Source organism: Candoia aspera, chromosome 1, assembly GCF_035149785.1.
Source record: "Candoia aspera isolate rCanAsp1 chromosome 1, rCanAsp1.hap2, whole genome shotgun sequence".
NCBI lineage: Eukaryota > Metazoa > Chordata > Lepidosauria > Squamata > Boidae > Candoia > Candoia aspera.
Window position 1 is genome coordinate 120,070,803 of NC_086153.1, and position 72,089 is coordinate 120,142,891.

Below are 72,089 nucleotides of genomic sequence, written 5' to 3' on the forward strand. Positions count from 1 at the left end.
ATTTTGTCACAGAGGCCAAGTCAGTAACAGCGAGTGATTCATATAAAGCCATTAAGAAACCGTTGAAAATTTGTTGTAGCTCACAGGTTCCATTATGGGATAAACTGCATAGTCTATAGCAGTCTTTCTCAATTGTTTTACACTGGAGGGACCCTTGAACTAATTTTCAGGTCACTTGAGAAGATTGTATAAAAATAACAAAAAATACAAAAACTTCACAATACAAATCATTTCTAACCTACACAATCCATGGTTTACAATGTCTACAACAAAAGCAAAGCAGCAGGCTGGCAGCTGAGTCCAGGTATGTAAACATCCCCACCACTGCGAGAGCTAGGATTGCATGGTCCAAAAAATATTTGTTTTTAATCAAAATCCCTCATGGAACCCTTAGTGACCTCTCATGGAAACCAAAGGTTCTGTGGAACCCTAGTTGAGAAGGACTAGTTTCTAGAATTGTGATAAAAACATGATACTTCAATGAGGATACCAAATATTGTTACAAGATGCCAAAGAATGAGGAGGTTTGGGTTTACCTGATTTAAAATTGTATTTTGATGCTTGTTGTTTGCTTTGGATGAAGGAATAGATAACTTCGAAAAACAGGAAGTTTGAACTTGAAAGACATGAATTGAGATTTGAGTGATATGCCTATTTGTGGTATGATAAAGTTAAAGTTAATAAAAATTTTAAAAATTATTTTGTTAGGAGTGCCCTACAGTGGAGGAATGGATGATTAAATTAAAAGAACTGGCCCAAATGGCTAAGCTAACAGTGTTGGTAAGAGAGAATACTGAGTCTGGATTCGTTTCTACTTGGCGACCACTTTTAGATTATTTGCTTGTGTCTGAAAAAAAATGATGCTTTGATTCTAGGTTTTGATGATTAATTGGTTTGATTTTATAGAAATAATGTTATTAAGGTTTAACTAACTGTAAGAGATTTTATCTGTATAAAAGCATTTATATCTGTATTGGAGAAGGTTGGAAGTCACTTTCTTTTTCTGCTTTTTATCTAGTTCTGTACTTCTATAGTTTTTTTTTCTTTAGTTCTGTACTCTGTCTTACCTATACTCTATGTTTTGTATTTTAGCTATACTTTGAAAATCAATAAAATTCTTTTTTTAAAAAAATGAGGATACCAAATATTTAGCTCGTATCAAAATCAGAACTATGGTTGAAGATTTTACCTGAAATTTTATTTCTCTCAGTAGCCTGATATAGGACAATGGGCCCATGTTCTCTGACAATTACAACTTTTCCATCTCCAGTGTTATATAACTAGGGAAGGCACACAACTATCTAATTCAATTTTATTACAGAAAAAAGGAGGGTAATTAAATCTGTTCTCCAAGATCAATATAAGTGGATATTAGGCAAGTCAAAGATTAGACCAGCATGCATAGAGGGCTGCTAAATATATATTTTTCTTTTATAATTATTACGAAAAGGATTTGTTAGTTAAAGCATTATTGGTGCTCCTTATACTCACATCTGTGCCCAAGATGCTTTTTGGGGAAGAAGTAAAGAGGAGCATGTTAATTATTCAGCTGACCCAAAGTGATGCTCTCTTGTAGGCAATTAGCTCCAAATATGGAAGCCTCAACTGTCTCCTTTATACCTTCTTACCAGGCAAAGTGTCACTGCATTCTAGCTTGTTAACTAAATTGTGCTGCATCCATGCTGGCAGTTAGACTCTTGAATGGTTCCCTTCAGACCCATGAGCTGGTCAGCAAATTTGAACCTGTTGTTAATGCACATGTGTCTTTGTTTTGAGTAGATCATCTCTTGTGTTCAAGAAACTTGTAATGTCTAGGACCCATCTTTGATATGAGACTCTTGCTACCTTCTTTAAAACACATCTTTGCCTATTCTATGTGCCATTAGTTTCTCACAAGAATTTGGACAATATCTGGTTGTTTTCATTCCGTTCAGGTCACTTGCATCCAAATGGACAGACTTATCAGCTGTCTCCTGCATAGACTTATAGAGATGGAGAGATGATTCTAAACAAGTCTCAAAGCACTTGTGAGCAATAAATGTACAAGAAATGTTTTTCAGATACTCTGAGGATCATATTTCCAGCTAAGTTTTATTATTTGTGCCTACCTTTTCATATCTGGTTCTTCCTTGTAGTCTTGACTTCATTTTAATTACTTCCTTGAGGTGCTTCCAGCCTTACTTCAACCAGTTAAAAAAATCCACTCATTCCCTGATTCAGTGAAATAGCTGTTTACACCTCAGTGCTTTATCAGGCATTGTATGCATAAGCTGCCCTGTATACCTAAGCTTCTTAAATTCACAATACGTGTATGTTGGCAGATAAGACATAATAGGTCAACACCTTGCAAGACTAAGAAAAACCTGATACCCCCATCAAAAAATACTTGTTAAAAATATAACATCCCCTTCCATATCACAAAAGTCTCCTTTCAAATCACTGATCCTTCCAATCCTTTCCCCAAATTGATACTAAACTTCTGAATCCTTTGCTTGTTTCTTCTCACCATGCTATCACATGGACACATTAATGCAATATAATGGAACAATTCAAGAATGAAAGACAAACACCTTAAGCCTGAAGCTTTACATTTTTTCATTCCTCAGGGTTGATTAGAACAAAGTCAAAGACTGCAAAGGAATCTTGCCTTAACATAAAACAATTGCACTATACAGTTCAAGGACTTCACCTCTTTTGCTTTCCAAGCTAGAAGGTGAATCAGTTGATAATGGCATGTGACCTTGCTTTGTTTCTAACAAATCAAACACACCTGAACTGCAATCCATTTATCTGAAGTAAAGGAAATGTTCTGCTGAAATTCTGCTACGTGATTTAGTTAGAAATTCTTTTCTACAGCATTGCTGGCAATCACCTTTACAATGTAAAGTAAAACCCAAGGATGAAGAGGAAATGGATTTTTGTGGGGTACTACAACTTTAGTGGTTCTCCCCTACTCTTATTCTCTTTAAACACTTTGACGTGATGATGAACTCAAACATTGATTTCTGAACAAGGCCCTTTTCAAATTGTTTTAACTGTAAAACATACCAGGGAAATTATAAAATATAGTTTTAATCCACAGGATACTTACAATGATTAATTTTGATAAAAATATGACAAATGACTCTTAGCTCCAGAAAATTAGTGTTGGCTTTAATTCTTATGAACGTAATCATCATCATCATCATCATCATCATCTGCACACTTGTCTGTAGAGCTTCATGTGGGGACTCACTTTTTTATTACTTGAAGTATTTACAACCTATTTTATATCTGTGGATTTCAGGGCAAGGTACAAACCAATACAAATGATATTTAAAACAAGCAACAATGGAACACAAATAACTCAAAACAAAACTCACAACAATAATAACAGCATCAAATTCTATAATCTGATGTAAGAGAAAGAATAAATTATGATTCTAATGACAGAAGAGCTTGGATAAATAGCCAAGTCTTCATTTGGCCCTGGAATGAAACTGATACAAGCACCAGACTAGTTTTGGGATGGGGCATTCTATTACCATTATGAACAGTGTATGCACACACATTTTAAAAAGTAATGCTTCAAGGAGAAATATACTGGTAGTCCTCATTTAGCGACTGCAATTGGGACTGGCAACTCGGTAGTTAAGCAAAGCGGTCGCTAAGTGAAAACTATGTGACGCGACTGTGCTTACAATTTTACTTCAGCTTTCCTTTGCTTTATAGTGTCAGAAGGATACAGCCTAAACACCTGAGTGAGCCTAAACAGCGGGGTAACTCAACTGATGAGAAAACCAGGTAAAAAGGCAAATCTTACAGCCCTTTCTTCCCATTCCCCACCCTTTGGAATGCTCACCATGGCACTGGGATAATTAGCAAGAAGAGAATGTTTGTATTTACATTCATTGGAGAGAAAGGGATTACAAGAGAGTAAGCAGGCATACAATGGGGAATGCACATCGAAAGGGATGTACTTCTGATTTACAGGTTTAAATTCTACATTTGACAGTTACTATCAAAGCAGTCCCATATGTTTCAGCTAAAAAGATTGATTCAGCATGATTGGCCATCAGCATTTCAATTTTTGTAGAACATAATGTATTTTGTAGAGAAACTTCCCAGAGTTCTGCTATTTCTTGCCAAAAATGTTATAGAATTAAGTTGCATCTGCCATATAAGAATGGGATTATCAAAACTGTAAGGCAACTAGATAGCTTCCATTTATAATGAACACATTGATAAAAACATGTTTTACTCAGAGCAAGAGGGGAATACTAAAAGCAACTGCTTTAACAGCTGTTATCCATGGGAAATAATTACCTGCTTTTATTGGATACAAGTGGTGGCCCACAGTGACCACACATTATAAATGAAGTGTACTTCAATTTGCTTTTTCTGTAGCATGAAGGGTCCTCTATGTAGAGGAACAGCTCTAAAACAAGTGAGTCCTACAATCATATAATTGTGAGGATAACATTTAGGATCATATATTGAGTGTCAATAGATGACTGGGGAAGGCAATGGCAAACCACCCCGCTATAGTCTGCCAAGAAAACATCACAAAAGCAGCTTCCCACCAAAGGGTCAGACATGACTCGGTGCTTGCGCAGGGGACCTTTCAACTCTCACATTCTTTAGCACAGCTTCAAGGAATTCTCAGGCCTCAATAAGACCTTCTGCAGCTACCTGTTATTTGATAGCCCACAGTAAAGTGTGAATAAAGAGCTACTATCAGTTATTCTCCTGACAAGTACCTTATCTCAGCATGTTTCTTCACAAGCTAAATTGTCTTCAGCAGAGCATATCAGATCTGATTTTCTCCATTAATATCTGCTTATCTTATAGTTCTGTGCTGCTTTTTAATATTATAATCCACACCCACCGTCAACAATATATTGAACAGTCATCCTATTCTGGATGCCATTCTTTCTCTGCTTGGTCATCGGGTTTAAAATTCTTTCTTCATCAAAGTTCCTGGCTTCCAATAAGTATTCCTAAAGCTGATCCCACTGGCTCATCATCTTCCCTGCCACAACAGGTTGCAGATATCATTTCTTCCTGGAACCCTACCGCTACAATATTTTGGGTGTGGAATGGAATTGGAAAGACTTGTGCCTCCTAAATCACAATTACAATCCTACACAATGCATTTTCTTAACAGCAACAACCTGTTAACTAATGGTCTCACTTCCCAAAGTGTTTGGAGGCTCTTCTTTCCTCTTCAGGAATGCACAGAAGATTAAGAAGGTTCAAAAAACAATCCAGTGACATCTCTCACATTTTTATCAGAGAATGGCCTATTATGCAATTGTTACAAGGACTTGCCAATTATTTTTACAAAAAGACAAATGGGGCCTCTCTCAACATGCAGATAAAAATGCCCTAACTGCATTTTATCTTAAACCTTCTTATAATAAACCATTTCATGTTCATGAAATCAATTTCATTGCTTATTTAGCTGAAGGGGAAAAAAAGGCACTTTTGTTTTCTGATTGTCATGCTCAGTTTTATCGTACAGTAAAAGAAAACAGCAAGTACCTGCTCCTAATCTGCATGGAGCTGGTTCTTTCTTTAAAAGCCATTGACCATTCTCCAGGGTTGACTGGCAGGTCACATTATTTTTTATATTTTCTTGCCATTTATAGAGTTGATCTACAGCGAATCTAGGTTGTGGTCAACAAGGAACTATTCTGCCTCAACTGAGACAAAATGCAAGGAACAACATAGAACTCAGCTGAAAGCTGAGATTCAAGTACATATGGGACATTTCCAGTACCCCTAGTATATTTCTGCTCTTGCCAAAGAAAGAAAACAATTCATGCTTTCTTCCACATTATTTATTTATATATTCTCTATGTGCACGACATTTTACAAAGAGCATGTTATGACAGCGCATTATCCCCACAAGCTCAAAACAGATACAGGAGGACAACAAAGGAATGGGAGATGGAGGCATGGAAACAAGGTTGAATAAATAATTAATTTAAATATACTATGACTTATTTACAATAAGGTAAAGGAACTATCTTTCCATCTCTTATACTATATAACCACTGCCAAATGTTTTCTGACTCTAAGAAACAGCTTAGAGAACCTGCTCCATTTCTCTGAGAATCAAACCACTCTTAATAATACCTAATCATTCATTTCATTTCTGGGTATCTTTTAATTTCCCCATGTTAAAGGCACTGAGCCCATGATCTGGTTATCTAAACACTTCCCCATTTTGGCTTATGGAGCTGTACAAAGCATTCAAAGGGCCACTTTGCAAAGCACGCTGATGTGAATGAAGCAGCCCATCTTGAAGCATTAAAGCAGCCACGTCAAGCAATGAAGCTGCTTCAAAAGCTTTCCCCAGTTGTCTCTGGATGCATGTGCATGCATGACTGCTTCCCCAAGGTTCACTGCTGAGAATGGTTTAGATGAATTTCACCACTGACTGTATTAATCATCCCTACATATATTAAAATCTGGTGATAAATTACAATTGAAAGTCAACACGGAATACTTATTAAAAAAAGGAAGAAAACTTCAGGAATGATAATTCTCTACTGTCAAGGTGAAATCTATAGAATTTATATCTTTGTAACAGCATAAAATCTCAGGAAGAATGGTACCTTGTTGGCGTGTTGCAATTTATTGGCAAATTGACTGACTTCTCTGAAAAGCAGGGATATTGTAGAGCTCCTTAATATGCTACATCGCCCAAACTGAACAAGGGCATGGGAGATGGAATCCTGAATCTGAAACTGAAGAAAAATATCAGTAAGTTTCATCCCATTTTAAAAATAGCTTTAATTAATTTAAAATGTGCTGTTATATTTAGAACACTTATAGAGCATCCAAAAGTATGGGCTAGTAGAGACTGAACAAGCATGTCAAACACATTTTCTTAAAATGTACCATGTATCTATATAAATCTATTTTTGTATACTTCACAACCAGTAAAAATCTGAGTAGATATACTCAGAAGTTTATTTGTTCAGAAATAGCATGCTAAATTACTCCATTTCATGCCAATGAATAAATTTTAGAGCAGCTTCCATCTGGTGAAGTTCCACCAATTTACTGAATATGATGTATTAGATTAAAATCCTGCCTTCAGAAACCCAAGGCAATATAATGCTCCCACCTCCTATGCTCCCCACAATAAACCTGTAAGGTGCTTTGGGCTATACAGAGAGACTAGCCCAGAGTAACTTAATGTGCTTCTGTGTCTGAGGGAAGGTTAGAATCTGGATCTCCATGGTGCCAGTATAAGTTTAAAGTTTATGCTGAGATCTAATGGGGTCAGAATGCAATAAACAGTTCTTCTATAACTTGATTCAGTGACTTAAAGCTGTAGGCCCTTGGCATACCTAGGGCTGACTACCACATAATCCTCTGTTAGGTTGATAAATATGTGTTCAAATACATCCATTTCAATAAATAGCAATTTTTAGATGCGTATCAGTACCCTCAAAACTCAGTTCCAATGCATACAGAAGTGCAATCTCTTTCTTCCCCAACCCAAGATAGAAAATTTCAAAGGGATACCTTCAAAATTTGTTAAGTCTATATATGAATGCTACTAACAAAGTAAGTCCAAAGGACATTCTAAGAGATACAAGCTTAGTATGTTCTGAGTAATCACAGATCATTTATATGTATAACAAGACCACCTGAAATTTTAATAAGTGAACTTATTTTCTTCACAGAACTACAATTACCAAATTATAGGATATCCACTTTCAAGGGTCATCATAACCCTTTCATAGCTTAGTCCAACAAATTGCTGAACAATCAGGGTATACATTCTGATAAAAGAATTTCAGAGTTATACAAATAAGAAAGTTCAGTTCCTGCCTTCTAGAGTACCCTGCCCTCTCCCCTTTTCCTAGCACAGGATTGTATGACATTTTTTGGGGGGAGTGGCCAAAACAATGTTATATAATACTTGAAGGATAAACCTACAACAGATTTGTAGCAATGAATTGCCAAAATGTGTGGTTTGTCAGCATCAGAATTAATCTTTTTTTCCTTGTTTCTTTTAATTTCAGTTTATATATGAACAGTTAGTAATATTATTAATTTAAATGGCATGGCTTGCCAATATTTGTAAAACAGTAACAGTGAAAGATACTCAGTATACGTTGTGTTATTTGCACCTTAGTATTATGTTTGTTCACTTAATGAAGCACCATTTTTTTAAAGCAATCTTCATATTCTCCGCTAAACACTGTGTTGATGACTACAAGCCTGTGTGTTAATTTTAGGGAATGTACTATGACTGTGCATTAATTTTGAGTAAATAACAAAAATGGAACACAGTGGCAGAATCCTGCTGCTTTACTCATCTCCAAGTTGATTTTCAGAATCTCAAAATCTTGGTTATCTTGCTATCATTCATTCATTTTTAATGACCATATATTAAAATACCATTATGGGAGATCCTAAGCTTCTATTGTTTAAACTGGCCAGGTTTTACACATTTCTATGCATATAAAAAAGAAGATACATAAAAATGATAAATCTGGAATAGAAATCTCATTAATTCAAATGCCTCTTCTTATGGAACATACTGACAGAGCAGGAATTTTGTCTACATTTAATCTCCTGTTTGATACAGCATTATAATTATTGTGTACTTCATTTTTATTATTGTCTAAAGCTGTTATGTTTGTCTGGAGCCTCCAAACTGTTTTTCCCAAAATTAATTTCACTTTAAAAACTCATAAGCAGCACAGCTATTTAAATCAATGGTGTTATTCCAGATTTCTTCTTATGCAGACAACTGACCTGTATAATTAGATTATTTTCAAGTTACTGGGAGTCAGGCAGTATACAAATTTAATAAATAATAATATTTTTATTTGTACTATACATAATTACATCTACTGATTTCAATGAGATTTACTTTCACCTATAAATAAGATTATGGGAATCATCTAGATATAAAATTGCAAAAGCATTGCAAAAGCATTCAGACAACCCTGGTAAGGGTGGGGTGCCATGCTTTGGGTGGGGCTTTTCTCCCTCCATTCTATCACTGCCATGGTTAAAACTGAGGACCACAGAAACAGATAGCAACATTAGTTGTTTTCCTCCTTACTTGCTTTCTCTTTAAATGTTTTGCATAATGAAGAGTCTAGATTGTTTGAAACCTTGCAGTTAACATACAGCTTCAGTTGGCCTAATAATTTTTTAACACTGAATTTCTGAGTTGGACTATCAGGCTTATGTATTTTTATAGGATAAAGTAAAGTAAGAAACAGTCACAAAAAATTACATCTCTTGAAAATCCTTCCCTAGGGTTATTTACCTATAAACAATAACAGAACATTAAGTTAAAAATCTCAGCCCTAAGCATATTAGAGATAGAAGCAATTTAGTATTCCAGCATAGCTGAGTGCTTACTCACGGATATGGAGGGAGAACAAAACTTACCAGGTGAAAAGAAAATGTTTGTTTGTTTTTTAAAGTGCAAAGCTTTGAGGAATGACTTGAGAGTGTTCAAATGTCCAGAGCGCCTGGGAACGAATTCCAGAACATCTGAAGGATCTTCCCAAACCACAATCAGGGGGAAAAAAAGAATCCCACACCTACCTACCCCAAAGCAGGAGGAAGCAGGATCAAATATATTTAACTCTGAGATTTCTGTACCTAACATTTTTCAACTTCAGAATGTCATTGGAAAGCTGGAGCATTTAAAAGAATAGTGGGAACTTTACAAACCATGCAAATATAACAATAAAGGAGAAAAAAACAAATGAAGCAGGATCAAAGACAGGAACTTAGAATACAGGAAAGGGTGATTTTCTAAGATATTATTTGCTTGTCAACAGAACTGTAAGACCCAGATTAGGTCATGGGTGGATGTTCCTCACCCAGTCTTAAGGCTTAAAATAAGTCAACCAAAAGAATTCTGGTATGGGCTTCAGAATTATGTTTGTGTACCATGTAGTGTTAGAGATCTTTGACTGTAATCAGTCATTCTGAGCAGGCAAATGCATCCTGTGTTATTACTGTGGTTTCAGGTGGATCTCATATAGTATCTGGAAGATACATGAGGATTCATGTTTCTGTGTCACAGGGACACAAAAAGTGCCAGATCCACCCATGATTATAATGGCAAAGTGATTGCAGGTAGATGTAATTCATAACTGAATAATTACAAATAAGTGATAGTTTCAAGTGGATCTGCAGTAAAATTGTGAAGATCTAGGAAGATCAACATGGATCCAGTTTTTACCCAGACCTAATTCTGAGGCCTATATTCCAATGTTGTAGGGGTCAAAAAGTAAGTAAGAAAAAAGAGGGGCATTTCCAAAGTAAGTAGGGCATTAGTTAGACATATCTTTCAAATATGTAACTACTCAGAAATAAGCTAGGGCTTCCCTGCACTTGTATTAAAAAATAAGTAGGTTATTTGTTGAAAACATTGCTCCTCTACATGCTGATTCAGGAGACTTACAAAATTCAATACGGCTTACTTCTAATTAAGCTTGTATAAGCTTGTAGTCATACAAATAATATAGCAGTAGTTCCTTTCCTTTCCTTTTTTCTTTTCTGGCCAACACAAAATCATACACAGAAGTTTTTTGTTGTAGCTTGGTTTTATTGTAAGCCGCCCAGCCCCCTTTTTTTGGCAAGGGATAGGTAATATACTGCTAATCCAAAACATCCATAGACAAAAATGGACCAAAAGCTTTACTACAAGTTGCTGTCCCAAGCAGTTAAACATAACTTTCTATGAACACTTTTTTTTACAAGTGGTACTATTGTAGACTTTTACAAAGAATAATGTTTAATAAAAGGCCAGGTAGCAGAAACTAAACACTGTAATGATATATCATGGTTAAATTTCTACAAACAAATCCTTTCAGTGATGCTTATAATTAATAAATGAAAAAGATCATGGAAAAGTATGAGGAAGAGATTAGTTGGGGATAGAAAATATAAAAGTTAATATCCAAATAATGAAATGAGGTGTGAAGAGGATTTGAGAAATAAATTCAGTGAATATGAGACCATGATACATTGCCTCTTTTATATCAGTAGGCTAATTAGCAAAGGGCTACTGACAACTACATAAATTCTTCCATCCAGAATAAAGTTCACTCACTTGACAAAGCTTATCTGGACTGATTATGTTAACATATTTACATTCAATCCCTTGGGCATTTTTTTAAAAATATGCTTGGAAGGTTACAAGAATTACAGTTTTCAGAACAGAAATGTTTCTATTATATGGAATGTCAGATACAACATCTGAAGTAAAATAGGAGTAATTTTTTTTATGTTGAATTCTTTTTTAAAAAACAACTTTAGGTCTCTCCATATAATCACAAAGTGTTGATTCAAGATATCTGACTGCTTGAGGCCACAGATAAAGTGGCATGACAATCTCCATTTTGCATTTCTGACAGTTGAAATTTCAACACTGACGATGGCAAACTTTCTTCCAGTACAGTTGAGGGCAACAAATTGAGAACTTAAGGATACGGAACATACCAAATATCATTTTGATTCTCCAAATGTTGCTGGGAAAATACTCCTTTAGGCAGGCTGGTAAAGAGATAATAAGCTAATTATCCATGCTAATAAGCATTTTTTCTCTCCCCCCCCCCCATGTATTATATATTCTGTGGGCCCCTATGATAATAATGATTCTGAAGAAAAGGAGATGCTTAAAGCCTGAAGAAGTTATATAAATTTGGTGAAAGCCTCCAGACTTCCTGGAAATTCATAGTCACTTAGAAAACACTGAGATACCAGACTGGTTTCCAAGTTCGTCTGAAATCAAGAAAAGGTGAGAGAGAGATTATGATCCTACTGGCTCCAATCAATGAAGGAGCTCCTCCCAGGTTTAACTGTACAACTCTGAAGGCACTCAGTGAGACAATCTGTTGATGCCGAAGTGTCTCTGGTACTAGAGTGAGAAGGGAGTCTCTGACCCCTCTTGATTTGGAGCTCAAAGGAAAGGCAAAAACTAGCTCTGCATTCTACACAACTGATTTTACAATATGGATGAGGCTGCTCTCCATGCTGGAACTCAAAACGAGGGCTTAACCCAAGAGTCACAATGAATTTTAGAGATATATTGAGCATGTTGCCATATGTAAGACTGTACTTTTCCTTCTGATTTAGCCAGTATTCCAGTCTAAATCTATGGACCAAATAAATGAGTCTGAAGATGGAATGGGTACTCCATCTTCTGTTCTATCAAGGTATGCTATGAGGAGCTGATATCTCCCTTGAAAGGTCCAAAAAGTGTTGCTGATGATATTAAAAGCAGGATTATCCCCTGGAACAATAATCTCATTTACTTTCTTAATAACAACATGAGGTTGAGAGATAGTTAATGTCTAAGGTCACCTAGACCCTGGCCGATAAAGGATTTGAAGCATGATTTTACCATATGCTATTTATTTATTAATTTATTTGTTTGTTTTCCAAATTTTATTACCGCCCATCTCCCCCAAAAGAGGGACTCTGGGCGGCTTACAATAAAACCAAGCTACAACAATAAACGTTAAAATCCCATAAAAATCAAGCACATTACAAATATAAAATGCAATAAATATAAAATCCAAGAGGCTATAAAATTCCAAGCTGGTGGGAGGGGCTCTAGGGTGAGAGCCACCCCCAGGAATGGTTACCCACTTTCCCACCCCAGGCGAGATGGCAGAACCACGTCTTCAGGGCCTTCCGGAAGGTCAGGAGTGAGGGGGCCTGCCTCACCTCCGGGGGCAAGATGTTCCAAAGGGCGGGGGCCACTGCAGAGAAGGCCCATTTCCTGGACCCCGCCAGATGAAATTCTCTTACGGACAGGGACTGTAACATGCCCTCTCTGGATGATTGGGTGGGGTGGGTCCATGTGATAGGTATATAACTATACCTGCCCTACTCTTCCTACAATACATGTGATCTAAAGAAGGGTTAATCATGTGTGCCTTTTCCTCTGCTGTTGGATTACAATTTCTCTAATTCCAGACTATTGGCCATACTGGTAGGGTAGTGGTAACTGAAGTACAACTTTCACCCACCCCTGCTAAAAATATGATAAAGTTATTGTTTGCTCCTAGAACACAAAGATGTAAAAGACCATATAATCTTAATTAGACTGAATGTTATGATTAATAATCAATCATATAGAGAGCAACTGTCTGTTAACACAAGATGATTTGATTAACATTAAAATATTTTCTAGATTAAATCAGCAAAGCCTAGAAGAACTACTAGAAATATTGCACTGGTTTGCATTTTTATAGAGAGTCAACTGTCAAAGAGACTTCTTTGTTAACTACACTGAGCATTTTGGATTTTCTTCTCAGAAATGTCGTTCTCAGGGTTGTCATTCTCCATTACAAGAAGCAATTCTATTTAGATAGATACTAAAACAAGATCTTGCAAAATTAACGTTATCACAGAAATTAAATCAAACAAGAATAACTTTACTTCCAAATTTCATGAACTACAGGAAGAAAGAACCACTGTACACTTTTTTTAAAAACTGGGAAGAATTGACCCACATCTTTTAAATGTTAAGCACTAGACTAGATCATGACAGAGATTAAAAATATGGTGCAGAAAACGGAGAAAAACTATAAAGTAACCATTTCAAAGTTTACTGAGTGTAAATAAGTTATTTTTATTTACTATATTTATTTAGTGGATGCAGTCCCGAAACCAATTTATATTTAAATTCCAGGAATCATGACCTTAATGAAACAAGATTTCTCAGGTTTCTTTTCTCCAGTTCAAATGAAGTATGAAAGAAAGTATAAAAGGTTAATGCAACTTTCTGCAACCCCAGTGCCCCCCATCAAATTTTGGTGTTTTATTGCTTTCCTTAGCCAACAGGTTAAGGAAATCTAGGCTATGTTGGTGGCTCCAAAGAAGTTAAATAAGTGTATTGGCTTTCAAAAATACTCAAGAGGTATGCTTACAATGATTTACCAGATGTAATTCAGCCATGTACTGTTTTGCAATCTCACAAGTTATACCTATCATACGATTTCGAGGGAATGTGTAACACTTAGGGCTTTTCATTTCAGAGCTTTACAAAGGAGGCAAGCTACTTCATACTCAGGCTGTTACTATAGAATTTGATTTACTAACCACTACAACACATTCACATCATTTATAAACACAATGTAGAAACTGATTGCAAACCAGATTAAGAAGATACATGCTTGAAGTACAAATGACTTCTTCATTGAGCAAATTCGATTATATTCTAATAGCATATGATTAAGTTAGACTATCTGAATTTTATTGGGAAACTACTACTTCACAACTTCAAACGGTAAGACTGCAGATCCAATGGTACTATCAGGGCCATCCAACTCATTGATGATTTTCTTAATTTTCATATATTAAAGCATATATGAGTGCCCATAGCTACATATTTGCAAGAAAAAAGGCCTTAACATATTTATTAACATTTCCATTCACCGTAGTTTTATATAGTACTTCATGGGCCTCAGCATGGCCCCAGAGCCATCAATGACCATCAGGTGCTTTCCTTGGCATTATTACGTATCCTGTCCCACCAGGCATTAACACACACACACACACACAGAGGAAACTCTGTGAAATTTGGGAATCTTTGGGAAGCCTTTATTTCCAAGAATACTTTAGGCCCCAAAGTGGCCTCTATAAGCTTTCTTAGGGGGAAAAAAAGAAGAAGCAGAAGAAAGGATTGGGTGGCTACAGTCCTACCATTGTTTGGAACTATGCTCACTGGCCCAGAAGAGGGGCAAAGGTAAGCAGGCCTAGGAGTGTTCTGCAGCAGGAACAGCTAAGATGATTATTTTTAAAATGCACAAATTGCCTTTCAAAACCAAATAGCTGTCTGACAAATCAGTCCTTTGTAACTGATTATATTCTCTGGGGCAGCCATTTTATGAATGGGTAAGTCTCTTCAGAAGCCATTTTGCAAGATTCCCCACAGCATGTTCACAAAATTCAAGCATACCCATGATCCTTGAATTATTTGATAACAAATATGGTTGCTACCCAACTGGTTAAAAAAGCCATTATTTTTTAAGAAAGCAAATTCAAAGATATATCAAATCTACCTTCTTCACAAAATAATCAGTTCAAGTCCAAGAAGGTAGTGATCAGAAACAGAGACTGCCTGAAAGGATATCCTTAATAAAACCAATGTTATAGTGACAATCTGCCTTTGTTTTTAAATTCTACTATTAGGACAAGTTATGTATTTCTGATCATATTTTCCACTAGAAACAAGTGGTATCCATGAATAATTCATTTTAAAATTGGTTTATTCTGAATACATTAAGAGGTCTCTCTTGATAAGAGTGATCTGAAATTGAAAATATTAATCAAGCAGTGAGACTCTTGAAGAAGGCAATTTAAGAGTGCTAGTATTGTCCATATTTTTACTTTTCACCAGTCTAGAAAAATGTTCTGTACAGTTAATGCAAATTGTTTCCCCTTCCTTTCTTTAAGAGGCCACAAAAGGAAAGACAGAAATCTAATCTTTAGTTTTTAAAACCTTAAAATCATACTACTTTTTCATTATTTTCATATTTATTTTTTTCAGTTGCTTTCTTACAATTTGTAATACATTCTTTTCATGATATATTTCCATGAAATGAGTACATCTTTTCCCCTGCAGCAACCTTTTCCAATGTAGTGTCCTTCAGATGAATTCTACTACAACTCTCATATTTCAAACCTCTTGGAAATTGGGAGACATGTAGCCTAATACATTTGGAAAATATCTGGTTGGGGTGCGGGGTGACTATCTTTTGGGAATAGCCTAATACCTTTGACCAGGTAAGAGATAAAACATAACACAAAAACAGTTAGTTTAAGCAACATTAATTGTGTGCAATAAATGTCAGGATAGAAAATTCCCTCTACTGATTAAGTTAAATTGGTGCATGACTGCCAAGTCCTTGCTAACATCATCTCTATTCTACTCCATGATCAGATTTTACCACAGACTGACACAAATAAGACATACACTTAATCTTATACTCTTAATCTTGCCACTTGGACTTTATTTTTACTCCTATCTTTATAGCTATTTATTAATGGTACTTATATTTTTATATATTGCATTTGTATTTTATATTTATTGTTTTAATCGATTACTTTTGTTGTAAACCACCCAGAGTCCCTCTGGTGGGAGGAGATGGGCAGTGACAAATTTGACAAACAAACAAACAACTCACATGGACAGTGGTTTTGTTAGTGAGAGAAGGACTGAATTTCACTAGAACTATGGAACACTTCAGAAACAATCTGGCTGACATATAATTTTGGGAAACATTATTTATTCAATTTATATCTCATCTTTATTTTGTACAACTAAGACACAATGCTCCCTCTTCCTATTTCCCCCCAACAACCACCCCTTGGGGTGAGCTGGGGTGAGCGAGAGTGGCTGGTCCCAAAACCACTTAGCCAGCTTTTGTGCTGGCTGAGTTGTCTTTTTGAAGTCTAGAACTCAGTCTCCTGGTGTCTAATCTTAAACCCTAAACCTTAATCATGACACCAAACTGGCTCCCTGCAACTTTTAGAGTTGCAGATATGCTCTATATTTGTACTGTCCTTCAGCTCCTAAGCATTTTTCTGGAACTGAAACCAAAGCATTACACAGCCTTAATTTCCACGCAATATCCATTTTAGTTGGATGCTTTAATTTTTTAACTGCTACTCACTCTACCCCTTCAGGATACAATTCACACTTAAAAGTGTTAAAAGCCTTGTATCAAAATAACAAGCAAGCTTTATTGAAGAAAACATTATTATAAAAAAGTTTCTAATATTACATTGCTTATATATTAAGAAGCCTAACCTGAAAAAAGCAAATTTATTAACATCAATTATATTTTATTGTGTCGGGTTAATGTTTCTGACCTTTAAAAGATTTTAGCAACTTTGGACATTTTTAAAAAAATCATCATTAGCTGTTCAAATAAATAAAATATATTCATGAATTCAATTTCACACCTTGAAGACTACATGATGTGTAAACTCAAGCAAGTCTCTGTCATTGTGAAGTGACTGAACATGCCCAACAGCATGCTTTTAAAAAACTACTTGATATGTCCATACAGAATCTACTTGATATGTCTATACTGAATCACAAATTGCCCAGCATTCTGTCCTGCTGTTTTGTTTTATTCCTTGAGTTAGTTTCTCTTCCTTTTAAGAAGCCTAGAGCAATGTATTTTTCCTCCGGCCAGGTGATTCACAAGAATTAATAAGCTAGAACTGCTCAGAATGTTGCTATATAATTCTTAAGCAGCGTAATGATGTATGCCGCCCAACGGAACTTGATTAGTTCTTTCCACTGCAAGTTACTATGAGATACATGAGAATTAAGATGACAAATCTTTGATTAGAGTATTATTTTCTGCTTGTTTGTCTGCATATCTGAATGCTGGCTGCTGGAGGGTATGTGTTCTAGTCTGTTTCTTTCCTTCCTAGGTTTTTTATTGTCTCTTTTGAATGGTGTGTAAATGTGGTTTATCTCTATGTGTCTATTGATGGCTGATTTTCCTGAATGTCAAGCTTCCAGGAACTCCCTAGCATTTTTTGGATTTGGCATGGTCTAAGATGCTAATAGTATCCCACTTGAAACTGTGTTTGAGTCTGTCCATGTGTTGTGAGAGTAGATTAAAACTCTAATCAAGGAACCATTCCCACTGAAACTTGCAGGGCAAGCTCCTATATATAAGCATGGAGCAAACCCCACACTCACTCACACTGATGATGTTACCTAGTTGGGTAATGAAACGTCTGCAAGCAACCAAGCTCAGAGGGCACCAAGGACTCCACAAAAGAGTTTATTCTTATTCATCCTCAGATCTATATTCAAAAAATCCACATGTGTGACATTAACTATTATCCATTAAGAACATTTTGTATAAATTTGTATTTTTGTACACATTTTGTATAAACTTCAGAATGCAATCTTTAGACTGAGCGCATAGGTTAAAAGCACAAACCCAAGTGGATTGAGGAACTACCTACATTGCTCCCTCATTAATTGACAAATAAAATAAATCTGACCTCAGAAATAAGCATCAGCAAAGATTTCCTCCAGTGTTTTTATAACTAGTCACACATTCTTTGCCCAGATGATATATATCACACAACACAATGGTTTAATCTGAACCAAGAATACTATGCTATCATTTCACAATCAGAGACGAGTGGTTATTTAAGGTTTCATTGCTTAGAATTAGCTGATATATCCTATTACTGTGACTTGTGGTTTAGATACTATATTTTGGTCACAGACCTATACTACTCCAAGCAAACCAAAACCAAGATCTAATTAAAGCCTTACAAAGCTTTAATGTTCAGGTAATTTTATTTTAGAAATTAACGTAAGTGCTATAAAATACTTTTTCAAAGTTTCTCGAACACTATTAGTATCATCCCACTTAATAGGTTTTTCAACTATTACATGATCTATGACTCTTCAATCTGTGGATATTTATTACCAAGAAAAAGTATTTGCTGGAAATGCAAAGAAATTAAATTTGGTAATGAATTGTTCAAAAATAATTATCCTACTTAAGCTATAATCAGGAAAGACTGGGAAAACCTATAAAGACCACACTAGCCTGGATGTATCACAGATTCCCACTACTATACATTGCAACACATCCTTCAAATTATAAAAATATTTTCATATGCTGAAGTTCCTTGAAATTCTGCGTTTATCTGAAAGCCGAAGCCACCTGGATATATGTTAGTAGTTATCAGCCCTTTGAGCTCATGTAGTAAGTAAGAGCTGAATTCTCCTACATTATAAAATATTTGAATTTAGATGACACAGGCTAATCTTCAAAATACATGCATAATATGCTCCTTGAGCACTTTTCAACCAAACTATAAATTGCAGCATGCCCACTGAATGTCTTGCAAGTTTCCCCTACAACTATCAAAAAGTATGTGAGTATGTAACACGAGCACTGCTTTATTATGAAAGGTAACTTTTACAAGCACAATAGATGTGGAGCATGAACCAGCCTCTGTACCATATTTGTTGGCAAACTTTCAGTAAGGTATGCATTTTGCCCAGACAGAATCTGTCACTAAAAATGACAGGTTAAAAAGTCCATGAATCCACTTCCACAGGATCCACAAATCCCTATGCAAGCACACCAAATTTGTTCCCATGCAGCTTTGGGATGCAACCTATCCAACTGGCAATTCCCAGCAAGGAAGGGCTTGGCAACCTGCAAATGTAACAAGCTGACAGTAATTTTTTAAATTGCAGATTTAAACTCAACTCCCATGGCATCTTCAGGTAGAAAGGTTCCACAGATAATGCTAGATTAGTTGGACCAGAGCTATGATTTAATAAGAAAGCCATGTTTCTTCAAAGCCCAGCCTAGCTCTGTCAATAGACTCTACACAGTATGTGAATACAGGTTCTCCACTAAACAGTAAACAGTACTATTTTGATATGCCTGATCCACACATATATGAGTGTGAAGAACACTTTGAACTATTCACAAGCTCACTGCCCTCCATGTTCTCATTCACACAAAAGGTTGGAAGCTCAGAATTTCCAGCAACTTAAAAAGCTTAACATCACATAAATAAGCATTTGTGCAACCAAATGCTCATTATGCTTGCAAACTCAGAAACAGAGAAATTCCTGGGAGGTATTTTACTTACTCTGTTGAGATAGCTGCTGTCTAAAATAATTTGTACAAGTCTTTCCACAGAATCTTCCAGCTTTTTAAAACACTTTCCCAATATCTGACAAGAAAAATCAGCATCATTTAATAATTTAGTTATGACAGAAACAGCCTGAGTCATAAAATCTGGAAAGAGTTGTTCAGGAAGGTTATATGATGAAACCAGACCATCAAGTAACTGAGAAAAAGAAATGGACACAATGGAGCAATCCCCTCCAAGTTTTGTCAAGTCTATTTTCAGACTATTGGACTCTGCCAGATTTCTTAGTTGAATGAAATTTTGTAGGAACTGCATGTGTAACATCACAGACTCACTCTTGCTGGAAGTCAATGTTGGAAGTACATTTGACAAAATGTCAGGGGCTGAACTGTTGAAATCATGCCCTCTGAGGCTGAAAGCAGGGAGGGTTTCTGGTGCATCAACTATGCAGTCACTTGAGAGATCACATCCAGAATCTTCAAAATGGTCTGTGGACTCTTCTGTATTAGAAGCTGCCACAGACTGGCCTGTAAGTGGTAGAATTCCTGAAAGACAAGAACAAAATTAGACAGTCAGTATACTATAAAGATGGAGAACTGGACTTTAAATCAAGAGATCTGGGCTCAACAACTCACTGAACTTTTAAGCTTTAGGCCAGGACACTAACAGGGTTCACATATCATGCAAATTCATGCTTTGCTCAGTCATGATTTTTTTTAAAATTAAGCCACAATTGGCTGACTTCATATACAACATGCTTAGACAAAACCAAATAAACTACAGTTTGCTTAGTACAATGTCTGAACCTTGCCATTCTCTCTAGCACAAGTTATCCTCCAAGACTGTTATAAAAAAACAACAACAACAGGATTTATTCTAGTGAATGAAGTGAGCAAGGGTGAGAGGTATTTTGGCATAACTGCTGAATTCTATAAATTCTGAGGGGCTACTTGACAAAGATGGGAGAGCTCCTACAAAATTAATGGAATGAAAACTAGAGGGTAGATTTATCTCACACTTGATTTCATGCCTACCCATTTTTTATAAAGATCCTATAAACATATGCTGCTAATCCCCCAAATCATCATCTGCATATCAATCAGACTGGAAAAAAATGTACCTCTGGATGTAAAGGAAGGCTATTTTAAAATCCAAATTGCTATGCAAGGGATGATTTAGGGATAATGGCAGCATGGATTTCTTCCCTAACTGTGACTCCCCCAAAATTTCCCACAGGTGTTAAATTAGGCTTGAAAATCTCCTAAACCTTCCATTAATTTCAATCACACAACTCAACAATTAAAAATCACAGTAAAGGTGTTATCCAGTTTTCACAGTCATAGTGTCACTTACTCAGAAAAGACTGCTTTGTCTATAAGTCTCATCTACATCAAACAAAGCTACGGTCATTTTGTATATTTCCCCATTAATGGAGTATCATGCAAGCCTCTCTACTACTGACATGTACAGTGAAGTTATTGCTTGGTCAAGAAATACCTAGCATTCTCTCTCTATTTGGAATGATTTAGGAGGGACAGTGCCATTTTACCAGTTCAACCCATTGCAGAGAAGTTTTAGTTTACCTGTTTCTTCTATAAAACATCTAATTCAAACTCTGAGAATCACTGGCCTGAAGCAACAGCAGATAATACAATAAATATATCCATTAGAACAATTGAGTTATGCTGATTCCCAGTGACCTTTTAAAGATTAGTAATGTTTCCTGTGGAATTTCATTTCAATTCCACAAAGTCTGCTGCAATTTACTGCCAAAACAATGCTACCACAAAGGCTAACCAAAGAGAAGTGAACAGAAAAATGCTGTTTATCTTTTTGCATTTCTCCCAGCATGGAAAGAAACATTACCGTGCACATTTATTGTCCAATGTCCAGGATCTAAGCCTGGGGAACAGCACTGCTAACCTGGCCATGGAATCAAGGGGCTTGAGCAGGAAGGTTGCTGCAATACTGGTAGTCCTCACTTAACGACCACTTGTTCAGCAACTGTTCAAAGTTAGACAGTGCTGAACAAATGGTAGTTATGACCAGTGCAACATCCTTGTGATCACATGATCAAAATTTGGGCCCTTGGCAACCAGCTCACATTTATGAGTATAGTGGGCACTTCAACTCCCCCACTCATCTGTCTACCCCTCATCTCTGCCCTTTTGACTGACCTGTACTCTGCTGCCACCTACCCCTGCCACCCCCCCCACCCCCAGCTGACCTTCTCTATCTTCTTCCTCTCGCTGCTGGCCTGGGATCCAGGCACTGGGCAAGGGCGTGGCCCCAGGAAGCACATGGCAGGGCACAGAGCCTTGCCTGCTGAAAGGCGCTTGTTGGGCCTGGCCAGGGAGGAGGCAATGGGATGGAGCCGGTAGAGGAGGCAGCGTGGCAGCTCCCTGTGTGAAGGTGGTGGCTGTTGGTGCTGTGCAAGGCCTCATGAGGGCGAGGCTCCACTGCCTTGCCATGCATGTCCCACAGCCATGTCTTTGCCCAGCACCTGGATCCTGGGTCAGCAGCAGAAGGAAGAAGACAGCAAAGATCAGCTGGGGGCAGCAGGAGACGGCAGGGGTAGGCAGCAGACTGCAGGGCAGCCAGAAGGGCAGAGATGGGGGGAGATAGGTGGGTGGTGTCAGTTGAAGTGGAGGTGAGCGTGGCAGGGTGGCAGAGCCTCATCTGCTTGCTGGGCCCAGCTGGGGAGAAGGCAGCAAGGCAGAGCTGGCAGTTCACATAGGGCAGAAGCATGAGGTCCTTGCCTAACAACAGCACAGCCCTTGCCTAACAACCGCAACCAGGACTACCGGAACTGCCGTTGCTAAGCGGCACAGTCACATTTTGCCTAACAACCACTTAGCGATGAAAATTCCAGTCCCCATTAGGGTGGTTAAGTGAGGACTATCTGTAGCAACAATTCCAGCGGATTCCTAGAGCCCAACCTAACAAACAAGGTCTTGTATCCAGTAATCTGTGGAACAGTGCCTCTGAATACCACCAGCTTGGATAACCATACCACTCTCCTGCTCCTGTCCTGGGTTCTCAGCTGATGACAGAAAATCACCCTCCACAAATCCACAACCAGCAAGAGTTACTACTGAGACCATTGTTACAAAATCACCTCAATATTTATTCCCCAAAAATCTTGTTTTGCCCAGTGCAGAACCTGACAGTTTCCAGACACAGCCTCACGCTGTTTGTGGCATCCCCAGCTCAGCCCAGGGTGGTGATGAAAACTTGACCATCATCTGCAAACTAGTGACAATTAACCTTGAACTGAAACTGAAGCCTAACAGCCTTATGTAGATGTTAAGTAACTTAGGGGAGAGAACTGTGCCCCTAGTACTTACACATTGGAATAGCCATGAACTCAAGCATTACTCCCTTATAATTACTGACTGGAACTACCCACTCAAGCAGGAGTAGAACCATCATAATACAGTGCCTCCAATTTCCAACACTTGTAGACAATCCAGCAACATACCATGGACAATGATAATACATAATGCTGAAAAATTAACAGGACCAAGCAGGGTGTACTCCTCCCATCGAGGTCCCTGCCAAAGTCATCTGCCAGTGGGTCAAATACTGTTTCCATCCCAAGCATACAGATAGCAAGGTTCAAATTACAGAGAATCCTTCCTTAGACTCTACAAGTTCAAAAAAATCCCAGATGATCTCACAAGGCTTTGCTTTGCTCACCACTGTGGACTGCTCAGCTGACATCCAACTCAGAGCACATACAAGTAACTTTATCCCAGCCACCTTTCCCCCAAAGAGTCTGGATAATTTTGAACAGGGCGGCCAGTAAGAAATCTGGATGCAAAAAGCATGGAGAAGAATTGATGCTTTGCTACTTTTATCACCACTTTGTACTCTCAACTTTGAACTTATGATCCTTATGAACACATTTTATTTCAATACAACGGAGAGAAAAAACATGACCACCCAAAGGAGAAAAATCCTGATTAAAATAGCCAAATTTAAAGTTTGGAATTCTAGGAAGAAAAACAACCCTTCTCCTTTTTAATCACTGGCTAAAAACCCAAAGACAGAATATATGTTAACCTAAAGCAGAACTATTCAAACTTCTTCAGACTTAAGTGCCACACTTACTCTCTGAATGGTGTATCAGGAGCAACCCAACCCAACCCAACCCAACCCAACCCAACCCAACCCAACCCAACCCAACCCCCCAACCCAACCCCCCAACCCAACCCCCCAACCCAACCCAACCCCCCAACCAACCCAACCCCCCAACCAACCCAACCCCCCAACCAACCCAACCCAACCCCCCAACCCAACCCCAAACCCAACCCCAACCCAACCCCAAACCCAACCCCAAACCAAACCCCAAACCAAACCCCAAACCCCAAACCCCAAACCCCAAACCCCAAACCAAACCCCAAACCCCAAACCCCAAACCCCAAACCAAACCAAACCAAACACCAAACCAAACCAAAATGTGCAGTTTGAAGAAGTGGATAACGGCATGGGAAAAATCTGACTTGTTTTAATTTAATTTAATTTAGTTAATATAATTACTCCTCACATATTTAATAGTAGCCTCCTTCTGTCACATAAAAATTAAAATTCTTTAGCCACTTTTTTTGAAGAACTCTAGAGAGTACATCCAAGCCTTTAGGGGCCCACATGCAGAAAAAAACAAAACAAAACAAAAACAGAAACAGCTAAGGATCCCAAAACTTAGAGGAGTTTGTAACCTGTTACTGCCTAATCCAAGAGGTAGTGAAACTAACAAGGCATTTGGGCATCTTATCACATAGGCTTCCATGCTGGCTAATTATGTGCATTCCCCTTCACTTCATTTTAAGCTCAAATAGTAATGGCCGGGCAATTCATAATTGCCCAAATATATGAATAACGCACACTTAATTTTTTTTTTTAAAAAGAGCATGATTACTAGAAATACATTTGAAACTTACTGTTTTTTACACCGATTCCCGAAAAAAAATTATTCAAAAGAAGCTGTTGCCTTAAATGAAGAACTTCCATTTCTAATGCTTCAACTCTCATTTTCCATCTGGAATCCTGTTCAGATATTGTACTGGCCAGGTGCACTGCATATTCTTTGCTGCTTTTATCTGGTGGCTTGGAGCGGATAATAGCCAAAGCCAGTGCCAACTGCAATGTTTTGAAATACCATGTTGCATCTTCTTTACCTTTTACGTCTGTCAGGATGAAAGCAAAGCCATATTAGGTACTTCTCAATTAAAAAGTTGCTTTATGCTTTATTTATTCATTGATCCAAAGGAAATATTCTAGCCCTGGCAAGGCTTATATTAATCAAAAGATTCAGCCATCCAAGAAAAGAAAAATTAAATATTTACAAATTGTAATGACATATTGTCAAAAATAAATTGTAGTCTCTAAGTTTGAAAACAAGCATATGAATCAAAGGACTCTCATACCATGCTAATGCGTAAGTACTGTTTTTGTTAAACTTTAGATAGTGTCTGTGTATGTAAGTGTACAAATATATTCTGTTAAATTAAAGTTCAGAAACTATGTCCTAGTCCTTGTATACAGTGGCTGGAATGCAAAATGGCCTCATAAACAATTTGGGATAGAATTTCCATCTATATTAAGCCTCTTTGAGGCTTAACAACTGAACAAGACCAAACTAGGAGTTACTCTAAGGATTGACATCCAACTCTGTCCCAAACACTGGAGATTCAGATTCTTCAAATGCTGATCCTGAATTCACAGCTTTGCCTCTTTACCAATCACCCACCATGGCTCTTTTTTAGAAATTTCCCAGATGGCTGAGTAGAGGCCATACATGGGGAAGATTCCTGACATGTATCCATAGCATGAGCCTTACATCAAAAAACTTAACCAGGGCTGGCCTTGGTTTATTCTTGAAGCAAGGAATTCCAGAGCTGGAGGAGATTGAGAAGTTTAAAAACATTGAACTGTCAAGCCTGACAAGAGAATCTTTATGTTTTACCTGATGTGAAGCCACTGATTCAGGTAGTGGTGATGGCAACAGCTGAGTCCATGGGTCATTCTAGATTCTTGCTCTTTAAATAGATTTCACTTAAAGACACTAATCCTGACTAATAATCAATGAAGCAAAAGTTGCCTTTTCTGAGAGTTGTTCCATATCCAACCCAATACCCAGCTCTCTGTTGCTAATGGTTCCTTGGCTTTCAGTTAAGGGGGAATCCAACTAAGTTTGGATTTCATCTAACTATTCAAATCAAACAGCATTATGAGCGAACAGTACATAATAGGGCTATGCATGTTTTGAAGATGAAGTTTTGGATCTCCTGTGAGCACAGAATTTCTCAATTATTTAATATCACTTACTATTTTTTCCAAGCTTGAAAAAAGACCCCTTTGCTCACAGAGTTGTATCAAAGAGATTGATTTAATGATTCTATTCATTAAAAGACCCTTTTCAGGGTCAAATAGAAGCCTGAAAAAGGATTTGAGTACTTTAATGTACAGCAGAGGTACTGTGTTTACATGAGGTTCAAACCACTTCTTCTGAATAATTTTCAAAACACACATCTTTATTAGCTACTAAAAATACACATATTACAAAATAAGTATTTTATGATCAACTGCTTGAAATAAACTGAGCTACATAATGACTATTTTGTATAAATTGTAATTGTTTGAGTTCCGTTGGCCTTAACAAATACAGTACAATATTTGCTTGAAAACAAGTTATTTAACCCCTAAAATAATTACCTTTGAACTCGAGTATGTTTAATGCAAGACAGTAACTTTGCAAGCAACCATACTCACAGAGGAGGGGACCCACTTAACTCTGCTCACAAAGTGAGTACTACAGCACAGATTGCCTGAAGCACGCTTTTATTTAAATGAAGCTGATATTCCTGAAAGGGAGATATTAATTCTCTCTTAATGAGAATATGAACGCTAGGAAAATGAGACAAAGTAAAGAAGCTTGGCACTAGATAAGATTTGTGTTTCTGTTTGTCACTGTTATCCCTGTCTACTCTTCTGTTTTGGAGGGTTGCCTTAAATGCAGAGTTGCCTTCCTTTTGGATAAACACAGTCAAGCAAGGCTAATTTCCATATTTTCCTATAGCAATCCATAAATACAGGTGCTTTTAGTGCTTTCCAGTGTTGCACAGTTAACTAAGAGAAAAAAAAAACCCAGTCCTCCATTACACCTGAAAAAAAACCCCTTAATTTACTCATTTCTATACATTTTGTTCTTCGGCAAAGGATCGTTACCTTGTTGTGGTGCTGGAGCTTGAGCACCTCAATGATGCCATGAGCTAAACCGTGAAGGGCCACCCAAGACGGGAAGATCATGACAGAGAGGTCAGACTAAATGCGATCCCTGGGGAAGGTCATGGCAACCCACCCCAGTATTCTTGCCCTGAAAACTAAATGGATCAGTACAACCAGAGATATGTCGGTATACCATCGGAAGATGAGACCCCCAGGTCGGAAGATGGTCAAAATGCTACTGGGGAGGAACAGAGGATGAGTTCAACTAGCCCCAGACGTGATGACGCAGCTAGCTCAAAGCTGAAAGGACAGCTAGCGGCCGACAATGCTGGTGGTGAACGGCAAATCCAATGTCCTAAGGCTCAACAAACCATTGGAACCTGGAATGTAAGATCTATGAGCCAGGGCAAATTGGACGTGGTTATTGGTGAGATGTCAAGATTAAAGATAGACATTTTGGGTGTCAGTGAACTGAAATGGACTGGAATGGGCCACGTCACATCAGATGACCACCAGATCTACTACTGTGGACAAGAGGACCACAGAAGAAATGGAGTAGCCTTCATAATTAATAGGAAAGTGGCTAAAGCAGTGCTTGGATACAATCCAAAAAACGATAGAATGATCTCAATTCGAATTCAGGACAAGCCATCTAACATCACAGTGATCCAAATATACGCCCCAACCACAAATGATGAAGAAGCTGAAGTAGAGCAGTTCTATGAGGATCTGCAGCACCTACTGGACAACACGCCTAAAAGAGATGTTATTTTCATCACCGGAGACTGGAATGCTAAGGTGGGCAGTCAGTTGACACCTGGAATTACAGGTAAGCATGGCCTGGGAGAACAAAACGAAGCAGGATATAGGCTGATAGAATTTTGCCAAGACAACTCACTCTGCATAACAAACACTCTCTTCCAACAACTTAAGAGACGGCTTTATACATGGACTTCACCAGATGGACAACACCGAAATCAGATTGACTACATCCTTTGCAGCCAAAGGTGGTGGACATCTATACAGTCGGTAAAAACAAGACCTGGAGCTGACCGTAGTTCCGATCACGAACTTCTTATTGCACAATTTAGGATCAGACTAAAGAGATTAGGGAAGACTCACAGATCAACTAGATATGAGCTCACTAATATTCCTAATGTCATGTCCCCCGTTGCGATGTATACATACATCACAATGGGGAACATGCCTTTCCGGTGAAGGGGAGGGGGGAGGAAAGAATCAGTGCTAATCCCATAAGCACTGAAAGACAATACAGATAAAGGACAAAGGAGCCATACCTTTGCCCTGACCCGGGAAGCCATCATCCTATCTCCCTGACATCTCTGCATTACCACGGGGGACACACCTGCTCCGGACACAGGAAGAGGACAGAGGTAATCAGCGCTAATCCCCCTGATCGCCCATCGAGACTCCGGAATCGCCCCCTGATAGCCCATCGAGACTCCGGGTTCACCGTCGGTCAGGACTTTGGGACAATGGGGGGTGGGGAAGGATCAGGCCCGCACCGCGGGTATTTACTGGCTACCTCGCACGCCATGTGCTCATTCCCGTCTTTCTCCGTGTCTGCATTCTGTTCTTAATAAACCAGATATCCTTAGCCCTGGCTGGTGAGTCTGTGTTTTTTCTGAATAAGGCAACCATCACATAAAGATGGGAATCAAAAAATTTTTTTTCCGCTAGCACCATTCCAGATTTCGTCTGTGAGGGATCAAAGCTGGCGATGGAAAGACTCAGCCCACGAAGAGGTGGCTACCAGAGGACCGGCAACGGGGCACCCGACTCCACGGCACGGGCGATCAGTGGGAACACTATTCCCAGACAGTACGAAATCCAGGAGGGTTCGAGATCAAGCTCGGAGGAGGAGGAGGCCGGAAGGAGCAGGACACCTGAAGCCACTAGAGAGTTGTAGGGTGAGTGGGTCACCCTGGACGAGACACCAGGATCCCTGCCAGGGATGCTCAGGGCATCTAGGAAGCCACGGGACCTGCTGTCCTCGACGATCACAGGAGCCGAGGGAAGGCACCAGATCGGACGAACCGAGGAAGGCTCCCAGACAGCTGAGAGGCTGAGGATAATGGAGGTGAGGCTGGAATCAATTGAACAGCTGTTCCTGAGATGGTCGGTGGCGTGGGAATCCTGAGGAAGGGGTGAGGTGGAACCAGGTACCAGAAGTTCATCACCCCCCCTCCCACCCCTGAGACGCGACAGCCGGGGAGAGGAAGGAGATGGCAGGAGGCTGAGGCAGCGCCGGGCAGAGTTCACCTCACGGAATCCTCCAGGAGGTCATCTTCCCCCCCTCCCACCCTGGAGACGCGACTGCTGGGAAGAGGCTGGAGCCGGCACGAAACTGAGGCAACGTCGCCCGGAGTCTGGCTTGGGGAATCCCCACACCGAGACTGGAGAACCCCAGCAGCCCGAGGTACGTCCAGACGACCAGATGTGGTTTGGAGCCCACCAGGAGCGGGGGTGAAAGACTTCGGGGTCAAATTCGATGGGGACCCAGCAACATTATCCTTCTTCCTAACAAATGCCAAGAACTACATGGAAGAATTTGGGCCATATTTCCGATCAGAAAAGGGCAAAATTAATGCCATTGCTAACGGTGGCGCTGCGGGTTAAACCGCTGAGCTGTCGATCGGAAGGTCGGCGGTTCGAAACCGCGCGGCGGGGTGAGCTCCCGTTGCTCGTCCCAGCTTCTGCACACCAAGCAGTTCGAAAACATGCAAATGTGAGTAGATTAATTGGTACCGCTTCGGCGGGAAGGTAACGGCGTTCTGTGAGTCATGCTGGCCACATGACCCGGAAGTGTCCTATGGACAACGCCGGCTCCAAGGCTTTGAAACGGAGATGAGCACCGCCCCCTAGAGTCGGATTCGACTGGACTTTACGTCAAGGGAAACCTTTACCTTTACTAACAAACTTAAAGGAAGGGCGGCTGACTGGTATGTGCAGCTATACCAGGCAGAAGCCTCAGATCTCAATGAATTCGACGAGTTCCTCTGGGCACTAAATCTGCACTTCAGAGACCCCTTAGAAAAGGAGAGAGCGAAGAGATCCCTAAGGGGAATCAGCCAAGGGCAACGATCTGTAGCAGATTATGCCATGGAGTTTAAAGCACTGGCTGGAAAGGTGGTGGACTGGTCGCAGTCTACCCTAATTGAACGTTTCAAAGAGGGCCTGAACTTGGACGTTCTGAGGTGGGCATTATGCAGAGACGACCCAAACACTCTACACGAGTGGATACTGCTGGCCGGTAAGGTGGAAAATGCCCAGGAAACCCTACAAGCCAAGAGGGCGGCGCAACAAGCGGCGACGGTAAAGGGACCCCGAACCGCTGCAGGACCGGTGAGGCCAACATCCCAACCCTGGAGAGAGGAGAGGGAGAGACGGTTCGCCAAGGGGCAGTGCCTTTGATGCGGGAAAGAGGACCACAAAGCAGCGTTGTGCCTGAAAACAAAGGTAGTTGACAGGCCAGGAAAAACGCCGAGCAAACCACCTGTAGGGCCCAAAAAGATGCCAGCGGCCAGGGGAGAGATCGGAGCAAAAGAACTACCTTACTCCAGTGAAGAAGAGGAGAACGACCAGGAAGAACCAGCGGGAAACGCCAGCCACCTGCCCTGAGAAGCGCCAGAGGGCAAGTGGAGGAGGAGAATGGGCGCAGTGACGTCTGGGTGAGTGCCAACTGTCCCACCCTGTACGTAAAAGTTAGGTTCCACTGAGAAGTCGGTTGAAGTCTGGGCCCTAATAGACTCGGGCTGTTCTAGGTGCCTAATGCACCCGGACGTGGTTGCCGATTTAAATCTCCCCTGCTTTCCACTTCAGCACCACATAGTGTTCACGCAATTGGATGGTTTGGCAGTGGGAGGGGGCCCGGTCACCCAATTCACCGGAGAAGTGGAGCTGCAGTTAGGCAGCCACCGGGAGAGACTGAAATTTGTCGTGGCACAGGTGGGCCACCCTTTAATCATCTTAGGCATTCCGTGGCTGGTACGAAGGAACCCATACATAAATTGGGAAACCAGGACAATCACGTTTGCAGACGGCTTCTACCAAGCACCTACAGGGGACCGAATTCCCCGTGCTGCGGTGGGGAGGGCGGCGTCTACAACCACACATCTGGCTGCAGCGGCCCTGGAAGGCTTGCCGGACAAGTACACTGAGTTTGCAGATGTGTTCAGGGAGAACGAAGCAGACAAACTCCCACCCCACAGAAAGACTGACTGTGCGATAGAACTGGTCCCCAACACACCCTTGCCAAGGCCAAAAATTTACGCAATGACCCAGAAAGTACTGGCAGCATTGCGGGAGTTTGTGGACAAGAACTTAGCACGAGGCTTCATCGAGCCCGCAAACTCGCCAGTTGGAGCCCCAGTGTTGTTCAGAGAAAAAAAGGATGGGACATTAAGACTCTGTACGGACTACCGCGGATTGAATTCGGTTTCCATATCAAATAAATATCCCTTGCCCCTAATCAAAGACATATTAGCACATCTGGCAAAGGGGAAAATATTCTCTAAACTGGACTTGCGAGAAGCCTATTTCCGCATACGCATACAGGAGGGGGATGAGTGGAAGACGGCTTTCAATTGCCCACTGGGATCATTCCAATATAAAGTATTACCGTTTGGTTTGGCAGGGGCACCAGGGGTATTTATGCAATTGATCAACGAGGTCTTGCACGAACACTTGTTCAAGGGGGTCCTTGTATATTTAGACGATGTGTTGATATATTCTGAGACTGAAGAGGAGCATGAACGCTTGGTTAAGCAGGTGCTCAGGAAACTCCGCAAAGCCGAGCTATTTGCCAAGCTTTCTAAGTGCGAGTTTCATAAATCTTAGCTAGATTATCTGGGTTACAGAATCTCTGAGAGGGGCATCGAAATGGACACTGGGAAAGTCCAGGCCATCCTGGCATGGGAGCGCCTGCGCACTAGGAGGCAACTACAAAGTTTTCTGGGATTTTCTAATTTTTACAGGGGGTTCATCAAGGGACTAGCGGAAATCGTTTTGCCCCTAATTTACTCCGCACCAAGGGTTTGGGAGACACACGCAAGGCACGAAACCCGGGAGCGCTACTTAACTGGACACCTGAATGCCAAAGGGCTTTTGATCATCTCAAAAGCCTGTTCACAGCCGAACCAGTTCTACAACATCCCAACCCCACCAAGCCCTTTGTAGTCCAAGTAGATGCCTCCGATTTCTCAATTGGGGCGCTCTTGCTTCAGCGGGATCCAAATGATCAGCTGAAGCCCTGCGCGTACCTCTCCCGCAAGTTCTCCGAAACAGAACGGAGATGGCATGTATGGGAGAAAGAGGCTTTTGCCATCAAAGCTGCCTTAGAGTCATGGCAACACCTCCTGGAAGGGGCCACTTGCCCCTTTGAGGTCTGGACGGACCACAAAAACCTGGAAGCGTTCAGTACCCCGAAACACCTCAGCCCCAAGCAGGTTCGCTGGGATCAATTTTTCAGCCGCTTTAATTTTCAGCTGAAGTTCATACAGGGAAGAAAGAACTTCTTAGCTGACGCTCTCTCTAGACAGTCCCAGGATGCCAGTCGGGCATCAGAGATTATAGGTACTGTGTGGACCGACACACAGCTGGGTTGCCAAGCTGTCACGCGCAGCCAAACTGGAACGCAGCGTACTCCGGCACAACCGCCCGCAAGGGGAGGGAGACGCATGTCAATTTCATCGCAATTGCAACAGCAGTTCGTACAAGCCTTAAAAACGGATACATGGTTGCAAACCAATAAAAACAATGTTTCTTTTGAAAATGATTTGGCCTGGAAACAAAATAGCCTGTATGTGCCGGAGCAATTGCGAGCAGAGGTTCTGAGACGTTCTCACGATGACAAAACGGCAGGGCACTTTGGCTTTGTAAAAATGTTACATCTGGTAAGGCGACAATTCTGGTGGCCTACACTTAGGAGGGATGTAAAAGATTATGTCGCTGCTTGCCCTACATGTGCTATGGCCAAGCGAAAAGTGGGTAAGCCCCAGGGACTATTGCAGCCGGTGGCAAGCCCCTCCCGCCCTTGGGAGGAAATCTCGATGGATTTCATCGTAGACTTGCCACCCAGCCAGCGGAAAATGGTCATCTGGGTGGTTAAGGACTACTTTTCGAAACAGGCCCATTTTATTCCATATGCCTCCATTCCCTCCGCTCAACAGCTGGCACGCCTCTTTTTAAATCACATTTACAAATTACACAGTGCCCCCTCCCGCTTGGTCACGGATAGGGGTACACAATTTACTTCACAATTCTGGAAAGCATTTTTGAAGTTGATTGGCACCAAGCAGGCATTGTCCACTGCTTGGCACCCCCACACAGACGGCTCTACGGAAATCCTTAACTCCACCCTGGAGCAATTTTTGCGCTCCTTCATAAGCTACCAGCAAGATAATTGGGTAGACTTACTCCCCTTTGCTGAGGTGGCATACAACAATGCAGTGCACCAGAGCACGGGCCACACACCCTTCCAGGTAGTCTATGGACGAGACTTCGTCCCGATCCCGGAGTAGCCACAGCCAGCTACCCCGCCTTGTTCCCCAGATGACTGGGCTGCTCAGCTAGCCAACGTTTGGCCAATCATTCAGCTGGCTCTCTCCGAAGCCCAAGCAACCTACAAGCATTATGCGGACAACCACAGGGCTGCGCAGCCAGACTTCAAAGTGGGAGATAAGGTCTACCTCTCCACTAAATTCATTAAGTCTCCGCAGCCCTCAAAGAAGTTAGCCCCCAAGTTCATTGGCCCTTTTCCAATAGTGGAAATAATCAACCCGGTAACTTTTAAGTTAGAATTGCCACACAACTTGAAACGCATACACCCGGTGTTCCATTGTGCCTTACTGAAACCGGCTACCTCCTCAAAGTGGCATAACAAAAAACCCCCGCCTCCTCCCATCATGATCGATGGGCAGCAGCACTTTGAAATAAAGGAGGTCCTAGATTCCCGAAGGCTACGGGGCACCCTTCAGTACCTGGTCCACTGGAGACATTTCCCCCACCCTGAGTGGGTGCATGCCCGGGATGTCTCAGTGCAACGACTAGTCACACGCTTCCATGCAGCATATCCTTCCAAACCGGCGCCTTGAAGTTTTTTGGGGGAGGCAGTATGTCATGTCCCCCGTTGCGATGTATACATACATCACAATGGGGAACATGCCTTTCCGGTGAAGGGGAGGGGGGAGGAAAGAATCAATGCTAATCCCATAAGCACTGAAAGACAATACAGATAAAGGACAAAGGAGCCATACCCTTGCCCTGACCCGGGAAGTCATGATCCTATCTCCCTGACATCTCTGCATAACCACAGGGGACACACCTGCTCCGGACACAGGAAGAGGACAGAGGTAATCAGCGCTAATCCCCCTGATCACCCATCGAGACTCCGGAATCGCCCCCTGATCGCCCATCGAGACTCCGGGTTCACCGTCGGTCAGGACTTTGGGACAATGGGGGGTGGGGAAGGATCAGGTCCGCACCGTGGGTATTTACCGGCTACCTTGCACACCATGTGCTCATTCCCGTCTTTCTCCGTGTCTGCATTCTGTTAATAAACCAGATATCCTTAGCCCTGGCTGGTGAGTCTGTGTTTTTTCTGAATAAGGCAACCATCACACCTAAGGAATATGCAGTGGAGGTGAAGAATAGATTTAAGGGACTGGACTTAGTAGACAGGGTCCTGGAAGAACCATGGACAGAAGTTCACAACATTGTTCAGGAGGCGGCAACAAAATACATCCCAGAGAAAGAGAAAACCAAGAAGGCAAAATGGCTGTCTGCTGAGACACCAAAAGTAGCCCAAGAAAGAAGGAAAGCAAAAGGCAACAGTGATAGGGGGAGATATGCCCAATTAAATGCAAAATTCCAGAGGTTAGCCAGAAGAGATAAGGAATTATTTTTAAACAAGCAATGCGCAGAAGTGGAAGAAGACAATAGAATAGGAAGGACAAGAGACCTCTTCCAGAAAATTAGAAACATCGGAGGTAAATTCCAGGCAAAAATGGGTATGATCAAAAACAAGGATGGCAAGGACCTAACAGAAGAAGAGATCAAGAAAAGGTGGCAAGAATATACAGAAGACCTGTATAGGAAGGATAACAATATCGGGGATAGCTTTGACGGTGTGGTCAGTGAGCTAGAGCCAGACATCCTGAAGAGTGAGGTTGAATGGGCCTTAAGAAGCATTGCTAATAACAAGGCAGCAGGAGACGACGGCATCCCCGCTGAACTGTTCAAAATCTTGCAAGATGATGCTGTCAAGGTAATGCATGCTACATGCCAGGAAATTTGGAAAACACAAGAATGGCCATCAGATTGGAAAAAAATCAACTTATATCCCCATACCAAAAAAGGGAAACACTAAAGAATGTTCAAACTATCGAACAGTGGCACTCATTTCACATGCCAGTAAGGTAATGCTCAAGATCCTGCAAGGTAGACTTCAGCAATTCATGGAGCAAGAATTGCCAGATGTACAAGCTGGGTTTAGAAAAGGCAGAGGAACTAGGGACCAAATTGCCAATATCTGATGGATAATGGAAAAAGCCAGGGAGTTTCAGAAAAACATCTATTTCTGTTTTATTGACTATTCTAAAGCCTTTGACTGTGTGGACCATAACAAATTGTGGCAAGTTCTTAGTGGTATGGGGATACCAAGTCATCTTGTCTGCCTCCTGACGAATCTGTATAACGACCAAGTAGCAACAGTAAGAACAGACCACGGAACAACGGACTGGTTTAAGATTGGGAAAGGAGTACGGCAGGGCTGTATACTCTCATCCTACCTATTCAACTTGTACGCAGAACACATCATGCAACATGCTGGGCTTGAGGAATCCAAGGCTGGAGTTAAAATCGCTGGAAGAAATATTAACAATCTCAGATATGCAGATGATACAACTTTGATGGCTGAAAGCGAAGAGGAACTGAGGAGCCTTATGATGAAGGTGAAAGAAGAAAGTGCAAAAGCTGGCTTGCAGCTAAACCTGAAAAAAACCAAGATTATGGCAACCAGCTTGATTGATAACTGGCAAATAGAGGGAGAAAATGTAGAAGCAGTGAAAGACTTTGTATTTCTAGGTGCGAAGATTACTGCAGATGCTGACTGCAGTCAGGAAATCAGAAGACGCTTAATCCTTGGGAGAAGCGCAATGACAAATCTCGATAAAATAGTTAAGAGCAGAGACATCACACTGACAACAAAGGTCCGCATAGTTAAAGCAATGGTGTTCCCTGTAGTAACATATGGCTGCGAGAGCTGGACCATGAGGAAGGCTGAGAGAAGGAAGATAGATGCTTTGGAACTGTGGTGTTGGAGGAAAATTCTGAGAGTGTCCTGGACTGCCAGAAGATCAAACCAGTCCATCCTCCAGGAAATAAAGCCAGACTGCTCACTTGAGGGAATGGTATTAAAGGCAAAACTGAAATACTTTGGCCACATAATGAGAAGACAGGACACCCTGGAGAAGATGCTGATGCCAGAGAGAGTGGAGGGCAAAAGGAAGAGGGGCCGACCAAGGGCAAGGTGGATGGATGATATTCTAGAGGTGACGGACTCGTCCCTGGGGGAGCTGGGGGTGTTGACGACCAACAGGTAGCTCTGCCGTGGGCTGGTCCATGAAGTCACGAAGAGTCGGAAGCGACTAAACGAATAAACAACAACAACAATACATTTTGTTATGAGTATGGATGGTGAGCAGGAGGGGGGCCCTATCCAGGGGGGAAAACGCATTTGTAGTTTAGAGGCTTTGAACTGTCCTTCAAAGAAACTCAGAGCAGACCTGCTTTGAGTTTTGGGGTTTATCTATCTGGGTTTCCCACGCTCCTTCAGTTTGGTAGGATTTTCTGTCTACTATAGTGGTTAATAAACACTAGAGACTGAAATTCTTGTCTCAGCGTGGTTTTTTGTTTAAGTCAGGACACATTTTTCTGGACCAAAAAAAGAACCTTAACATGATGAAGAGCTGGAAAAGTTAGAAATATTCTTTGATTTTTCATACAGACTCAAAATACCTCTCTCAAAATGTCTCACTTCATATTAAAGAATTGAAACATTAATAATTCTGAAATCACAAATGGAAAAAAATGTCCTTATAACTCTGAAGCCAACTCACCCCTTTTGTGAAATCCTTACCTATAGGGACCAGACAAAAGAATTAGTCCCAGCATGTACAAACACCTTTCGTAATCTTATCTTGAAATACAAGGGCACATCCAGACTGCCAATGTAAGAGGCTTTCCTCCAGCCATGAGATGGCATATTAGTAAGTCAGAACAAATTTCCATCGACAAGTATCTTTCCTCTGCTTTGGTAAACTGGGAGGTAGATGGTGGTGGTGGCCTGACAGTTTTCTGAAAGGCAGGTTAAGATGCAGTGTTTGGTGAATTTCTTGCAGGAGAGAAGAATGTCTACCAATCACTCTCCCACACTTGAGGGGGGTTGGGAGAAGAGGTGAGTTCTGACTGATGGCTAGACCATTTGTCTAGGGTTTAGCCATCAGTTTAGTACTTGATCCAGGGGTTGAGTGGGAGCTTTCCACCTATCCTGCTTTACTGGTAAATCCCTACATATCTCATAGATGATCTGTGGATTATCCTTCTCACTCTATCACTCTTCTAAGTCAACTGTCTTTTATTTGTTGTCTGTCTCTCATGCTCTTTCTTGTTCAAGTGTTCACTTTATCACTTGCACACTCTCTCCCATTCATTCATCTCTCTCCATCACTTGTCTTTCTCATTTATTCACTGATTCTCATGCTTGCTCTGTTGGTTGCTCATGCACTTTACCATTCTATCACTTACGCTCATTCATTGGCCCTCCCTTGCTTTCACTTGTCTGCCTTGTTCAACTGCCTCTCATGCTTCCTTGTCTTTCTTGCTCATCTTTTTTACTTGCTCATTTTTCTCTCTTGCATTCGTTTGTCTATTTGTCTTCCATTCTCTTTTGTTCTCTCTAGGAACAGCTGACGAGGGGCAGTTGACAGTTGATTCCCCACTTCATCCAGGACCAGGCAAGTTGCCTGCTAATTTTGGCATTTTTTTATATGAGTCTAGTAGTCACTCATGACTACTAATGCCTGACCTGCACTTGGTAAAGCACCACTCAGGCATCACGCAGACAGATGCCTGATGTCTGATTACTCCTGCTGCCCAAGCCAAAATAGCCTCTCCCGTGACAGTAGGGAGAGATGTTCCCACAGCAACAGAAAGTAGACAACTGGAGTTGGGCTGACTTGAGCCCCTGCCTCATATCCACAATAGTTATGACTGAAGCATTGCACATTGGGCATATAGCAAGTCCTACGGTGGGAGAAGACAGAAAACACAATTATTAACACTGGATCAGATAAATGCAAAGTTTAGCAGTCTTGGCTCTAGGGTGCTGATGAAAAAAAGGTTGCATCATGAGGACATTTCATTTAAGAATGGTTAGCAAGGAATTATTAAGCCATATTAGGGGGACATGTGGATGCGCCCTGAAGTATATAGTGCAAGAGGAATGTATTAAGTGATTTTTGTGCATGTCAGAATCAGCACTAAAGGGACCTACTAACTAACTAAAGTATCAGGTAAGACATGGATCTATGGTATCAGCAAGAGAAGACTAAGAACAAATACCACCTTAAAAATTACAGCACTGTAGTTATATTTAACACATTTGAACACATATGAATGTAGAGTATTTAAAGCATAATCTACAATATATTAAATCAGGACACTTTTTTTTTTAATCATATGGCATAGCAGTTTGGTCTTCATGCTGCTTTTTCTTGCTGGGAAATCCTTGCGAGGTCCAGCAGCCAGATGTGTAGACTATTTAGCCGTGACATGTCACGTTGCCTGGGGTGCACCACGAGGAGCCTAGTCTACATTGCACCAAGTTGGACTGAGAGAAAGTGACTGGCCCAAGGCCACCCAGCCGGCTTTCATGCCTAAGGCAGGACTAGAACTCACAGCCTCCTGGTTTCTAGCCCAGAACCTTAACCACTAGACCAAACTGGCTCTCTATCAGGACACTAATCAGTTTATCTATGACTTGGGTTATAGAAGCTTAAATTTTTCAAAGCTTTCTTAATAACTTCTGAACTGGAAAGATGGGTGTCAACTTTGCTAATTCGGGTTATTTTATTAATTAAACATTTCCCCAAATTTAAGAGAACATATAGAATAATTCTTAGCAGCAAAACAAAAAGATAAATGACACAACTTCTTAGCTACAAGGACTAAAGCTTTCTTGCATCAATGGCTAAGCCCTTGGGAAAAAAAATGAATGCTATTCCTAACACATCACGCTTTTCTGATTTTTCTGGCATTTAAATGTTCTTTTGAGACCTCATTTGTTATTTCTTGCTCTTGTTTCACCTTTTGCATCTTCATAAACCTTAAACATATACAACAGCAATTTCCAGAATATAGATGATATTATTGTTATTATTTTGATGGATACTTGAGAATTTGGGGAAAACAAATGACTGGGCAGAATACAAATTTCAGCAAAGATGCAAACAATGAGATCATGAGAAATAAGTTGGATATATTAAAAGAGAAGGAATGTGTATCAAAATGCTGTTGCATTCTTAGTCTGCAATTCTACTTGTAGTTAACTGACAATTAAGCCCCACTGAAGTTAGTGAGAATTATTTCTGAGTAGACATTTAAAAAAACAAGGTATTAATTTTGTACTAAAACACTAAATGAACAAGACCACTAAAAATAGCATGGTCTAAGCAGAATATTTAGATTAAGTTAGGAAGTTTTACTTATGGGCTAGTTTAACAAAATGTTTACGAACCTCTTACATATAAAACTTTTGTAGCCTTCCTTGTGTTCAGGGACGTGTTCAGCGACATCGTAATTGCAAGCTGGTTTCCAAGCACCCAAATCACAATCACATGACCACCAGGATGCTGTAATGGCCACAACTATGAGGATCTATCTAGGTCCCCCTTGTTCAGTGCTGTTGTAACTGTGAATGATCACTGAACCGTTCAATACGACATTTAAGACATACAATGCCACCATAATTTGTTTACCTCAATTCTGTTAAAATTTTAAATTAGTAATTTACTGGTGATAATTACTTACCTGTATCTTGTAGTGGTGACCCTTGTGTTTTACACTACTTCATGAGCATTTTCTTCCTTCTAATATGTTGGATTAAATTATTTGAAGGAGTATGCCAAAATTCTGTGCAGTACAGATATACAGCCAAGATAATTCCCTACTTATAAGATCCTCTAATACTAGAACATGAATTTAGATCAGCACCACAGTCATTACCAAGTTAAGAAAGCTATAGAAATTGATGGAATAATTACAGAAATATGGCAATCAACATAAGAAGTATCCATAAAGGTTCTAACCAAACCATGCCAACAAATCTGGAGAATGACACAGTGGGCAACAGATTGGAAGAAGTCTAATATTAATACCAAAGAAAGGGCACTGAACAGAGAATGCAAACTGTTGTACAAAATTCTTAATTTCATGAGCTACCAAACTAATGCTTAGGATCATCCAATGCAGAGTAGAGCCCCACATGGAAAGGGAGATGCCAGATGTTGAAGCTGGCTTTAGAAAAGGCTGAGGAACAAGAGACATTATTATTCATGCACACTGGATAATTGAGAAAGCCAAATAATACTAAAAAGAACTGCATCATTTCTCACTTTCAATAGGTTGTTCCTTTAAGTCCACCACACGCTTTTTAAATAAAACCTTTGGCTTACCCCCTAGTTTCCATGCCCTGCAACTAAGCCAAGTATTATTGCAATTATTGCAACCAAGCCTAAGACAGTATACTGCTGAAATTATTTCTCCCTGTTCAACTCTACCTCTATCTTCCCCTATTTCTCATTTTATTTTCTTTGTGTTGAACTTTACATAATAAGTTAGAGCAGGAACTTACCCTCAAAATATTAGTGATATTTATATAGATAACAACACTGGACAGAACACTAGACTATGCATATACAGTAATATTTTTATTACATATGTAGTGCCCAACAGATGATAAAGCAGACAAGTGGAGGATAGAAACCTGCATTTTTATTTTTCTGAAAGTCCTAGTGAGCTTAGCGGGGCTTACTTCTAAGCAGACATGTATAGTACACTGTACATATCCTTGGGTTCCATAGAATTTCTCTTAAATGAGAAAAGCTGGTAATATTCTGTTTTGCTGCAGAAACTATTAAATGAAGAATTTACATAGCCTCTGCATGAAGATCAATATAATTAACAGCCAGTTTGTTGTAGTGGTTAAGGCATCAGACTAGAAACCAGGAGACCGTGAGTTCTAGTCCCACCTTAGGCACAAAGCCAGCTGGGTGACTTGGGCCAGTCCCTTTCTCTTAGTCCTAGGAAGAGGACAGTGGCAAGCTACTTCTGAAATCTTGCCAAGAAAATGGCAGGGGCTAGTCTAGGCAGTCAATAATGACTCAAAGGCACCAGAAAATGAAAAAATCCTAGCACCTTTTTATACAGTTTCATGAAAATACTAATGAAAAATCCTTCTATAATATAACTGCTTCTTACATTCCTGGTTCAAAATCTAGGAGAACTGTAATATGTCTTCCTCTTGTGATCCAAGGCACTTTCAGAGTTTCAGAATTAACAGATCTAATGGAAAAGTAAGTTTCTCAAACCTTTTCAGTGGTAGGAATTATGACTGAGTAATTACTCTAAAGTAATCTAAAGCTCAAGGAAAAATGAAGTGAAACTTAAAGTTGGAGATTTGAAATACAGTTTTAGTTATATCCTATACAGCAGTCTGATTCTTGTAAAAACTTTTATAAAGAACACAAAAGACTCTTGCACTGATTGCAATACTTGTCCTTAAATCTGTATTTGTATTTCCTCAGATAACTAATGCTGCAGTGATAAACCATGCTACAGTGAACCATCCAAGTGGTTAACACTGGAATAAGGTGAACATATTTAGCAAAGCTATCATGGTTAACAAAGTTATTAACCTTCTGATAATCATTCCCCTGTGCTGTTCAACCAAATATTTTTCTTCTTTAGCATTCCTCCTTCACTTCTAGCTTCTTTTTTTAGCATTAGGGTATTTAAGGGAGCCCTTAGCCCAGAGAGTATATCATATCCCAGTGTATCTCATATGTGCCATTTGCAGCTCCTGGAGGAAAGGTAGGATATAAATCTAATGACTATTGACTAATGGCACATGTGATGCAAATCTAATGACTATTTTTCTGACTTGGAAAACAATGAAAAATTTGATCAAGAACATTTCGTGACTTTCCTGGAGATGATATTTGGCCTAATTACTCTGTCAATTAAAATCATAGATGAAGATGACAAATTTCTTACAGCTAGTGCTCTCTTGCTGTCTTGCACAACAACTATTGAACAACTAACCCATCAATTATAATTAAAAGGCACACAATATGCAGCACATATTACTGCATATGTTTCAAATGGAGCAGTAGAGCCATATAATTATAATAAAGCTAAATAACACTTTAATAAAATTGTCTTAATTAGTACACTTAGCAAGAATCTAGCCAATGTTGCAAATTAAACACCTTCTATTGCACAATTTCATTTTGGTACTTAAAAAAAAAGTAAATCTATTTTTCTGTCACACACAAATCGCACTCTGTGCGTGTTTTTATAATTTATGTATTTATACCCCCAACATTCACTGAAGTGATTCAAAACAAGAGATGCTATATGATTACTGCCACCTTTAGTACACATGAACATAAGCAGCAATTACAGTATTATATACAAGTTTTACAACTGAACTCATAATTAAGAGAGGAACTGGAATTTTCCATTATACTCTGGTAAACCAGGCTTTCCCAAACTTTTGAAAAGCTTATATTCCAGCATTAAAACTAAAAGATTAGAAACACTGAAAACCTTGAACATTCTAGGTCCCTCCTCTCTTACAAAACTTTAACAGTTAAAATGTTAACAGCTATTTATAAATGCAGTTAACTCATAGCTTTCAAAAATAATTTTAAAACATGTGGAAACAATTGCTGTTAAAAAAAGTTATGACTTTTCAATATAAAGTTCAGGATTATGATTTTCAAAAGACTGTTTCATCTGTTTTAATACACCAACAGAACTGTCACTTGCCAGCACTTCTGGAGCAAGAGGCAACTGCTTTAGATGACAACAACACAGAACCATGGTAATTCTTCTTTTAACTTGGAAAGGCTGATATTACCAGCCCAAATGATGTCAGGAAGCACCCTTACAGAAAAATAGCACACCAATCACAACTTCCCATTACTGGACGTAGGGACCCGAAGTAAATAAACTTACCACAAGCTCAGAGAGTTTTCTTTTTTGTTTGTTTACTCACCTACCTATAAAGGGCATGAGAGAGAGTTCGCACACATCTTGTTTCTACAGCAGAAATGGGATGAGAGTAAGATCCATGTCAGATTATGAGATATACAGACTGGTAGCACCTTCAAGACTAACCAATTTTATTAGAGCATAAACTTTCCTAAGCAGCCGCTTATGCAAGTTTATGTCCTAATAGTTGGTAGTCTTGAAGCTGCTACCAAACTCTGTGTCCACCTTGTTGCTATCTGTCAAGACAGCAAATCCAAGAGCACTTTGGATTTAGAAGGCAAAGACAGATTCCCTTCAAAACTACTAATATTTCATCTTCTCCTTGTGTTTTCTTCTCCCTCCTTTTGTAAGAAAGAACCTGTAACACATGTTCACTTCCCTTCTGATTCTCTTTGGGGGAAAACAGGCTACATGTTCTGTAGTAAATGGTGACCAACTTTTATTAGCTTAAGGGCTGCATCAAGCTTTGTGTGGCAAAGAATGGTCATATACCCAAAGTACTGTAGGTAGGGCCAGGTTCCAATCTTGCACAGGGAAGTTGGGATTTGTCAAAAGGTAAAACAGGTGCATTAAGCCTCTGCGAACCTAAAGGTATATTTTTGTTCCTTAAAATGTGCAAACTTTGGGGACTGCAAAATAGTTGTGACCTTTGCATCACAGTTCTATATTAATCTTAATAAGTTGTTGAGAGAGCAATGATTTTAAGACGTAAGAGTATATTCTGAATGCTGAATTAATTTTCAATGATAAAGAATACATACATCTCAATAAAGAAACACCTGCTGCCATCAGTGGGAAATTATAACCGATTCATAGCTGGACACAAAATAATTCTAGCATGCTTAAAGTTAGGTCAGCATAATTCAGGACCTCACTTGACAGAAAGTATGTCTAAAATATGAAATACATGTCATTTGTCCTTGAGATACCTAATATTCTGGGCCAAGTCTGCTTTGCTGTTTCTGTGCATTCTCCCTCAATATCTACAAGAGGGAGATAGTGAATAATGGATGGTACAAAATTAATGCTCTTCTGTGGTACATGTGATTTCCTTATCCATGAAGCATTGTAGCCCTTGCTTTATTTTTCCCTTTTTATGCAGAATGCTGCATGTTGCGGATGTAACTATGGCATGGGAATAGTCACTACCACTCACTTGGCCTCCCTGGCCAAAGTAACCAGTAGCAGGAATTGTGCTTCCTTCAGCAGGAAAAGAAAAAGCCAGACAATCCATTAGTATACACTGTTTTTCAAATAAATAAATAAATAAATAAATAAAATAAAATCAGTCCTCTTCTGGTTTCAAGTGAAATCATAGTATTTCTAGGCACTGGAAAAGGATGAAGTAGAAAGGCAGGATAGGTAGAGCATGCAGAGAATTTTATCTCAGAAATTACAATTTAGAGCCAGTTTGGTGTAGTGGTTCAGGCACCAGGCTAGAAACTGAGAGACCATGAGTTCTAGTCCTGCTTGAGGCACAAAGCCATCTGGGTGACCTTGGACCAGTCATTCCCTCTCAGCCCTAGGAAGCAGGCAAGGGCAAACCACTTCTGAAATCTTGCCAAGAAAACTGCAGGGACTTGTCCAGGTAGTCACCAGGAATCAACACTGACCCGAAGGCACCAAAAACAAAAAATAACCAGCAACCACCCAATTCAACAAATGATTATAAGGCTCTAATTGATAAGCTTCATGATAACATACTTAAAATGTGTAAGGTTGCTATCCTGTATGTAGCTTCTAACCATTAACCTAACCTCCCAATCTCATTTCCTTCTTAGAAAAGCAAGCCTCTTCATTGCTGTCTCATGAGGATATTTAACTTAAGAGAATCTAGAGCCAGCATGCTGACTGCGGATTTCTGAGAGTTGAAATTCTCACATCTTAAAATTGCCAAGGCTGAGAAACACCGATCTAGAGTTAGTGAACAATAACTCTGAACTTCAATGATAATAGCAGCCAGTAAATTAGTAAGAGCATGAAGAGAGTCTGTTCCATCAGAACCTTACAAAGATAAAAATATCCTTCCCACACCCCTTTGATTCCCAAACAGAATTCAATATTCAAATGTTAGCATAAATGTGTGCTTATTTATAACTGCAAGTCATTTGTACAACCTGACAACCAACTATTGTACTTTCACCTATATCGAGTTTCTAATAGGAACATTTGCATTATGCAAATTTCAGAGATAACACCCAATCCAGGCAGGGATTTCAACAAGGGGCAAAGTTCTAAAAATCATACTTCTATCGTAGGATTCTGATCCAAATCAGGCCTCCATGCAGGTTAAAAGGAAAAGGTACCTTGCACTCAAGAGCAAACCACAGAGTTAATTTTGTGTATTTTGGCCCATGGCAAAACACTATTCCTCTGGCTAGAAAAAGGAGAATGCCTCATTTAAGATTGTGTTTATTATCCAGTTTTTATACGCATGAAGTAAATATTACAGTGCATTTAAAAATGTTCCATCAATTAATTGTGAGTTTTTCAGTTGATTAATTTTATTGTTTAATCTAATTGATCAGTTGATGCCACCATCTTTGAAATTTTGCCCTTTGGACTTAGAAGCTTGATGCACTTCCTAACACATTGGCAACTGTTTAAAGAAACAAAGCTAGCAGTCTCTTCAGAAATAGCCTCACTGACAGATCACAGTGCCAGCCAGGATAATTGGAGGCTCCCAATTCACCTCACAAAACCTGCTGCACATGTGATGTGACAGGTGGCCGAACGCTCCATTCCAAGCGTTCACCCAACCTTGCATGGCTCCACATTGAAGAGAGTGATTGATGGCAGTTTCCCTGCCAGCAGGGAAGGGAAAGAAGCCCAGGAAATTCCCTACCTTGTCTCACATTAAACCAGTCAGGACAGCATCAGTCAGTGGCCTAGCTCCTTTGGCAGAATCGAAATCAGCCAGGAAGGAAAAACGGGTTTATGCGGGAATGCTTTACTGCCACCTCAAGCCCTGGCGGACAACATTTAATCGGGCCGTCTGGTTTTTTGCCTTCTGACTGACTTGAGGAACTATTTTTCCACGTACGTAAACTGGAAAGACAACAAATTCCAGGTAAATTATTCTGGAATCTCAAAGGTGCTATTCCAAGACGCTTGGTTTCAAAAGGAGGCCAGGCATCTTTCCATTATTTCGCGGCAGAAACAGCAACCTCGCATACCTCACCTACTCAGGGTTCCCAGCAGACGTGCTGACTCACCTGCAGGCCGTCCTCCTGTAGCCGGCAGGTTCTCTGGAGGGCTGCCGTCTTCCACCCAGGGAAAAGCCGGGGGCTCCATACCATTCTCCAGGCTTCACCCCTCCTTACTGTGGCACTGCTTACACAACCGCAACCGCTCCGGGCAATCCCGAGACGCAACGCCGCCCTCCGCGGGGCCCACGTGAGGATGCGCCTCAGCGGGAAAAAGCGCTCTCGCGACGAGGGCGGCGAGGAAACCAGCTTGGACGATGTGGCCGACACCTTGCTAGTTCAGTGCAACTACGGCTTTTCCTTTTAAAAGGCCCATTATAATTTCCACAAAATCTGATTAAGTGGTTATAAATGACAAGGGTTTGCACTTAAGTAAGTAAGTAATAATGTTTATTCGGTCAATGACCAGAGGGTTTGCACTTAAAAAAACAAAACGAAACCAATAACTGGCGGGAGGATTATTGGCGCCTGACCTTAACAAGACAAAATGCGTCTGGGAGAAGACGGAAAGAAGCTGTAATTGCTGCGTCCAGTAAACCACTTTGATCTCTTGGGAAGCCATAAGGCACCTCCCTCAGCAGAAGGTGTGTGTAGCGGGGGGGGGGGGGCGGTTTCTGTTCACTTGACGCTAAATCAGGTGATAGAGCTGTAACCTGCCTGGAGCAAATTTAGGCACTCCACCTCTGTTGGATATTCAGTGATCTTCATAACCACTGTGGAAAGTCTGGTTGAGTGGAATGTTTACTTTTGAGGAAATCTCATATGTTTGTAAAGAAAGGCATTCAACAAAGTTGTCAGTCCTTAGTGGGAAGCAACTTTTTGTTTTACAAAGCAGAAGTAAACCTACTATTCCTAAATGGCCAGTGTACTATTCAATCATATTCTATTTGTAGCATAACAAATGAACTTTTTAAGGCGTTCAGATCATCCTGCTTGTTTCTTTTTACTTCCAACTGACTTTTTCTTCAGTTGTGAGGTTATTTATTCATTATTTGTTAGATCTACACTTCAACTTTCTTCCTGTAACTTAGGTGTGTATAGTGGTCCTTCTATAGTGACCCCTGCCCCCCACCCTCATCCCACAACTCTGAGGAAGATTGAGCTGAGAGAAATTGGCCCAAGTCATTTATCTTCAATGGCTAAAGATGGATTTGAACCTGAGTTGTCTTAATCACTGTAAGAGGGTGTATTCAGAAGTCCTTCCACCAGTTTTCTTCCTACAATATCCTTCTTAAGTTTGTTACACTAAAAACAGCATTAAACTACTTAGAAAGTCCATATTTTCTACTATAGTAGAAAAAGTCCTTGATCTGAAATATCAGAAGGCTGGGAATGAATTGAGGGAAAAGCAACCAATGATCTGAAAAACAATGGCAATATGCAAAAGATACAATGAAGACAGGGAGAAGATTCAGAAAAGCAAGTGGAATGAATAAAACAGTTTCAAACCAGTGATCCTTTTGTGTTGCCCTTAACATAAATGTGTATCTTAACTGAGTTATTCTAGAGCAACCTTCCATATTTGGGGGTTGGGTGGGGATAGAAACTGTATTCCAATACATTTTGGGGTTATCACATTGGAGAAGGATGCTCCAAAATTAAATATTAAAAAAAATATTGAAGACTGCTTATGACAGAATTGCTTCCATCTTACCCAATATATATATTATTTTACTCATTGACATTACTGCTGTCTTTTTAATGAAAGATAAACATTTTGATGTCTTCAGTACATTCCGTGTAATAGATTATAATGAATTTGTAACTGTTGGTGCCTTATTATGTTGATAATTATGATGACAGAAATAGTTCAAATATACACAAGCTCTTTTGATCTCAATTTGCAATTCTAAGTGGATGTGTTGAATCAGAATGCTCAGGGAATAATGAAATGTTTTTCTAGCAACTTTTCAAAATATCCCAATATGGCTACAAGCTTTTCCACTCAGTTGAATTCCTGTTCATGGTACTTCTGTTTCGTTTCTAATCAAAGACCAAAAGTATTGTACAAGACTGAAAAATACTTTTGTCCTCCCAATATATAAGATAATTAATTATGCTGCTCTCTTTGAATGGCAGCTGAGGCAATCTATGAAATTTAAATGTTTTAAACCAATAATGCAATTCAATAATTGTCTAATCCAATAACACATAAGAGTCATAATAATCAAAATAATAAAGGCATAATTAGATATCCATTTTGTGATCTATCCCCACTTTACTAATGTGTTTTCTCATAGCACTTTCTTCAGTGCATGATATATAGCACACCAGGTCAGAGTGTAAAACAGTGTGGATCTGCGCAGCACACTAAGCCATGCTGAACCATGCTTAACCATGATTTGTTGAACAAATCAAAATTATCTGAGTTTACACATACATGCTAAAGGTATAAATCACAATGGCTAGATTCAGACAATAAACAAAATTAAACAAGCTACATTATGGATTAGCACGTGTAAAACATCGTCCATCATCGGCAGAATATTCTGCATAAATTATACTATAGCATTGAAGATGTCATGTTCACCGTTTCCAATGTGCATTGTACATCGTAACGTTTCGCATGTCAAGTTGTTGATGCGTGTTCTGGTTGGGAGGGGCTGTGAGGACTCATTCTCCTGGGTTGTTATCTGTATTCATTTGAATGGAATGTGTTTGGGTTATCTACTCTGTTCAAGGTTTTCTTCCCAGGAGATCAGCAGAACTTGTTACCAGCACCTGGGGTGGGGAATTTGAAACAGTTGGGCGAGGGGAGGGATTACGTTTGCACCGAGGGTTTTTAGTTTGTATTTGGCGCGCTTTTGCTCATTCTCAGCTTTCTTTGTATTTGCATGCTATTCTTTAATAAACCAGATATTCTTAAGCTCCTGCTTGTGCGTCTGAGTATATTAGGATAGGCAATCATTACAGAAGAGAAGTATATAAATAGCTGAAACTATCCAGCAGCTCACTATACAGAGATTACATACATACATACATACATACATACATATGACAAATCTATGTAGTTTTTATAATATCACTTCTTCTGGGATAGTTCTTTTTTTTAATTTCCCAGGATTTTTTAAAATTATTAAAATATATGGTTGTATATACTGTATACCTTCATAGCCTACAGACCTGGGATTTCCTGGTGATCTCCCATCCAAGTACTAACCAAGTCTGATTCTGCTTGGCTTTTCTAATCGGCTAGGTGCTGCCCCCTACTAGAACCTAATACGTAATAGACAGTGTTCCTCCAACACTTTCTGGAAAAGAAGCGGCTCTTGCTCCCATTCCAGGCACAATCCAGTAGGTAATGGTGGCAATAGTACTTCCTGCACAATTTCATAGATAAAGCAAATGGCATTTTTGGAAAATGTGTGTGAAATATATTTTAGTGAAACATATTTTAGCTGAATAAAAATACTACTTTCTGTAACTATATATAGATGGTACCTCAGATTTTTTTCCCAATGCCCTTTTGTTGGCTGTCAATAAATATGCGATGTGTGAATTCATTCATTCAATTCATATTGCTGTCCATCTCAGCATACTGACTCTGAGCAACTAACAATACATGAAAACATAGAATACAAAAGTAAGAACTGTAACTTACCTATCTATAACCAAAAAAACTCATAATAAACACACATAAATAATACAATGCTCCTAATAAATAATCTGAAAAAAACTAATAAATAATCTGAAAAAACCCCTATCCATCCTTATATATTGGGGTCAGTTAACATCCTGGTTGAATGTCTGAGGGAAAAGCCTGGTCTTCAAAGTGGGGGGAATGCTGTTTTAAGGCAGGTGCATGGGCCCTGCTAGACAACATTGTGTCAGAGAAGGGACCCAGAGCATGCCTACCCTGTTGGATTTGGTGGGATGAATGGAAGCAATTGGAGACAGGCAGTCCCACAAATAACCTGGCCATGTAGGGATTCAAAGATGACTACCAGCATCTTGAATTGTACCCAGAAGCCTACTGGAAGTCAATGCAACTTGTGATGCAGGGGTATTACATGGTTTGCCCAAAACTGCACTTATTGCTGCATTCTGGACCAGTTGCAGTTTCCAAATGTTCTTTAATGGTAACCCCCATGTACAGTGCAGTGTAACAGTCCAACTGGGAAGTGGCTACTGCATGATGGACCATGATCAGAGCCTCCCGATTCCAGGAATGAATGCAATTGGCATACAAGATAGACTGGTACAAAGGCCCTCCTAGCCACAGTTGCCACCTCCTCAAGCAGGAGCCACAAGTCCAAGCAGACTCCCATATTGTGAACTCTGTCTGGGAGACTACCATCCAATTCAGAGTCAAAGATGGAAAATCTCTAGATCCATGGGGCCCTAAAACCCACAGCTGCTTGGTCTTTGTATGGTTGAACTGAAGTCTGTTCTTCTCCACAGCCTCCAGGCACTGGGAAAGAATCTTATTGGCATCACTTGGGTGGCCTGGGGCAGAGATGTACAACTGAGTATCATCAGCATACTGATGATACTTAACTCTGTGCCAGTGGATGACCTCACCTCATATCACACAGATATTAAATAGGAGAAGAGAACAGAGCCCTGAGACAACTTGCAGTGTTAGACCACTCCTCATTTCCAACACTAATTGAAACTAGCCTTGAAGGAAAGTGGAGAATCACCATAAAACTGTGCCCTCCACTCCCAACTCCCTAAATCAGTCCAGATGGATAGCATAATTAATGGTATCAAAAACTGCTGAAAGATTCAAAATGGCCAGGACAGGTGTACCACTCCCATCCTGAGACCCCAGAAGTCATCAACAAATACGGTCAATACATTTCCGTACTATAACCTGGTCTGAAAGCTGACTTGAAAAGAGTCCAGATAATCCATTTCCTCTAGGGCCTCCAGGAGCTGTAACCTTACTATCTTCCAAACAATCTTCCCTAAAAAGCTGGAAAAAGATACGAATACCACAAAATAAAATTGAGAAAAAGGAGTCTTTTCCATCATAACTTTGGGACGATTGATGACACACTCTGATGTATAAATGTTATTCATCTGTTTTTCAGTAGCCTACTTAAGCAATTTCTTTGACCTTTACTTTGAATGGCATGAGGAATGCTATCCTTAGAAATAGTTCCTGATGGAGGTAATAGAGGTAGCTATTAAAAATATATCTGGTTTTAATATAAAGGGCAAGCCTACACGTGACTGAAGCTCTGTCTCTGACTATTTTAGTGCCTCAGCCTGGATCCCAGGAGCATTTTATTAAGGGTTCACAAACAAAAATGTAAAACTATGATTGATGTGAATGTGTAATCTTCTTACCTTTATTGGCTTGGTAGAACATGACATTTTAGTTCTTAAAACCCACTTCAAAAAATAGTTTTATGCACCCCATCATCTCAGCTGACAGCCTTATATTTCTCCCAAACTTTCCTAGTTTAACAACTACAAAGTAGAGGAGTGCTCTCCTATTTGAGAAAAATGAATTTTATTTACAGGACTAAAGATTCAGGTCATAATTTTTCCTCTCTAGAATCACTGACACATCTTTTTTTGAAGGAAGGTATATATTGATCTATCTTCCACAAACGGTGTGTGGAAATAGAATTTCTGGATTCAGTTTAGGGAAAACTGACACAGATACCACAAAAGAAAGGACTGTGTAGAGAAATTCACACTTGCACAAATACAAGGGAAAGGGGAATCAGCAAGAGAGATCCCTGTGATTAGAATAGAGTATGTCACATCTCTTTACGTCATGGTTACAGTCACCATCCCTGTGGGTTTTTGACCCAGGAAGATGAAGTCAGTTACTTTTTCCACCACATGTTCACCTATTTGCATTGGATTGGCACTAGCAGCTGGTATAATCTTAGAGTTTTTTCATGCTGAACACCAGGCTGGCTTTTCCACTCTCACCTTCTACCTTCAGCAAGAAATTCCTTAAGGGGTCCCTGCTTCCAGCCACCAAATTGGTATCATCAGCAAACTGAAGTTGATAATATTTCTTGCAGCAATTTTAATTCCAGCTTCTAGTCCAGCATTTCTCATAATCTGCATATAAATTAAATAGATAGAAAATATATAGCCTTGATGTACTCCTTTCCCAGTTTTGAACCATTTTGTTGCTTATACAAATTTTTTAATAGAGGAGGAGGTCTGGTACACCTATTTTTTAAAGGACTATCTATAGGTCGTTGGTTTGTATGCAATCAAAATATTTGGTATAATCAATAAAACAAAAATAAAACCTTTTTGGAAGTCTCTTGCATTTTCCATTATCCACTGGATATTTGCAATGTGATCCCAGATATCACTGCCTCCTTTGAAACCTTTTAAAATGAATTTTATTAAGTTTCAGGAGAAAGATAAAAGCTACAAAAAAAGAAAAAATACAAAAAAAAAGAAAGAAAAAGGTGTGAAAATACAAGAGAAAATTTTTTCAGCATTACAAAAAGATGTGACTTCTGATTTTTAACAGCAAGTATGTACAAAAACTTTCCATAATCAATCTCTTACTCTATGTTAAACCAAAATCACATTATTTCTATAAATCAATCCCCTTTAGCACATTATAAAAATAACTAAGTACAGTTTCTCCCTCCCCTTATGTTAAAATAAAGAAAAAAATTCATATAAACCTAAACAACTTCCCACCACAAAAAACCCAAAACACTTATTTAATTATTTCCTTCCTACTACTATTCTATACATTTCTGTCTACTATAATAAAAGTCAAACTAAAAAGCACATAAATTGTCTGCCTTTATACTAAATAGTACAACAATTTTAATAATCTTAATAAAACCAAAAAAGAAAATTCAAAACAATGATCTTAAATCAAATTCTTAAAACCTTCCAAATAAACATTTTTATACCCTAATAATGTTAATCCATAGCCTTAAAAACAAATAATATCAGTCAAACCCTAAAAGTGATCCAGATAAACATTCTTTAACCCTTATCCCAATTCACAATAAATCGAAGCATTTACTGCCCCCCTCAGAAATTCCAACTTCTCTTCAGAAAACCTCCCATACATAATGACCCCTTCTTTTTCATGGCATTTCATCAAAAAGTCACTTTTACTTATTGCTTGCAGATCCCTCTCTCTGTTAAATTTCTCCAACTTCAACCTTCATCCAGCATCTCAATAGAAATCCCAATCTCGTTCTTAAAAGAAACATTTCTATCACTGTTGAATTCCTCAGTTTCATCCACTACATTCCCAACCAGATGACACATTTTAGAGCTCATATTTTCCACAATGTCCTGAATGTCTTGTATAAAAACTTGATAGGAGTCAGAAAATATCTGTTTAAAATCTCCCATGTCTCATACAGTAGATTATGGCGCCCCCTAGGAGCTTAACCAGCAAAAGTCAAAGATATGGAAAAGTTCCAAGTGTGTTTACCCAAAGTGAAAGTGAGATAAGCAGACAGTTCCCAAGGGAAAGTAGAAACAGAAAGCTGAAGGTTTAAATCAGCTGATTCAACATGTAGGAAAATGCTAATATCTTCAAATTTAATACCAAAATAATAACAGGAAGACAATTGTTTACTCTCAGTCCTCCTTTATATTTGGAAGGAAAACAAATTCCAAAACTTAAAAAAGATTTTTTTAAAAAGTAATCCCAAAATAATGATAAGCACCAAGAGACCCAGCTTCTCCTTGCTGTAGAAAGCTTCTCTTAGGGTATGAATACTATATATATTCATTCATTCATTCATTCATATGGTGGTTTAGAAATGGGGTGGCCGGTCTTAGTGTCCCTTTAAGGCTACAGCGCAGCTTGGAAAATGGTGACAGCCCTGCCTCCCAGCTAGCTCTTACCAGTTGAACGTGAAACGCTGTTTGTGATCTTCTGACCGCAAGCCATCTGGAGGACAGATGGGGCGATTCCAGGTGTTTTCCTTTATCCGGAGAACACTCCTGGGATTCAGGAAAACCTGCCTGAGCCTGAAAAATTGCCACGTTGTCAGTTCCACCCGCTAAGCCCACAGGCACAGTTGCTCAGTCCGCCATGTCCCCACCAGAAGTTCTCCTCCTCTAAAACCTTTAATAATTCTTTTCCCTTGTATTGTTAAAGTCTGGGTTGCAAAGTCTTGAGCATTATTTTACAAACGTGAAATAAGCACAATTGTTCAGTAGTTTTAAAATTTTTGAACACTATTTCTGGAGGTTCTTTTAGGGAGTGTCAGTAGACACAGGCAAAATGTGTGAACAACCCAGTGAGGGGTATAAGTATCAGTAGGCTCTGGACGAATTCTATTCCCCAAATAGTTCTGGACATGCCTGTTCTTATATTTTCTGTTCGATAATTTCTGGATATGCACTTACAGACTTGCAAGATTCTGTTGGTGTAGTTTATAATAAAGTAGAATTAGTTCATCTAATGTTTCCTGTCTGATTTACCTGGAATAGGTGACATGGGGATACTGGATGTATCATGTCTAAATGATTATTTGATATGTGTCTCATTGGATGTTAGGGGTCTATTCTTTTTCCAGTCTAGATGAAGGGGTGTTTGCTATAATTCTCTTTCTCTCCATAAGCTGTTGAAAAGTATAACTGGATTGCTAGTTCGAAAATAACAAATAAACAGAATTAAATCTTGTCCTGCTGTATTAAGCTTTGAATTTTGGGGAGAAAATATGCCTCATAAGGACAAGAAACAGATTCCCCATCCCCTCCATTTCCTTGGCTGGAAAGGCACTGTGTCCAACCAAGAAAGAAAAATCCTCACCAGCAGCTGCTAAGGAACACAATTATTGCTGAGAATCCTGCTCCATTTCGAGAGGCTGTCAGCCTGGCTGACAGTCTGATTGATTATGAACTGGAGTGGAATCATCAGAAACATCACACTTTGTGGTACTCATTATAAGGTCGCTTTATTGTTCTTCTCATTATTATGTTGTTGTTGTTGTTTTAATCCTAATACGTAAGCCACCTTGGATTGCCTTTGTGATTGAGGTGGCATTCAGGTTGATTAAATAAAATCAATCAATCAATCAGTCTTAAAAAGGATATGTTTAAAGTTGATACAATCAAACAAAAAGTTGATTCCACACAGAATGAAATTAAAGAGCTTAAGAAAATGTTAGAATCTCAGGAGAAAAGAACCCAAGCCCTCAAAAAGATTGACAAATCACGTTCCAAGGAGCTGGCAGCATGACAAGATGAGCTAATTCCAATCCAAGACCATTTATGCAAGACAAAACACAGGGAATTTTCTACACATAACAGCAAGATGAACAGCCTCTAGCAACTGATACGTTTTTGTGAGATGACCCTGTTTTTGTGAGATTTCCCTGTCAAAACTTAATCAGCTTTCTGGGTTTCATCAAGATGTCAGTTTGATCATAAATCAAATATAGTTGTAGGAATATTACTCAGGCAGACCCCAAGTGATAATATCTTGCAGTTCTCTAGGCAAACAAGTTCATTAGAATATGCAGGAAAGACATAAAGAATCTCCCCTGACTTGCCTCCAAGATTGTCAACAAGCATAACAAATTTAATCAAGCTGTGAGATAGCAAGACAACAAGGGATTCAGTCTTTATTTCGTCTCTTCCCGAATGTTGGAGTGAGAATATTTCATGATCCTAGGTTGTTGTCAAACATCTGAAAATATGATGTGAAATCCATAAAATATGAAATCCATTCAGATGCTGAATTACAACAGCAGTTCTCCCAATAATTTTGCAAATATCAAGATACTGATATAGATATCAACACAGATAAAAAGTCTCTGTGTGTGTGTTTGTGTTTGTGCATGTGTATAATGTATATATTCTAAAATGCAACTTTGAAGTATTTCAGGTTTTGAGGGAAAGAAATAAATTTATAACTTATACATCTAGGTCTACCTAGATGTCTGTTTTTTTCTTTATTTTTATAACTCTTAGGTTTTTATTCTCTCTAGTTATATTTTTTTATCAAGTTCTCTTAGTTTTCTAAATTTTCTTTTTTCTGCTATATGCCTTTCCTTTAGTGTTTGTTATTCTTATTTTATTTTATTGTTTTGATATGCTTTGAAAATTAAATATGGTTATTTTTCCTTCATGTTTACTGGCATTATATTAGCTCTTTCAAATATAAAAATGTAATATCTTATATTTGGAATAATCTTATCATTTATTTCATGGAGTATTAAAAATATGAGATCTCTATCAAAGATGAAACTTCGTTTTACAAATTTACTATATTGAATCCTGAAATATTTTTTTCTGCAAGAAACTCATATTCTTGCTGATAAAAAAATATATGTCAGTGAGAAATTGGATTCATCATATATATGTATGTTTATGGCAACTCAAAATAGACTAGAGGAGCAGCTATTTTAATTAATAATTTCTTTTCAAATTTTATAGTTGAGTAAGAAATTAGAGTCTGCAGTCGTTTCTATAATCTTGGTTGTTACCAATTATTTTTATTCATTTGGTCCAGAGGTAAGCCAGATATTTTACATTAACATTTTGCTAATCTTTTTAAATTATAGGCGGAACAAATAATACTGGCTGGGGATTTTAATGTAAGTATTGTATTCTTCAATTGATTGTAATAAAGTTTCTTAGAAAAATCTGTCACAGAGCTGAAGTGTTCTCCATGCTGACATTAAGGAATTTAATCTAACTGATATTTGGAACGAATTTAATTTTACCCTATGAATATGAATGTGTGTGTGTGTGTGTGTATAGATATATATAAACTGTTTCAACTTCTACCATCAGGATGGCGCTACAGAGTACCGTATGTCAAAACATCTAGACATCGGAACAGTTTTTTCCCTCGTGCCATTGCTCTGTTGAACTCCTAATTAATGTAGCCTGATATAATGATTGACAGTGACATGACTGCTAAGATGTGACTGGTAATGCTCTGTTAAATGTGAACATATGTTAGACAACAGATGCAGTATACTGTCCCTTAATTCTTCCTTTAAATATGAGTGTGTGTTAGTTAATAGCCGTAGTATTATTTCCCTTCAATTTTTTTTCTTTCTTGATTGTATAGTTTTAGTAAATAACATTGTTGCTTTATTATTGTTTATTTTTGATGTTAAGTAAATATATTGAGAGCTCTTCCACCGAAGTCTAATTCCTTGTATGTCTAATCATACTTGGCCAATAAAGTTTCTATTCTATTCTGTTCTGTTCTGTTCTATTCTATATATAATTTCCCCAACCCCTCATAGTACATGTTCTCATCTGAATTATTTCTTAATATCTCAGTCCATTCTTTATCAGGTACAACATTATTACCTATTATTATATCTGATCATACTTCTGTGATTAGAGCAATGGTTTTCAGAAGAAACATTAAGTTGGTTTAAGATGGTAGTTTTATATGCTACTATTAGATTAATCCACAATTGGTTGATAAACAACACAAAAATTTTAATATTTTTTTTTCTAACTAGCATCCCACTGTTTGGGATGCTTTTAAAGTTTTATATGGAGCAGGAGAGGGAAAGAAATCATAATGTTTTTATTTATTTACTTAATTTTTTAAATTACGAAAAGAGGAGAAGAAAAAAAAACACATAAAAGTGCTTTAACAAAAAAGTGAAAGAAACAACAAAGAAAAAAATGTGTTAATATGTCATTACAACAGTAAACAATTACAATTCTATATATACTTATATAATGCAAATATTATTCAAGTACGTATATATTTCCAATAGACTTATATGACTATCTTTTTTTTTAACCTACTATATTTTGTATAAATGAGTCCCATATTTCATTAGATTTGTCCATACAAAATCTATGTCTATAGGCAATCTGCTCATAAGTAGCAAGTGGCAGTCAGGTCTTCAATCCATTGAATAAGTGGGGCCATACATTTATCTTTCCAATGCTGCAATATCAGTCTTTTGGCCATAGTAAGGGCACAGAGAATCCATTTTCAGCCCGGTGTGGTCTTGCTCCCCGGTACCCAGTCTAGCCTGGAATATCCAGCTCCGTCCAGCCTTGCCTCCCAAGTCAAGCCTTGCCCCCAATTCAGTCTTGCCTAGCCTCCACATGTTGTTCCAATTCGGGTGGTGTTTCAGATCGCAGACACTTGTTTCCAGTTCCAGAATTACCACGCACCCTAGGCTCATCCAGTCCCACAGTTCCAGCCAGCGAATCCTGCCTTGTGGTTCTGCCACATTGCGATCCTGCAACCTTGCCTAGTCTTCCGTTGTTTCCTGGCTGGTCTTGACTGGAATCAGCCTACCTCACTAATCATAAGGACTTATATTTGTAAATAGTCGTCTTAATAAAGAGTTGTTTTGATATTGACCCTGTCTGGCTGCCTCATAGTCGGAATAGGGCAGTGATATGCTCTTAGAAAGATACTTGTGTACCAGATACCCAAAGGTTGCCTTAATGAAATGTGTGTACTCTCACCTGGTCTTTTAATTGACAGACTGGACAATATGACTCTATATTGTCAGGATTTAATTTGTCATTTAAAATTTGAGCTGTATTACTTTTCAGTATTCAATTGATTGTTGTATTTCATTTAGTATTTTTCTTTCTTTTCTTCCTTTTTCCTTGCACTGTATATATACTTTTTTCTTTTTGTTTTGTTACAGCATTTTTTTAAAAAAAGGCTCTTTTAACAAAGTATGAGATGTGTCACATTTCAAGGTTTGACCCCCATTTTGTTAGTTATGAGGAACATAAAGGAAAAATTTAAGAAGTGTTACAAAAACTCATTTTATACTATGGGCAGTTTAGGAAGTTGAAACATATACCTCCATTATTCTATATAGTTAAGACCCAGATCTTAAATAAACCATTGGTGACATATTTCTCAAAGTAGGAGGAGGGAGCTTTGTGTATATCAACACATTTTGAGTTGTACAAAATAAAGGCATGAGATAAATCTAATAAATATATAAAAAATAAATTTGAATTTGGATCACAGAGTGTGTTCACACATCATGATAAGCCATGGTTGTCTTAACTATGGTTAATTAACAATAAGCACAATAATTTTCACTCTTTAGCTACAAAACAAAAGACCAGAGGATTATGCTGTTACTGTAATTAAAGCACAGTGAAATCTCTATGCTTATTCCACATCTAAATGTATAGCCTATAAAAGAATAACATTTAAGTTGTTACATTCAGGAGTTCTCTAATAAATTACATGATATTGCACTATGCTACATCAGCCTTGGCTAATAGTTTTGATGGTTATTAAGGAATGTAAACTTTAAAGCATATTTTGTGCTGAATAACTTGTAGGCAGAACAATATGAAATAATATTAATTAGGTCCTTGTGCAACATAACTCTTTAATATGATGGCTTGTTAATATTTAATACATTTTTGGGGGGGTTGGGTTTGATTTATTGCTTGGTTTTGCTTATACACAACTGGAAAAACTGATGGATATATTCCACATTTCCTTCAATTAAATACCAACATTTGGAACAGCTCTTTGGTATGTATAGTGAAATTAGTTTCTATCAATTGAAAACATTTGCTCTCATTGCATTGGAAAAAGTACATGATCTATCCAAAATCAAGTTAATTGTCCCCATGACATCAATTAATTAAATATGGTTAACTTTACCCACTGTTTGTAATTCTGCCCAGTGTTTGTAATTGGAACCAACCCATACTATTGGGTTAAGCATCATATTAATCTCCGTTAGCTATTCCTCTAATATTTTAGCCACGATTTTTCAATATTTTCATCATTTAAATTATGTATCTGTTATTATTATTTTTTAATTAAATTGTTAAGTTATTCATAACTTTAGTAGGTAGAGACAACAACCAATACAGGGTGGTGTATTGATCTGAGTGCTAGACAAAAACCAAAGAAACTTTTAAAGCTCAGTGAATGACCTTGAGAAGATCAATATGTCTCAGCCTACCTAGCTCGCAAAGCTGCTGCAGGGATAAAAAGGGGGAGTCATATATGTGACATACTGCTTATTAATCATTATTTAACATCTCCAGGCACAGTCACATTAACATGAATGAAAGGAGCCATTTATTCCGGGCATGGAATAAATGCCATCAAAAAAAATCTATTGCGAAATAAGCTTTCAAGTGTACTTACTAACATTACTCTCAGCTCTGGCATCTGATTCACACAATTCTGTTACAAGTCAAGTTAATAAGGTTAATAAGATTGATCATGGTATTTAATTGTCCTAATATACTAGTTTTGGTGTGGTTCTTCACTGGGCCTGCTTTTTAGGCCTTGCAGTTGAAACCGCGTGTGTGTGTGTGTGTGTTTGCACAAATCTTAAATAAACAGGTGTATTCTGTAAACAACTCTAAGAGAAAAGTTCTGTTTGGAGTGAATCTGGCTGGCTTACAAATCAGCAAGCATGTTGGCTCATTTGAGAAAGGAGCACTGGAGATAAATTACAACAAACAGGCATTGATTTCAGCAACCCAGAGACAGCCTTTAGAGCTTTGCAGCAGAGTGTCTGTCCACACTGTGTCCCATGGTCTAAAGGTAAAACGGATGTCTGAATGCAAAGGCAGTTAGAGAGTTCAGTCTGGAAGCTCAACAGCCAATGACTGGGTAGATTTGATTAGTTTTCCTTTTAGCCAATGAAAAATTAAGTCATAACAGCCTTCTGATTTGCCTGAAGAAGCTGCATGTCTTAACTATCCTTAAAGCCATGCTTCCAGATGTTAATTTGGTAAAGAATGGTACCCAGGAGTTTCTTCAAGCTGTTCATCTATTGATATGAAGACATTTCAGGACTGAGTAATGTTTCCAGCCAAGGAATTAGATTAGCCAGTTTAAAGATACCTTCATGGCTTATTTGACTCTAGTGTTGACCTAGTTGCCAGGTATGCCCAAGCTATATTGTCTGTACTGCAGAAAGTCAGCTCAGTAAGGAGAGGGGATATCCTAAAGTCAGGAGTCTTACATGTTACCATCAGGATCTTGTTCCTAATTACCCTGAGATTTTTGTCCCTATGTACTTCTCCAGAACAAAAGACACCTCCACTCACTAATGTCTGTTCTACCACCCTAACTGTGTCAGAAGGCTTTACCTGGACAGTCACAGGGCATATATACTTGCAGTTCTCTATGGTATGAATATATTTTGGAATCAGCTTCCAATGAAAACAGTGCAGTTTTCATTTAAAATCTAAGCAATGGGCTTGAAACGTTAGCACCATTATATCTCCTAACCTTGCCAGTTCTTTCAGGAAGCCCAAAACAGGATAACTGTACGGCTTTGGATTTGTAGTTACCTATCTCCAATTCCTGCCTTGGAATGCAGAAAACTGCAATGTTAAATAGTAGAGATGTCTGCACATAATTTCCACTTGTCACAATTATTACTGAGTACATCATTATTTTTTTATGTATGAAAGAGTCAGTCTAAAATAAAGGAGGCATTGCCTTTGAACCAACTATCTTTTTTGGCCAGCCTATTTACATTCAACACTCCAATCTCTGATAGAACAGGCATGACACCCCATAACCTGCCTGCAGCAAGGGGGCTACAGGAGCCTTCCATGGAAGCATACAGAAGAAATGTCTCTTATTGTAATGCTTGTTTGCTGTAATTCCATTCCATTGCTTTCAACAATATGTGGGTGCCACAGAATCTCACCACAATTTGTGGTAGCACAAAATGGCATGATCCTCCAAGACAGACTCTGCAGCAGCATCTTCTGCAAATATGCAAAACATCTGTTGTTCTCAGCCTAGAGTTCTGCACAAGCCTTGGTACTTCAGAAGGAGAAACTATGTAAATGGGAGGGCAGGAACTGATGTATACAGAAAAAGGCCAAGTATTGTTGAAAATGGTGAGCCATGCAAAGGAAGGGGATAGTTCCTGAGAAGAACATACACCATTTCTGAATTAGTCATAGGTAATTAGAAAGATTGAGAGCCAGTTTGGTCCAGTGGTTAAGGCATCAGGTTAGAAACTGGGAGACCGTGAGTTCTAGTCCTGCCTTAGGCGCAAACCCAGCAGGGTGACCTTGGTCCAATCACGCGCTCTCAGCGTAGGAAAGAGGAAATGGCAAACCACTTCTGAAAAACCTTGCCAAGAAAACTGCAGGGACTTGTCCAGGCAGTCACCAAGAATTGGATATGACTGAACAGATTAAAAAAAAAAAATAGAAAGATGGTGTGAATTCTGTCTTCCTTCCTATTTCACAGCTTTAGATTATTAATTTAAAACTGACAAAAGTGCTGCAAGGCAGGCTTGAAGAATAGGATTATTTAGAAAAACCTCTTGGGTGATACAGCCAGATACAAGTCTGCCATAGAAGGGAAACATGAATCTATTATCCATTCAGGTGTGAAGTTGTTCAAAAGTTGAGCAGTCCAGATGACTTTTTTTTCACATCTAAATGAAGCTTTTCTGCATAAAAACCACTGTATGGATATTTTATGAGTGAATCATAAAAATAATTTTAGCAGGAAAAAATAAATACTGGGTTTCTCCACCAACTACAGAAATAAGATTTCATGATATCATTCTTGCCCAGATGGGAGAAATAATTATCTATATAATATATATACATATATTAAACATGCACATAATAGAGATACACAGAAACACACACACATTTTGGCTCTTTAAGACAAAATTTAAAAGGAATAACATTTTAAAAAATCTATCCAAAGTTATGATAGAGCTTTACAAACATATAGTTCATTCCCTCATGGACAATTTTGAAAAAGAAGGGGTGGAATAATAAAATTACTTGTTTTTGAATAATGTGTCTGTACTTACCTGCATTTCTTTCATTCACAGCAGTGACAGATCATTTCCCCAACAACAGTTCTTAAGTCAAAGAATGAATTAAAAGTACAGACTGTAAAATACAAGCAGATGCAATTAGAATGTGTTCATGCTAAGAAAACTCAGTCTGTGAATAAAGGAGAAGCCCAACTGTGTTTATATTAATTAGGCAAACAGAAGAGGCATTTCCAAAGATTTAATCAAGCTCTTGCTTTTACCTGTGCAAAATGTTCTTTTTTCTACCTGTCTTCCTTTGGTTCTATTTTCCATGTAAATCAAACCCCCCCCCCAACACATCACTTTTCCAGTTCTCTGCTCAGGAATGTTCATTTTAGTCATTTTTTTTCTTCTGTCTCCTCAGATCCACATGAACTTTTCTTCAGATTGTCCATCAGTCTGAAGGCAATCAGAAAGTGATATCAGTCAGTCAAATTATGAGAGAAACCAAAGTAGCTGTATTTAACTTGCATAAGTAATTTATTGGAAGAGTACAAATACGTATTCAGAGAAATACCAAACTGTCTGTGCTCCAGATAGCTGCTACTATAACGTGCTACTTCATTGTAATTCGAAGAACGTGTAGAAAACAGTTTGTGCGCTTGATAGGATATATCTGCCTCATTTCAATATCAGTAACTGGACTTCCCTGGCATCTAAAATGCAAGTAGGTTACTAACTTTGAGAGTTGTAACACATTTGTGCTTAGATAAAATTTAGCAAGCTGAGTCAAGCACTTGAACAGAATCATCTTCAGTGGTTGTCATTGATTTTCAGGCAGGCTTGTCATTGAATTTTGTAGTCCACTGGACATGTCAGGTTTAAACCTTGGACACTTCGCATGCAAAGATTTTTTTCTTCTTCCAATGACATGCCAGAAATAAATAGCAATGATGAATAGAAAGATGAACAGATTTATGGATGATGTTATAAGACATTCTGTGGCAGATGCAACTATAGAAAATAGAGACAAAGGGTAGAGTTGTACAGTATATGGAGACTGCCTTGGTGTCAGCTGTATATTAAACATTCTCAGATGAATGGCTATACCATCAGAATGTTTAGGTATTGTCTTGTTATATCTTTGGTTGTTCCAGACCAAATCACAGATCTTACATCACTGGAACACTAGAATGATCCAAACTGGAAAGTAGCAGAGACAATTAGTCGATGCACTTGTGGAGTGTGTTTTCCAGAATACAGGGCTAGATTACATTAAAAAGATGATCATTTTTTAATTCTCCAGTTTGAAAATAATTTTTATTGCTTCAATGCATTTAGCAGAATTCAGTGATAGCTTTCAGTGGTGTTTTTCACCAATGGAATAAGAGGGTGATTTCCTCTCACAAGAGGGTGTATGGGTAGAAACATCAAGATGGTGACTGTAACTACACAATCAAAACCTTGTCCCTTTTTTTTTACATGTGTTATATGTGCAATACATGTAAAAAAACGGTCAGGGCTTGGATGGCATGGTTGGGCCTGCCATCCTGACTTTTTTATAACCCTTCTGTGAATGTCCCTACCTCCCCCCCCCCCTTCACATAATCTCAAAATCTATTCTGGAAGGTCCCTAACTAAGTGGGATAGTTTTAAGATCATATACTCTATGGAGCTGAATGGAGGAGATTTGAAGAGGAAATCCTGGGGTGTGAATGGATTTTGAGCCATGTACCTTTCAATTTTGTTTTGGGTTATTTTGTAATTAGTGTATATCATTGAGACTAACGATCATGCGTATCTTCCTTCACTTGACACTAAGGCAGTTTTGTTTTTCCTCTCTTCCAGCCCAACAGACATTTTCTTTTTGTTCCATATACGTATTCAGCACCTTCTCACGATCGTTCAGCTGTCTCTAATAACTTAAGTTTAACAACAGCTATTTTCAGTATGCGTGTATCTCACCCCACTACAGTATATGCCAGTGCAATGTTTGATGCTGTTTGTACTAGTTAGGGCAAATACAGCTTAAAGGTCTGCTGGAAATTGATTTGCAAAGTATTCCGATATGAAACATTATAGGTTATTAGGTCAATAGGTCAATCATTTGTTCAGAAAAGAGCTTTCAGGATGCAACGTCTTTCAGCACTATTTCTGTGTTCATTTACTCATGCATCTATTTGCATATGCATAATCTGCCAAATGCTGCTCATCGTGTAAAGAAGAACAGTTCGCTCATTGTCCATTGCCATTGTTACAACCTTCCCACAATAGTTTTGGGCCATTTCCCCCATTCTTTTGGAAAAATATAAAACTGTACAGATAATTAATGTTTGAGATACTTTTTTTCTCCCTTTGGAAAATTAACCAGAAATTGAATAGCCCTTTTAGGGGCTTCTGAGACAAATAAATAAACAAATAAAAACTCAGAAATCCTGCTAGGCAGACTATTCTAGTTTTTGCTTTCAGCCAGAAGCAATATATTATAGTCTCTTCTTGTAATGGTTGCCTAATCCCAAATACTCAGTCTCACAAGCCCGGGCTTAAAGATAACTGATTTATTGAAGGAATAGTATGCAAATACAGAGAAAGCTGAGAATGAGCAAAAGCGCGCCAAATACAAACTTAAAAGCCTTGCCTTCAATCCAGTCCCGCCCCAAGCACCCGTCAGCACGCACCCCCTCCCAGGTGCTAGGAACCGTTACACGCGCCTGGGAAAGTAACCTTGAATAGGAGTGCAAACCCAAACATACATTCCAGAGTTCCAAAACAAAGAAGAGAGCACAAATGGAAAATACCAGCAAAGAGCAAGCCGAGTATACACGGAGAAACGGTTTGACGTGTGAAACATTACGATGTAAACAGAACATTGAAACGGGGAACATGACACTTCTGAACTTAAGTACGGACATTGGCAATTATAACTGAAACTACTGCAAGGGTGGGTTTCTCATACTAAGTAGAACTTACCTAAGCAAAGATAATGTTTTCCGAACTTCATCATTAACTTCTTACAATATGTAAACTTGAAGAAGTGGGAACCAGTATGAACGAACTGGTTTTATGAGTTGTTTTAGAAGATCCAAACACCGGCCCAGCAAAGAAAAAGATTTTGGAAAAGTGCATTTGTTTTGTCTAAACTACAAGCTTGGATCTGTCTACAAAGTTTTTATTTTTGTTTTTTTCCAAAAAGTAATGGGCCACTATTGGAGATAAGCTTTAGTCAAAAGGGACAGCAACTGTTTTCATTTTAGCATGTAAATCATTTGATTCAGAAGGTTCCTCCCAAATTCTAATCGTATGAAAAACTTATCTGCCTTTATGAAATAATGAAAACTTAAGTTTCCAGATAAGTCAACTATTTGACTCATGATTAACTATAAGAACCTACATTCTAGCCATGAACTATTGTAATATCTGTTAGAGATTAAACTGGATTTGATAGGAATTGACTGTGTTTCTTAGGTAAGTAGTTCTAGAAAGCAGATGGCTTCAGTTTGTCTTTGAACTCCTAGATGGCAAAAGAAAGGTGTAAATTATAAAACAATATTGCAACCCACCATCCTGTCATATTTCATCTAGGTTCCAAAAGATTACTTGTCCATCTAGCCAAGAATGTAGGCAAAGATGTCCTATGACATCAGGCACCTCATCCTTCTAAGTAGAATCACCAGCAATTTAATGTAGGGCATCTCACTTCTATCACACCTTTCCTTTGCGTCAATCATTTTTACTGTATCATTCTCCTTTCTTCTGAAGTAGCCCATTGTCTTTTTCCATATCTGTTTCAGTCAGTTCTTACACTTGTTGTTGACTCCAATCATCCAGTTCTGTCTATGGGGCATTTTTGGCAATAGTGTCCTCATATAAAGGTTTCATTAAAGAAGGATGCTTCATGTAAAAGAAGCACCCATGGCATAATACAGCAATTACATTTTCCTTTATTGTGGGAATCAGTGCATCCCCTTGCTAGCAATACGTATTTCTGGGGGCAACTAATACTCCTATCTTCCATGACTGTCCCCCACAACTGGGTTAACAGATACATACTGTAGATTGTACCATCTGATGCTGACTGATAATTAGTGGCCTTCTTGTAAATCCATTAACTTAGAAAGCCCAATACCAAATCTGGCCATCAGTGCACTGCCTGGCAGTGGCTCCCCATAGTTTCCAACAGAGCTTTTCCTAGCCTGACTAGAGATGCTGAAGATTATAAGTGGTATTTTGACATGCAAACCAGATACTCTACTGCTGAGCTGCTGCTCCTCATAAGTGGACTTGTGACTGCTTTCTTAAATCAAATCCACTTCATTCCCTTCTACTTCTGGAGTGAAATGAAATGAGATGAAATGAAATGAAATGAAATGAAATGAAATGGAAGAATTAATCAAAAAGCAAAGGAGCTATACTTATTGATAATGTGAGCATGAGTTGTGAGTGGAAAGGTGTAGAAAACCAGAATTTCCTATTACAGCCAAAATGGGGACTTCTGATTCAGAAAGTGGAGTTCCTATTTGTGGATATGCCTGGATAGTCTAGTTTAAAACAAATGTCCATATTTTATGAAATAAAAAATGAGCATCTGAAGGAGATCAGGAGGTCCCCTTACAGAATTATTCTAACTTGAGCATTCCATCTGCAATATAGATTATAATGTGTAATCCTGGATCATCATTCAGAGTTATTGTGAATAATGGAAAAATGTACCTCCGGTGCTGAAATGTTACATACTGCAAAGAACCTAGTACAATACGTAACTGATATATTCTGAATTATAGTCAGAATACTTCTTAATAATGGCACATGACATGTTGGAACAATGGATGAAGTTCCTTGCTGAATATAAGCAACAGTTTCTGTGGGAGCACCAACCATGTCAAGGACTAAACCATACATCTGTTTTTATCAGAGGGAACCTTCCTTTAGTACAACACAGCTAAAAATATTCAGTAGAAAGTTCAATAACCACATTTCAGGTTATTCAATGCTAGTGAATATGTTGAATTGTCCCATCAGAAGCTGTACTTGAATGTATCATTGTATAATATGGCACACATTTATGTTTGAACTAGTATTATATCTCCTTCCCTCCACCTCCAAGATCTTTATTCATATGGAAAGGCCTTAAATGATTTAATGGTGTGGATGGAAAGTTATTTTGTCAAGAAAATTACAAATTGCACTGAATGTTGGCATTTCAGCTGATACCTAAATGGTAGCCCACGTCAGGGTTACTTTTGAACGGTGCTGCCTGCCATTTTATTTTGACCTCACAGAAGTAGGTTAAGTACAATGGAGACTATTTCACTGACAGTGCTCTTTCTCCCTCCCTCCCTCCCTCTCCCTCTCCCCCCCTCTCTCTCTCTGTGTGTGTACGGGTGTGTGTGTGTGTTTGTTTCAGCATCTCTTATGACTCATACAGATTTTCTTACACATTTTTTCACCCTTTGTTCAAATTGCCTTTTAGATCAGCATAGCATTGTTAATATGTATGGGGTTATGTAAGGATTTTAATACAAGTGTCACAAGCCTCTTAAAAGAATTATCTAATTACGCCACTCACAACTTCCCTTGTGTATATTTATATTCTAAAATTTATATTTATGGAAGGTCTTTTCATCCACCATTGAACTGGAATTGCATGGCAGGTCAGATAAGGTAGCTGGCAAACTGGCATAGAACAAAAGGGAGTGGTTGCAAAGAAAAGCAGTATTGCTAGGTATTTAAGAATATCAAGTTAATCTCTATTCCAAATGTTTTGGCTCAAGTTCATGACGACCTGCACCTCACTTTATTTCTCTAAATTTGATTATGGTATGCTGGACACCCTAATCTAGGTCTCTCCTCCCTTCCCTTCCCTTCCCTTCCCTTCCCTTCCCTTCCCTTCCTTCTTTCCCTCCCTCCCTCCCTCCCTCCCTCCCTCCCTCCTGTTCCTTCAAGTCAGTGTTGACTCCTGGCAACTGCCTGGACAAGTCCCTGCAGTCCCTGCAGTTTTCTTGGCAAGATTTTATAAGTTGCTTGCCCTTGCCTCCTTCCTAGGGCTGAGAGAGAGGGACTGGCCCAAGGTCACCCAGCTGGCTTTGTGCCTAAGGTGGGACTAGAACTCACCATCTCCCAGTTTTGAGCCTGGTGCCTTAACCATTACACCAAACTGGCTATCTCTAGGTGTTTCTATATGCGTAGATCTCAGCACCCAAGGAACAGTGAACAGATCTCCTCCCAGTCATGTGGATGATGTCACTGTACAGCCTGTCTGCAAGGGTAAAGTGCAATTGTCTGAAGTGGGGAGCATTCACGTCCATGCAAAAACTACCATGTAAACATCAGTTATGATCATGCAGGTTTCAGCTCACTGAGTCTTTCTGGGTACACAAAAGCTTCCTTTCCCAAACCATATTTACTTTCTTGCTGTCCATCAAGGTTCTTTTCTGTCCATCGCTCACACATGGAACATGTGAGATTTCAGACACAACCTTGTTTTATGGATTCCACTTGTCTGATTTAATCCACAAAGTACCTCTCTTCTGGCTCTTCATTCATTTCTTTGGCTTATAGTACCCAGCTATATCTCCCATTTGTCATAAGAAGTGGTTATTGTATCAGCTTGGCCGGAGCAGACTGATAATTGCCTCCTCCTTTTGTGTCAGCCCTTTGAGGTAATCCAGACAAGAAGCATTATGAGGTTATGTAAGAGAATCTTGCAGGTCTGCAAGTATTTCTCCTTTCCTTTCCTTTTACTTTGCAGAAAACTGGGGAGGGCCCTTTCTGAGATGTTTCCCACTCTCCTTTTCCTTGTATGGGCTGAGATACCTTTTGTATGATGGTTGTCTAGTCTGCAGCTCTTCCTCCTGTCTCCCAAGGTCATTCCCACATACTGTACCACTACATTTTGTTCCTAGAGTCCCTTTCTTCCTGTCCCAAGAAAAAAGAACAGCTGTAGGGATTAAAGATGAATGCTTTGACCCTTTGCCCCATTCTTAGTACCTCTGGCTTATGTGACCATCCTGCATTGCTCACAGATATGGTCACAGCATCAAACCAATTGGCAGTTGCTAAGTGGGCTGTAAAGGGAGGTTAGAGGGAGGTCAGGAATATGTATCCAGGCACCAAACACCACAGTATCTTCTGTATAGTGGTTGGTTAGCTCTTGTTTGGTTTGTATGTCAGTTTGAGAAATCTTACTGACATGAATAAAGTGATGACACCCATTACAGGGGTAGATAACAGCAAAGTATTCCTACAGCCATCTGAAAAAAACAGAGAGAGGAACACTCTACCTGCTACCAAGCAGCCTTTCCACCAGCATTAAGAATCCATCTGGAGTACAGCCTGCCTCCATGCAGCAGACGGGTGGAGTGTCATGATCACCGTTGCGATGCTTGTGACATTGCAACGGCTCGCATGACAATGCAGGGAAATGGGTCCCTGGCAGATTAAGGGAAAAGGCAACTAGGTAACAAAAGAGAGCAACAGGTGCTGGCAACAAAGTATCAACTCTAGCCGGCGGCACGGAAGAGAAAGATACAATGTTGCAAAGAAAGCAATTGATAAGACCAGACCAAGAGGCATGCCCGAGCTGTCAAAGAGATTACGAACCTGATCGCCTGGCAATGAACCATCCAGGGAAGCAATCGAGGAAACGCCTGGAGCACAGGAGGGGCTCCACGACCCCTCACCTACCGACGACGGAACCGGCGGGGCTCGGGGGCGCACCCGGAGTAAGGAGGGGTGGAGCGCTGACTGGCGCAGGCTATTTAAATCCCGTTCCGGCACGCTCCACTCACTCTCAGCTTTCTTAAAGGGCACGCATACTGTTACTCAAATAAATCCAGAACCTAAGCCTATGCTAGCGTCTGTGTTTTTACTGGGTAGCAGGCAGAGCCTGACATAAAGCTGAGAGTCACCAAATGAAATTCGCCAAGCTCCACCGGACGAAAATTTTCCACGGGAGAGATCCACTGGTGATAACGGAACCAGGGACGGCCATGGAGTCAGCACTTCGCACCAGAGGCGTGAAGGACAGCCTGCAGGAGGCAGAGACAACCTGACAGCTGCTGGAGGCGGTGCACCCGAGATGGGACACGGGCACCCTCCCTGCCCACACTGCACCCCAGTTCCAGACCTGGAGCTCCAGCCCAGATGGGAGAGCCCTGACGGAAGACGAAGTCGGGGGCCAACAACTCCTCATATGGGCCAGCAGAGCAGGACCCTGGACGGGAACACCCTACTCCACCTGGAGGCTCCACTACCCCCAAATGCCCGAGCAGGAAGGCGCAAGACTACAGACCGGACAGCATCTGGCAGCACTGACGTCGGACGACCAGGGCACGCCAGACAGGGTCATGGCCCTGGAAGCCAAGGTACGAGATCTGGAACACACGCTCCAGTCCCTGGCATCGATAGTAGGTGAGCGCTCAAACACTGAGGCAGCACAGGGGGCAAGAGGGGATCGGGGCACCCTACCCACCCCGTCAACAACCCCGAGTGGAAGGGGCCAAGCATGAGACTCTGATGCAGGGCTTCGTGGCCCCAGGCCAGTGGGGGCCATCCCTCACCACCCACAGGTAGGGGCCCCACAAATTGGGGGGTTCGCCAAAGACTTCCCCATAAAATTTGACGGAGACCCCACGAACCTGTCCTTCTTTCTTACAAATGCGAGGGACTACATGGCCCAATACGGCCATTCCTTCGGCACAGAAGCAGCCAAAATCTCGGCAGTGGCCACAAGCTCAAAGGCAGGGCTGCGGACTGGTACATGCAGATGTCCGAGTCCGGAGCCCCAGCCTTGGCCAATTTCCACGACTTCCTAGCCGAGCTGAAGCATTACTTCGAGGACCCCCTGGAAAAGGAAAGGGCCAAGAGCACACTTAAAATGCTTTGCCAAGGAAGAAAAGCAGTGGCTGACTATGCCCTTGAGTTCAAGGTCCTCGCAGGCAAAATCCCAGAATGGTCTGAGGCCACCTTGATCGACATGTTCAAGGGTGGCCTCAACTGAGAGGTG